At 46.1% G+C, this 72089-nt stretch overlaps 2 protein-coding genes and 1 pseudogene across 3 annotated transcripts; 1 reads left to right on the forward strand and 2 right to left on the reverse strand.

Moving 5' to 3' along the window:
* Window positions 1-11555: 11555 nt before the first annotated feature.
* LOC109734232 (protein FAR1-RELATED SEQUENCE 5-like) lies at window positions 11556-13580 on the reverse strand. The gene is made up of 4 exons (XM_020293449.1): window positions 12965-13580; window positions 12386-12489; window positions 12060-12251; window positions 11556-11909 (listed from the first exon to the last, which is right to left on the reverse strand). The coding sequence occupies exons 1-4, from the start codon at window positions 13578-13580 to the stop codon at window positions 11556-11558; spliced, it is 1266 nt and encodes a 421-aa protein (XP_020149038.1).
* Window positions 13581-21819: 8239 nt separating this feature from the next.
* On the forward strand, window positions 21820-36254 carry LOC109734224 (scopoletin glucosyltransferase-like; annotated as a pseudogene).
* On the reverse strand, window positions 25954-33904 carry LOC109734052 (uncharacterized). Of its 2 annotated transcripts, none has more exons than XM_020293273.4 (14): window positions 33540-33904; window positions 30331-30910; window positions 29984-30111; window positions 29673-29746; window positions 29429-29502; window positions 29057-29179; window positions 28457-28894; window positions 28147-28214; window positions 27994-28048; window positions 27448-27903; window positions 27179-27307; window positions 26938-27086; window positions 26433-26510; window positions 25954-26270 (listed from the first exon to the last, which is right to left on the reverse strand). In XM_020293273.4, the coding sequence occupies exons 2-14, from the start codon at window positions 30811-30813 to the stop codon at window positions 26189-26191; spliced, it is 2337 nt and encodes a 778-aa protein (XP_020148862.1). In that variant the 5' UTR covers window positions 30814-30910; window positions 33540-33904; the 3' UTR covers window positions 25954-26188. The 2 variants fall into 2 exon arrangements, with proteins under 2 accessions (XP_020148862.1, XP_020148867.1); XM_020293278.4 differs by having other exon boundaries at window positions 31867-33800.
* Window positions 36255-72089: the final 35835 nt, after the last annotated feature.

Below are 72089 nucleotides of genomic sequence, written 5' to 3' on the forward strand. Positions count from 1 at the left end.
ATGCAAGCTTATAATTTTTCATGCGCAGATCTGGAGAAGTCAGATATCAAAAGCAAAACAGATGATCAGCAGGAATCTCTGAAGGTGGATGAATACGAATCATGTGAAAAAGGTGCCCCTGAAGATAAGATCGAGGAGGAGGATGTTTGCCCTATCTGCCTTGAAGGTTGCTTTTCTCTTGATCATTTGTTGGTACTGTCTTTACTTGGTTGGTTGTGGAACTGGATGAACATGTTTGTGCTACTCTTCCATTCGTTATCATTATTTCCACAGTTTTTTTGTTCAAACATATACACATAGTGAAAGTTGGCCACCGTAATAAAACTGAGTACACCATGACTACCCCAATTGATTAATATTTCTTGATTTTCCTTCTTTTATATGCATGTCTAATCTCTGATTTATCCATATATATGTTGGCCGACAGAAAACGGTCGAATCTTAGTGCTGCTGCCCCATGAACAAATTTTTTTAATTTGACTGTACATTCCAATGAAGCCAAGTGGAGTAGTATACTGGTAGTATAGTATAATAATGTTATCAAAAGGTAAATGCCCTGATTATTTAGCTCTGTCAGATAAATACTTGTCGAAAGTGGGCTCCTATCAAAATTCATTTCCATTATAATCTTACTCATACAATATTCACACCATGTAATTCTGGAAATATATGCTCATATCTAGTTCTGCATAAAAAATGACAGTATTGACATGTTATAAATAGTTTGTTTGTCTTTCTGTTTATTTTGTTACATTTTGCAAGGATAAAGTGAAGAAAAAGAAGAAAAGATTACTAGAAGATTAGTTTTAGGATTTTCTTTTATTTCCTTGCAATTTTCCTTTTATTGGAAACTTGTAAAGACATTGTAATATTCTTACTATAATAAAAATTATGATTCTATTTCATTTATTGTTTTTAAATTATTTTTCCTTATAGGTTGTTTTCTGTAAATTTAGATTTTTTTTTGTTTTCCAAATACATTACTAGTGGCGCATTTAAGCCATTATTAGTGGCGCACCTTCGTTTATTACTAGTGGCGCACCTATAAGGTTATTAGTGGCGCACCTGGAGGGAATACCAGTGGAGCACCGAATGGTATACTAATGGCGCACCACATGGTGCGCCATTAGTATCTGGTATACTAATGGCGCACCTGTGGTGCGCCATTAGTAATAAAATCTAATGGCGTGGTCCTAGTGGCGCACCTGTAGTGCGCCATTAGTAGGCAAAACAGGTGCGCCACTAGTAGCCCTTTTCCTAGTAGTGTCTCTTTGGCCATGTTATTTTGACAAGACATGATTGCTTTGTTAGTATGCTTGAAGTATTATTATTTTTATCGGAAATTTGCAAAGGCTCCTAGGTGCATATGCACCCATTGTCTACATACACATTTTGAAAAGTTGAAAAATTCCGAACAAAAATCCCGCGTGTATATCCAGACATTCTATGTGCGTGCACAAAGTTTTCGGTGAAAAACGAGGTTTTTTGTGGCTAGTGTAAAAAAGACAATTTCTGATGCTTCATTACAACTATTCATTTTGCATTCCTTTATATTTTTTACACAAGCCACAAAAAACGTTGTTTTTCACCGAAACTTTGTGCATGCACATAGAATGTCCGGATATACCCCTGGAATTTTTGTTTCGAATTTTTCAACTTTTCAAAATGTGTATTTAGACAATGGGTGCATATGTACCCAGGAGCCAAAACACCGCGTCCTTTTTTATGTCAATATTAAACTTTTATCTTGAATCTTTCGGATCTGAATATTCATGCCACAATAAATAAAATTACATTGAGAATTATGTTAGGTAGCATTCCACATCAAAAAATTTGTTTTTATCATTTACCTACTCGATGACGAGCAGGAATTAACCTTGGGGATGCTTGATACGTCTCCAATGTATCTAAATTTTTTTATTGTTCCATGCTATTATATTATCTGTTTTGGATATTTAATGGGCTTTACTAAGCACTTTTATATTAATTTTGGGACTAACCTACAAACCAAGGCCCAGTGCAAATTGCTGTTTTTTTTTCCTACAGTGTTTCGCAGAAAAGGAATATCAAACGGAATCCAAACGAAATAAAACCTTCGGGAGAGTTATTTTTGGAACAAACGTGATCCATGGGACTTGGAGTGGACGTCAAGAAAGAAGTGAGGAGGCCACGAGGCAAGGAGGCGCGCCTGCCCCCCCCCCCCCCGCCTGGGTGCGCCCCCCACCCTCATGGGCCCCTCGCAGCTCCACCGACCTACTTCTTCCTCATATATATATATATATATCCATATACCCCAAAAACATCCAGGAGCACCACGAAACCCTATTTCCACCACCGCAACCTTCTGTACTCGTGAGATCCCATCTTGGGGCCTTTTTCCAGCGCTCCGCCGAAGGGGGAATCGATCACGAAGGGCTTCTACATCAACACCATAGCCTCTCCGATGTTGTGTGAGTAGTTTACCACAGACCTTCGGGTCCATAGTTATTAGCTAGATGGCTTCTTCTCTCTCTTTGGATCTCAATACAAAGTTCTCCTCGATCTTCTTGGAGATCTATTCGATGTAATTCTTTTTGCGGTGTGTTTGTCGAGATCCGATGAATTGTGGGTTTATGATCAAGATTATCTATGAACAATATTTGGTTCTCCTCTGAATTCTTATATGTATGATTTGTTATCTTTGCAAGTCTCTTCGAATTATCAGTTTGGTTTGGCCTACTAGATTGATCTTTCTTGCAATGGGAGAAGTGCTTAGCTTTGGGTTCAATCTTGCGGTGTCCTTTCCGAGTGACAGCAGGGGCAGCAAGGCACGTATTGTATTGTTGCCATCGAGGATAAAAAGATGGGGTTTATATCATATTGCTTGAGTTTATCCCTCTACATCATGTCATCTTGCTTAATGCGTTACTCTGTTCTTATGAACTTAATACTCTAGCTGCAGGCAGGAGTCGGTCGATGTGTGGAGTAATAGTAGTAGATGCAGAATCGTTTCGATCTACTTGTTGCGGACGTGATGCCTATATATATATACATGATCATGCCTAGATATTCTCATAACTATGTGCTTTTCTATCAATTGCTCGACAGTAATTCGTTCACCACCCATAAATTATGCTATGTTGAGAGAAGCCACTAGTGAAACCTATGGCCCCCGGATCCATCTTCCATCATATTGCTTTCCTATCAATTTACTATTTCTGCTCTCTTTTATTTTGCAATCTTTACTTTCCAATCTATATCATAAAAATACCAAAAATATTTATCTTATTATCTCTATCAGATCTCACTTTCGCAAGTGGCCGTGAAGGGATTGACAACCCCTTTATCGCGTTGGTTGCAAGGTTCTTATTTGTTTGTGTAGGTACGAGGCGACTTGTGTGTAGTCTCCTACTGGATTGGTACCTTGGTTCTCAAAAACTGAGGGAAATACTTACACTGCTTTGCTGCATTACCCTTTCCTCTTCAAGGGAAAACCAACGCATGCTCAAGAGGTAGCAGTTGGCAACTTCACTTTCTTCTGTTGATAACTTGTCTGTTTAAGCCATGATAACTCAAGTTACCACTAGTAGGGAAAACCTTATACACAGCATCTTAGCAGTAGCGCTGGACAAAACAGGGCGCTACTGCTACTTAGTAGTAGCGTTTTTAAATAGACCACGCTACTGCTACTACTTTAGCAGTAGCACATTCTGCGAAACCGTGCTGCTGCTATATTTGTACTGGGCGAAGATGGCTAGCCCCACTTAGCAGTAGCGCGTACCACTGACCAGCGCTACTGCTACGACCCGTAGCAGAGAAATGCGCTACTACTTACTTACCTTATCCTGGAGCGGTTCACCCTCTCACACTCACTCCCTCTCACTCGCTCTCGCCCGCGCCGAACCCGTACGTCGTCCGCCGCCGCCGCGCTACTCCTCGCCGAGGTACTCCCTCCTCCCTCCTCCCCTCCCTCCTCCCCCCTCCTCCTCCGGCCGCCCTCCTCCCACCACCCCTCTCCCGCCTCCTCCTCCGGCCGCCCCCTCCCTCCTCCTCCTCCAGTCGCCCCTCCCCCTCCACCCCCCGCCCCCTCCCTCCTCCTCCTCCGGCCGCCCCTTCCCCCTCCTCCCCCCGCCCCCTTCCTCCTCCGATCCCACCGGCCTCCTCCCCCTCCTCTTCTCTCCTTCCTCCTCCCTTCCCCTCCTCCCTCCATCTTTTTTTTCTATTTTTCACTGTAGTTTTTTTCTATTGCATAATGTAGTTTTTTACTGTTTTTAGTAAGTGTTTAAAATAATTAGTAAGTAAATTAATAAACTAGTTGAACTAGTTTAGTTTTAGTAAGAACTAGTTGAATTAATAGAACTAATGTAATTTTAGTAAGAAAATTAATATAACTAGTTGAACTAGTTTATTTTTAGAAAGAGCTAGTTTATTTCTATTTATAGTAAGTTTATATTTAGTAAGAACTAGTTGAATTAATAGAACTAGTTGAACATGTCACATTTGTTGTTATTTTTTAGTTTAAGCAATTATTCCCGCATCGACGTCGACGATGCCTATCCCGCATCCTCGTCGTCGATACCCGTCGTTCACTAGGGTTTCAGTTGTATTAGTGATGTTATATGTATGATACTATTCGGGGTGTATTAGTGATAACTTATAGGGTTTTTGTTTTTGCAGAAATCAAGGAGCCCCTCCATCATCCCCGCCATCGTCCCCGTCACCGACCCCCTACGACCTCGAGGTGAGACCAGCCAAATCTCCATGTCAATATGAGTCCTATAAGATATGATGTAGATAAAAAACATGTATATCTTGTGTTGCTCAAATAGGATATGTGGTTGCCCAAGTGGCCGGTCATGTTCAGGTTACACCTCCGAGTGGCCTATGTTTTGCCGGAGTGTTGATTAATTTCCGTTCCGGCAAATTTCAGGCGCTCGATATGTCCTGTTTTAGCAAAGGTCATGCTGAAATTTTCCGTGAATTTTGGCATGACTTGTGCTAGAATATGTAGGAAATATCGAGTGGCCTGGATTTTCTAGAAAGATAATTAAACGATATTTCGGGTTGACTTTAAGTCTGTCGAGGCCGAAGAATCCCGACTGTTGTCGTGGGGGTAGTTTCTCCTTCTTCTCCGGGTGCTAGACCTTTGTTATGCACTAGGGGAAGCAGGAGTAACAACCATCACCGACGGTCGCAAATATCAGAGAGGAATCAGTGAGGGAGAGTCTCCACCATATATGAGAGGACGAAGAATCCCGACTGTTATCGTGGGGGTAGCTTCTCCTTCGTTCCCGTGTTCTAGACAATTTGGTGTAATGCACTCGGGAACGAAAGGAGGAGCTACCATCACCGACGGTCGAATATATACACCACGTGAGCTGAGAGTTGTCAAGAAAAGACTCGACAGACCGATAGTCAACCCGTGATGAATAATGAACAAGCCGAGATTTTTAATTGTACAAGTTTAATCTTTGAATTATGAACATAGGAAATGTCGTCAGACGAAGAAGGTCCCGGGGAGTGCTCCTGGTGCGGCGACAACCGGGGTTTCTACGACAGGCCTCACCTGGACGAAGGTCGGCGCTTCAGCATTAAGCTCGAGGAGGCCTTCGATTGTGATACGGTAAGCTACGACGCAAAGTGTTTTTTTCGTAATTAAGCTCGACTTCTACTACTTCAACGTGTAATTTTCGTCTTTTACAATTCGACTAGCTTATCCCATGCCATGCAAGAAGCTATGTCTTGGAGAGGATGGGTTTTGAAGATCATGAGAGGAATGAAACAAAGAAAATTAACCTAAGGACCCATCATGGTATGGATTTTGAGGTAAATCTATACAATTCTGAGAGCGTATCCCATTTTGGTTGCCCGGGTTGGGAAGCACTTTGCAAGATGTATGATTTTCAAGAGGGTATGTTTGTCACCATGGATCTTGGTGATCGTGACATCGACCAAGACAATTTGGACATTTGGGTCCTTGTTGATACGCTTCCAATTCTACCGCTATGTGAGTTCCTCAAACATAGTTATTAAGTAATTTATATTGTTTATTTCAAAATAGTTGACAGCTTATTTCCATTGATAGCATACTTTCATTCTTCAAAGAATGTGCGGAAGATGGTAGACAGAACCAACTACACCGATGGCTCTGAGTTAACTTATCAGGAGAAAAGTCATCTGGTCGCATATTGTACTGATCTTGAGAATTACAATGCCTTTTATCGAACTCCTCCAAATTATGGTCAATACGTGCCACTAGTGCACGTGTTGAACCACGATAACTTCCATGGAGATATCCTGGTAAGATTTTTTACTATTACGACATCCGTGCATCTTTTGCATACTTCTAAAACTGAACTACATTGCTAACTATGAAGTTATTACTATGTTTTCCAACAGAAAATCCCAAAGGATTGTGTGCCTCATTTGATGTATCAGAATGGTCGCCTTGATGTTTTGAACATACAGCCAGGTCGTCCTACGAATCTCACCTGCCCATACCGGATTTCTAAAACCGGTGAACACATGATAATCAAAGAATGGAAAAAATGTATGGACAGTCGTAAGGAGGTTCTTGGAAGCAACATTGTGCGAAAGGCAAGAAATTGAGACAGGATAATCTCCATTCTCCATAATGGAGAGTCAGGGACTATCTTGTTTTATGTTATTTTACCTAAGATAATATAGTAGGTCCTAAGAGAATGTAGTAGGTCCTATGAGGTACAATATGTTTATGAGAGTTGATGATGATGAGTAGTTGTGATTATGTCTAGTGACCAACTTGTATGTGATGTCTCATTGATGAAAACGATGATCATGAGGAGGTGTTATATGACAATGATGTATTATGATGATAAGTTGTTAATGATATGATGATGATGATATATTATATCATTGGGCGAAAGAACCGCGGATTAGTTTCAAGTGGATGTCCATCCACTTGAAACTAGTCCACGGTTCTTTCTCCCAGTGATGTAATAACTTATTATGATGTAAAATCATTCTCTAAATTGCTGCGGTATGAAAACTTGTATAAAGGTGTATGAATACAACATGAAATAAAAAAGAAATACGGAATAATAGTAGTAGCGCATGCTAGGAGAAGCGCTACTACTAATTACCAGTAGCGCTCATAGTACAAAGCGCTGCTACTAAGTCGATATAGCAGTAGCATGGTCCAACCCACGCTACTGCTAACCTTTAGCTGTAGCGCCTTACTAGTAGCGCTGCACCCCGCGCTACTGATAGGCTTTAAACACGCGCTACTGCTAGGGTTTTCCCTAGTAGTGTAATGTCCTGACATTAACAGATACAATGTCCACTACATGTTTTCCTGATGCATTTTTTCCATTTTTGTGTGTTACTTTTGGTGTTTGTTGCAGTAGATGACCCTGTGTTGGAGTCGAGCACCCCTGAAGCTGGAGAATACGATGGTAATTTTACGCCACCCAGCTGCTCTCTTGGGCTGGATGCCATCTTTGGTGCGAGTCCACAAGTGCCACCATCTACTGAAGCAACTCCAACGGCTCAAGCTACACCAGCATTGGCTCAAGTACCACTTGCAGCACCAGAAGCATCGGAGGCGGCGCCATCAGCTCAAGTTCCACCTGCAGCACCAGAAGCATCGACGGTGGCGCCATTGGCTCAAGTTCCACCTGCAGCACCAGAAGCATCGGCAGCGGCGCCATCTGCTCAAGTACCACCTGCAGCACCAGAAGCATTGGCGGCAGAGGGATCGGATCAAGTTCCACCTGCATCACCAGAAGCACCTGCGGCGGCTCCATCGGCTCAAGTACCACCTGCAGCACCAGCTACTGCTCCTGTCGCCGTTCTAGAGCTTGCATCTCCTGTTGCTGCTGGCTCCAAGGGCAAGACAGTGGTGAAAGTTACCAATGCGCAACCGGTTGCTTGAGCTCCGCCACCCAACTCTGGTAAGTGAAGACATTGCGTCTTCGCTTTCTGCAGCGAGAGTGATGGATTGACATATGTTAGTGTACATCTTTTGTTTGTGGTTTGGTGTGTTCCCGTTATTTATGTGTTTGGAATTTGCTATGCTTTCGTGTGTATGGATGAATGTAATACTACTTCTATGCTTTATGTGATGTAAATGAACATCTGTGCTTTCAGTACCCGGAATATATATTTCTGTTGTGTTGCCTACAATATTTTGTACGACGCTAGCATAGATGATAACTCCAACCTCTTTCCCCCTGGTAACTTTGTCAGATTTGAAAGCTGATGTTATCCATTACTAACTTTTTATCCGTTAGCGTGATACATACACCTCCTATCATTGCCTTTTTATTTTCCTTAATTTGTTGTCATGCTTACAAAACATTACTGCCCTGGTAGTAGCAGGTGTGTACTCTTATTCATCTGAAAATTGTTATTATTCCCTCGTTTTTTAATTACCCTGACAAGTCTATTTGACACTATCTTGGTAACTCAAATGTTCAAATCCTGATAATTTATGAACCATTGACATGATAACTCCAGCCACATATACAATCTTTACCAATTCTGGGCTATACAATTCTTTTTGGTCTTCTTTTTAATACATGTTTTGATGTTATCACACCTGTTCCTCATTATGCACCAGTGCTATCTAATTTGTTCTTTAAAAAGCCCATACCAGTGTGCTGGTAATCCACATTCACATCACCTGGTATTTTGTATAATGTGAGCCTGATAACTTATTGTATATTGTCTCAATTTTTAATACTTGTTTCTTTTCAATATACTATCTTGTTTATTACTACTGTTCATGTCCCCATCGCTCTTTTTTTATGTAACACCGGAAGGTGGTCGTGTGCAAGTGTATGATGTCGAGATTGACGATGATGAGGTTCTCATGTGGTGGGAAGAATTTGAACATGACAATCCAACATTAAAAGGGAAATCTAATGTTCAAATAGGTGATTTTTTTCTGCTCCATGAACATTGCAGCCCTTGCACAAACCCCTTTCTTTGTTTTTCAGCTATGGACCACCACTTGATAATTAAAACATGTGGCAGTTGATAAGTTATGACCCACCACTTGATAATTCTTTCATCCTTCTGTTGATAACTCATTTTTTCAATGTCTTTTTTTTGACTTTTTGTTTTACTCATGTCCTTGTTACATTATACATCTTAGTTATGTTTTTTCTATTTTTACCAGACAACCCTCAAAGTCCAACATTTGTTACACCAGAGTTACCACCTCGCACAGAGCATTTAGTACATAGTTCAACCCCTAAATCCTTTATTCGGAAAGTTAGGGTCACCCACCCGTCCAAATACCCGCTCCCACCTTTTGCCACCCTCACACCGACCGAGGAGGAAGAGTTTGTTTACAATGAAGTTATCAAGCATACTACTGATTCTAACTCTAAGATTAAAGAGTATGTTTCCATCCTTTTCTCATTTTTTTAACATAAATCATTATTTGTGTGCCATTTTTTTAAATGTATTTTTTAAATCTTTTTTAAATGTATTTGTAGTGTTAGGGTCATCGACATTGATGGTAGGTGGGTGACCCTCGGTGAGCTTGCCAATTGTGTGAAGGGAATTGGGCAACTATCAACCAGCATTGCCGAGTTACATGTTCGCATTCTCCAGTATAAGGAAACACCAAACAGGCTCATCTTCCCTTGGCTGCTATCTGTGTATCTGTTGATAGGAGACTTCAATTCCAAGTGTGTATTGAAGTATTTCCGACGGGACAAGTTTTACATTCTTAGTCACCAGGATCAGTTATGTTATGTTTGCTGGATCTGGTATGTTATGTTTGCTTGCCCTGGTAACTCTGCAGTTAAAGTCTTGGTAACATCATGTTAATATTAGAACTCTTATCTTTTTTACCCTGACATTGTTTGTTCTTCATGTCATGATAATCTCTATCCTGCACACACTGGCAACTTTGACCTTTATGCCCTGATAAATTTCTTCTGGATGCCACCCATGTGAATTTCATGACCATTTGTAATCTTGGTAATTTTGTTTCTTTCTCTCCTTCCATGCTTACTGTCTTTTAATTTTTTTGCAGCTGCTATTCCTTGCTTTGCAAAAGTTGGGCCTCGGTCCAAATGACGGGCATTGGTATGTGTTGTCACTAAATCTCAGGGCAGAGCGGTTCGAAGTTCTAGATTCATTGCGTGAACAAGATAGTCCTTCTGTTCTCGAGCATGCGACAAGATACATGAACGCTATAAAGAAGGCTTGGTTGATAAATTACAAGGACTCGCATAAGCAGATTCAGGACTATGAACTTGTGTACATTGATGTGTTGAAACAGGATAATGGGTTAGTTGTGGATTGTTCACTCTCTTTTTAACACCCCACTATATGTTCTTATCCCTGTTTATTGACCCGGTCGCAAACTCCAACTGAACTGATTGTGTGTTGTTTTTTTTCATCACAAATGTTGCAGCATTGATTGCGGATTTTTTTTCCTGCACGTATCTTGAGGTGTGGGATGGCAAAAATGTTCCGGCCTTAACTCATCATCAAATTCCAGCTCTCCGGAAAATTTTGAAATTGAGGTGGTTAGATCATGATCAAAACAAATGCAAGCAGTGGCGTTATCATCTATTCGGCAGTGGGTGATGAGGTGATAATTGTTTTACGACAGTGTGATAACTTCTATCAAAATATGCTGATAACTTTTTACATGAATAATGTCATGACAATGTCATGGAGCAAAGTGTTGACATGATGTTTTACTATAGTATACACAGTCCAAAGTCACTGACCAGATGATAAATTCACTGCTGTGATTATAATTTGGATCACATTTGATTTGATAACTGCAACCATATTCTGGTTGAAGACCGGGATTACTTGATTCTAATTTTTAGAAGTCAAAGCAGGCGTAATTTTTTGTTCATAAGTAATACAATGCAGTGCCGGTAGCCTTCAAAAAATGTAGATAAAAAATTTTGGATTTACAAATCCATGAAAATTCCATCATACATTGCTGGTAACTGGCATAATAGGGTACTGATAGCTTGCATAAAATATATATATACACTATTTTGCATTACAAAGCCATGATAAATCCATGATACAATGCTGATAACTGGAATGTTATGGGGCTTGTAGCTTGCACATTATGGTCCATGAAAAGAATGTAGCCACCATCTTCCCTTTTCATAGCACCTTCTTCATTTAACTTGCTAGGGGAGATTTGCATTTGCGTTTGTCATGGTCCAGACTCCCGCACACACCACATTTCCTTTTTGGCTTGGGTTTTGCAATCTCAAAACCTGACTGCTTCCTTTTTGACTTTGGCCACCCCTTCGTTGTAGTCTTCGGAGGGTCTAGTATCAACTTTGTGTTTGAGGACGGAGCTGCGTCAGGATGTAGGGGCTGGATGACAAAAGCATGATTGTTTTTGCTAGCATGTATCGTCACACGCACACTTTCTTGCTGTGTGGCAGGGTTACCCTGTCACTGCACATTAGTAGCACTTTCTTGTTGTGTGGCGCGCTTCTCCTGTCGCTGCACATTAGTGGCACTTGTTTGCTGTGTGGCTGGGTTCTCCTATTGTTTTGCATCGGGCGCGTTTTGGTGCTGTGTGACAGAGTTGTCTTCATTCACCCGCCCCACAGGTACTGAGCAGGGATCCGGCTGCTTTGAAACGATCCTTTTGCTTCTTCCTTTTCCTTTCTTGCCTTTCTAAGTTGATTGTTCTTCAGGGTTTCAAGCTCCTCCTTGAAATTATACAGGTGTTTTCTTGCCAATCTGGTCCCGTCATCTGTTAGGCAAGCGTCTTTGGCTGATGCCTTAAATTCTTTAAGAATTGACGTGTATCGCATGACGCTTTTCCCCTCCTCTGGCATCGACTTCTTAACTGTTGGCTGTTCGAAATCAGGTTGAATAAGATCCTCCTCTGGATCCCAGGTCCACCTCTTTAGGATGTACTTTTCAGGTATCTCGTATACCCCAATCTGGTCCATAACTCATAGTACGTGTGCGCACAGTAGTCCATCACGATCAAACTTGCAGCAGGTACACGAGTATGTCTCTTCATCCATGTTTGCTTGCACATGGTAGTCCTTGTCTCCATATTTTGGTATTATCCCCCGCACTAAGCTGACCTTGAAAGTACCATCATCCAATGCGTCGCATTTGTAGGCTGATTTCACCTTCATCTCCACCTGGAACTTGCAAAACAGGTTATGTGTGTACAGCCCCCGCACCTGCATCTCCAGCGGGTTCATCGAGTACATCTCGGTTTCTTTGTACACTGTTTCCAACTGCTCTTTTGACACGCTAGCCATCACCTTATCCTTTATCGCAGTACTGTTGTGCGAATTCGACCAGTGAGTTGTTTGGGTTGACATACTTCTTGAGCACAGAGTTAAAACCCTTGCTTCTTGTCGTGGTCTGCAAGAACGGAAAAAAAATCATGCATATAGTATACCGGGACCCAACACTTCATGTTCTCCCACAGCCATTGGAAATGCTCATTGTCAGTCTGGCCATACGCTTCCATCATCACCCGCCACTTGTGCTCAAACTCCTCAACTGCATCCATAACATAAACATGGTAACATCAAGTATTGAAGGATGGTAACCTTGGTTCAAACATATTGGTAACTAGGAACCCCACTGTTGCTGATAATTCTGTCACACACACTTGGTTACTTTAGTTCAAGCATCATGGTAAGTACTTTGCACACAGGATGATCTTTTTTTTGTCCACAGCGAATACCACTCTGTGTGTGTAGTACAAGCAACATTTTTAACTAGCAACAAAAAGAGATTCCTATCAATCACCACTAGCTGGTGATTGAATTTTTTGTTGTAACTAGTGGGGTGAACAACTGAAATGCGTTCAACAAACATGAACATGATAGGGGTAGTATAGAAAATAATTATTGTAGGTAATTTTGTTATAATCCTCTGGTAACTTGTCACCTTATTACATGGTAACTGTTGATATCATGCATGTAAACCCATTTCTTGTGTTTTAAGTTAGTGAGGGTGGGAAGTAAAATACCAGCCAGGCTGTTGTCAACACAATCCTTGAATGCATTGTTTAGTGGCTCATCGTCAGCCATCAGCTTCCCAAGCTTCTCCTGTGCTTTTTTCATTATATGCCAACGGCAATTCCTGTGTACTATCCCGATGAACACCTCATCAATAGCACTCCTCATTGCAAAATCTTGATCTGTTATTATGTTCTTTGGCGCAATTCCACCCATTGCATGCAAGAATGCATTAAACAGCCACACAAAGTTACCAGATAGTTCGTTTCGAACAAACCCACAACCAAACTGGATTGATTGCCCATGGTTATTAATGCCAATGAAGGGCGCACAGGGCATCTTGTACATGTTGGTTATGTATGTTGTGTCGAATGAGATGACATCATTGTATCTAGCATATGCCCTGCGCGACGCACCATCTATCCAGAACAAATTTTCCACTCTGTCCTCATCATCAAGCTTTATTCTCCAATAGAAATCTGGATCTTGTGCCTTCATATCTTGGAAGTATGAGATTGTGCTCCCCACATCAGCATGGCGGTACTCCATCCGGAATTTAGCTCGCTGGTTTGCGATGTCCTTTGTTGTGTATGGTACATCTTTAGGATTCCCGTAGAACCATGACATTAGTTGCACCTGTCTTGCTGTCTCTATGTTGCATCCGTGCAATATCTTCAAGAAGTCCTGCTCATCTTTTGGAATGTTCCTATGTGATGATAGGAACTTTGTCAAGGACGGCTTTCTTATTAGAGGGTGGTTGTGGTCGTCGTTGAAGCGTTTGACTCTCCACCACGCATCCGTGTGGGTGATGTAAAGGTGGGCCGGACATCCCGACCTCACAACCTTCCCTCTTTTCCTCTTCTTCACGATGCCTTTTGGGTCCTGCACATCCTCTATCTCCTCCTTGTTTGTTTTTGGCTTGCCGTATTTCCCACAAACCAAGAGGACTATGCTTACAGTATCGTCTTTTAATTGTTTTCATGTATTCCAGTCTCATTCCAAACCCATGTCTGAGTGCATATTGCTTGTAGTGATCATAAGCTTCCTCAAAAGTATCAAACTTCATCGTTTCATGAGGAGGCTTCGGTGTGGAGTATGCCTCAGTGTTTTTGTCTCCCTGATCAGCATTCTCTCCTCCTGTTTCTGGACTCGCTGGCTCGCTGACCAAATGATCAAAGAAGCTTTCTCTCCCCCCTATGCTGCTAGTAGTCGGTTCTTTGCTTGTCTCTCGGACCATCGGGTTGCTTCTAGATGTAGCACCTGTAATGTTTTTGAAGTTGTTAATTTGTGTTATATTTCTGCACGCCAAAACTAGTGGTAACTTGTACTCCAATTGCTTGGTAAAGTTTGCATGCATTAAGATGTTTTTGTAGCTGTAAAGTGAAAGCATGTAGTTGCAATTGTAATACAGATTGCAATGATAATTCGTATGCAGTAAGAGTGGTAATTCTACCTAATTTCATGGTAACTTTGTTTGTGTGCATTAAGCTTGGTGATTGTGAACTGATTCATGGTGAGTGTGGTAGTTGTAAATAACATAGATGGTAGTTGCAATTCAAGTATGATGGTAACAAGTCTGTGTATAAAAATTTGATAGCATGGTAAATGTTTTTACCTTCGTCTGTTTTGTTGTTGTTGGCAGAACCAAAGCTCGCCGTGTGTGCATATTCACACTGTTGGTTTGTCCCCACACCACACATCATGATATCCACATTACCCCCATTGTCATGCGCTATTTTTTGTGTTGCAGCACCTGCTAGCACATACAATTGCATCCATCAATTCCACACTTACAAGCAATTTTGATTATTTTTTCGCAACAACTATTTTTTTTTCTTTTTCTGCACTGATTACTTCTTTTTTGTAAGAGGTATCATTTTGGGAGTAACCAGTGTATGGGAGTATGACAGCGATAGTTCCTATCAACCTCATTTAATCAACATCATTTCTTTATCAAAAAATTCTGGTGGCAACAATGTAAATCAACACATGGTATTCTTGTAGTGTTTTAGCACCTTTTTTGGTTATGAGTTTTCCTGGTAAATTGTAATGAGTTAGCATGATAACTTGTTCAATAAAAAAAGGATCTTTTTTATGTTGAATAAGTGTTAAAGGATGTTGATTACTCAATCGACACAATCTGGTAATCTATATTCAATCGAAATGGCAACTCAGTTATTAATGAGAAATTTCATACATGTAGTTCTAACATGCTTCAAAAAAAGATAGCTTAATAGAGTGATGATGATAACCTATATGGATTTATGATAGTAACTCAATGATGCAATCTGTAGGTAGGAACATGGATCAATTTTACCAATTTTTTGGCTTAAAAGAGAAAATTTTATTCAATTTTCGTTGGTAACCTGACTGAATTTGAATGATAACTCAATTACACCCGAGGAATTACACACATGCAGTAAAAGGGTACCTGTTTATGCATCTTTTTGGCTTTCTTATTTAGTTCTTGTTGTTCTTTCCCCGTGTTTTTGTTCCCTTGATTTTATTGGTATGGAATGCAAATGCAGCATGTGTATAGAGGTTGAATCACTTACCTCCTTGCTTTTTTGCCTGATTATGGCGAAATTGAGACGAACTGATGTATTTGTCCTAGTAGCATGCGGTAACCCTTGTGATGTTGTTGTGGTAAACCAGGCCTCTCTCAAATCCTTGTGTTTGGTAGTGTTTTCGTGGTTTTTTTTGGTGGATCAGATCTGGGGCGCAGGTCGCCGGCGATGGATGTGCGTCGGGGAGAGAGGAGAGAACAGATCGGGGCAGGTAAGAAACTAGGTTTTGGGGTGGTAAGCCGCGTGGGGGGGGAAGGTGGCCCAAAGGGGCTCTGTTTTCTGTCTTGGGCCTCATGCGTTGCACGTGGTGAGCCTCGCGAAAGAAGACTGGGTCGTGGGTGGCTCTGCCGAAGTGGGTCGCGCGCGGGATGGACGCGATAGTACGATCGTGCGGATCTGATGTTACTGGTGGTTAGTCGCGTCCTTAATTAAATTATTTTGCTTGTTGTGCCGGTCGGGCAAAAGACAAAAGGAAGAGTGTGATTATACGACAGCCAGGGGCTTTCCTGCCTCCTTCCTTGCCTGCTCATCAAGTGATCGTCACTTCCATTATTTTTCTTGACCCCCATCTCTTTGGTTGCCTTGCTTCGTCTTTTCTTGTTAAACTTGCGCAAGTCCGAATCTAGTGCGCGCGATTTGTCGACTCCATGTACTACTATCTCTGCTTTGATCCTTTCTTTTCAGCCAATCAGCGCTCATTTTTAATTCAACTCCCTTGTTCTGTGGGAACACTTATAATCCCATTCCATTGATCAATAATTTCAGGTACACGAACGAATTCAATAGAGACGATCAAGACACCGTAGATTTTTCTCTGCACTTTGGACAGGTTATGCAGCATAAACCATGAAGAGAGGACTTGTTTAGATTATCATGACAAAAGGCTCTCCGAAGCTCGAACCGCAGGTAGGAAGCTGCTTCCTCTTCCTCGTCCTGTATACTAATAGACAAATGCAGCCAAATAAACAACTTCAGCCAGGAAGATTAGCGCTCAGCGTACATGGACTGCCTGCTACTTAAACAACTAAGGATCCTCCGTATGCTATTCTCTTATATTACTATCCTTGTTCAGTGTTCGTACTTGAATCAGCATCCAAAGAAGCACAGATGCTTCCTGCAGTATTATTATCAAGTGTTCTCGTAGCCCTCCACTCAGAGATGTACAGTATGGGTGCAATGCTCAAAGTGCCCTAACTTTGGGAATTGCTCAGCTCATTGTATCCCATTGCATGTGTGGTGTATATAACACGTACAACTTAACTAATCTCTAGCTCTAATCATGGTTTAATTCTCTGATGACACCAACCCCCCACCCCCACTCCACTCGGAGCGTCATCCGAGATGATGCCAAGGCTGGAATGAAATCCTTCGAAGCTCACCGTTGGTAGCCCTTTCGTTATGATGCCAGCAAGCTGTCCGGATGTAGGCATATGAACGACTTGGAACTGTCCAAAAGAGTTTTTTTTTCCTCGCACAAAGTGAATGTCTAACTTTATGTGCTTGGAATGTCGATGATGAACGGGATTGGCGGAGTGGTAGACGGCTGATACATTGTCCCAGAGACAAAGATCGCATTGTCGATGGAGCAATGGAGTGCGCCATGTAATTGTTGGAGCCAGCAAAATTCAACCACCGTGTTTGCTACAGAGCGGTACTCTGCTTCCACGCTCGACCGTGTCACGGTAGGTTTTCGTTTAGATGACTAGGAGATGAGACTTGTTCCAAGGTGGATGCAATAGCCACAGGTGGAGCGGCGGGTGTCGGGACATGCCGCCCAATCGATGTCGGAGTACGGAGCAATGTCGAGACACGATGATCCGCGAAGAACCATGCCATGCAGAGAAGTGCCATAAATGTAGCGGGGGAGACACTTGATCAGGGGCGAGTTCGTGTCCTTTGGGGCGTGCATATGCAAGTAAATTTGGCCAACCGCGTAAGTGATTTCCACGCGCGTCAAGGTGAGGTACTAGAGTGCTCCAATGGTGCTATGAAGAAATGTGGTCTCCGGTACCATAGAAAAAGACATGCCCAAAGGGAGTCAGACACATGGACACATTCCCAAAAACAAAAAAAGACTGGACCATATAAAAGCCACGTAAAAAGAGCGACATAGCATAGTACAAAGCCATGGCGAGCACATACTTCTACTAAGCGGAGCGAGCGTCGTAGTCTCACCGGCCCGCCGTCACCGATAAACCGAGCCACTGGCATGGGGGCCTACAGGGGGATCACTGCCGGACGACGGCTGGGTACACAAAGCATACGAACCGTCTACCGGCCAAAGAAGCACAAAACCAACACAACACCATGCAGACACTAGCCGAATACAACCAACTAGACGAAACAAACACAACTCCACGCGGACACTAGCCGGATAAAACCAGCTGCACCGAACAAGCACAGGTCCACCCGAACACTGGCTAGATGGGACCAGATGGATGGATGGGCAAGAACCAAAGGGAACACCCGAGCACAGACCAAAGGAATTAACATATCTTTATCCAACTAGTAATACACAGGCTTCACAACGTCTGCAAACGCGTTGGTCCGAATAACCATTCGGGTGTTGGTCGTGATAGCTGGGTGGGGTCCGAGAAAGATGAACGAGCCGCCAGACACGAGCACGCATGGCCCAAATATCAGATGACCCCACACAAGCGAATGAAATGACAAACGCAGGTCAAGGGCAACGGCAGGCAGACGGGGTGGCTCGGTGGCTCGGTGTGGTGTGGAGCACCTGTGAAGATCGAATGGCCGGAAGGGCACCAGGGAGCCAGCGGCGTGAGCCGCGCAGGGAACAGGTGGCGCGGTGGGCATTAGGAGTAATAGCCAAAGAGCATTGGTTCATCATGTTGGATCCGAACATAATGGATCCAGTGTCGCAAGAATTTTAGGAGAAGGCGTGAATGGTGATCATACGTTCGAGGGACCTAGGAGAGGGAGGGGGGGAGGGCTGCACACACCGATATAAATGATTTCAACTGTTTCACTTGTTTTGAAAGTGATTTTTTTTCAAAAATAAAATGATTTCAACTGTTTCATAAGCATTTTATTATTTCATAAAAGTGATATCGGTTGTTTCACTATTTCAGAAAAGTGATTCCAGCTGTAAATATAGCAACGAATTGAATGGACGTTTCCCAACAACATTGCCACAATAAAGTGATTTTTCTTTTGAAAAGGCTAAAAATCTGACAGTTGATTTCTAGACATGACAAATCAAATGTTTTAACCAATGCCTTAGAATCTACATTCGCCTGATATTCGGGTCCTTTTCCTTCCATGCGACACAGTAGCTTTGTGGTAGTTTACCTGAACAATTGCAGATTCCACCTGTTCCCACATGAACACGTCACGTGTATCCTCAACGCCGGGGGTGATCCACCGCAGCTCACGTCGAAGGAGACCCGTCCGGAAGCGCGGTACGCAAGCAATCCGGCAGGCGCTTTTGATGACCCGAAACCCCACACGCCGGGGAGGGACCCCGTCAGGGCACGCGGCGGCTATGGGCTGCCCTTGGTCGACCTGATCGCCCCTAGGGCCTCGAGGTTCGCCGTCCTGCAACAAAAAGAACGAACGAAGAAAGAGGAAGAAAAAGAACAAGGGAGAGAGATAAAGGTAAAGGTAAAAAGTGGTAGATGATTTGATTGATTGTGTGTTGTTCAATCGGCCGTCACCCCTTAGATATATAAGAGGCGGCTGGACTTCCCGTGCAAGGAAAAGGCTTGGATTCACGTCCAAAACCCTAGTCAAATTCGGATTGGTTTTGTCCGAACTTTCCAAAACTGTTCGGTTTAAACTGGTTGCACCTTGCGGGTCTTTTTTGTGGTGGTAAACGACCTCGGATGGAAACGAGTCCAAAATGTCTGATGGGGCGCGCCATATTTCGCCTCCTGACAGGGCTGCATTCCGATAGCTCTAACTTTTGCATAAGAATTCGAATTGGAATGATTTTTATCAAAATCGATCGTTTCGAACCGGGCTTTTCCCCTTTCCATTACTTTCATAATGGAAATACAATGTCTCAGGAACTGAAACTAACAAGGCTAGGGAAAGAAGAAAAGCGAGTTCGGGGCAATAACAGGAAACCCACCATCTGCGCCTGTCATCAGGAACGACAGATCATGGAGCGAAAACCTGTTATCACCCAAAAGCCGACTACAAGAACTAGAGTAGTACCGCACATATTACAGACGCACATCATCAGGCCCATGCCAAAAGTATCAACAATTACCAAAAGCAACTAAAACATCTCTCCAAGTGCAAAGCCCCAGCAGCATATCCCAGCAGACGATGCCGAGCACAAACTGTCATCCATCTTCAGCTTCAGTCGCGCCCGTCCATGTTTGGAGCCGGAGGTCCACACAGCAACATCATCTGAGTTGTATTCTCCTTCAGCATCTCTACGCCCTTCTTCACTATCTCTTCCAACTCAGGTTTCTGGAGGCCTGCCCAGTACATCAGAAAAGCACAAGCTATGAACACGATCTCAAATGGGAGTTAATCCATTTGCATTCGAAAGTAGCTCTGTTCCGGGCCAGCCATATGGCCCAGCATATAGCTGCCAAGCCCACAGTATAAATTTTTTCAAAGCCAGGTAAGAAACTATACATCCAAGTATAATACTGCCAGATGGAATTAGGACAACAATCAGTCCCAAGGAGAGCTCCTACGGTTCTCCAAACCACTCTAGACACAGGACACAAGGAAAGCAAGTGCGAGGGTGTTTCCAATTGATTACAGAAGGAGCAACAGGGGTTTCCAGGCCAAAATCTTTTTTTCATATTATCTCTAGTCAAGATGGCATTTTGCCCCACCTGCCGTAAGAAGATTTGAATTTTTAAAGGGAGCTTAGCATCCCAAATCCACTTGAAGCTGGATCCAGCAATATCTCTTTCCAACCATCTATACATCGATTTGGTTGTATATTTTCCAGAGTTATCAAATTTCCAATAAATCTCATCAGGCAAATCATTTTGTTTAAGTGCTAAAACCTCCTTTCTCATTTCATCCCATTGTTTCATCATTTCAGAGGACATCCTCCTCCTAAAAGAGATAATATGATTTAACAAGTCAATTCTATCAACAGTACAGTTTTGCTCTACACAGATTTCAAACAGTAATGGGAACTTTTCCTTAAATGGGATCCTTCCTTCCAATTCATCGAACCATAGTCTGGCCACATCTCCCTTATTCACTTTGACCCCCCCCCCCCGGCCATTCATATATAAGTTTTTCACCTTCAAGAGAGATTTCCAGCATGGTGAATCATTGTTCTTTGCCTTAACCGTGGCCACTGAGGTTTTCTTCAAGTATTTAGCTTTAACTATATCCTGCCAGAGGCCTTTATTCTTATCTAGTTTCCACCACCATTTTACCAGCAAGCTAATATTTTGTTTTCTCAGGTCCTTGACCCCCAGGATCCCTTTCTTTTTAGATCGACAAACGCGGTTCCACTTGACCATATGGTATCATTTTTTCTTTCCTTTCGTATGCCAGAAAAATTTCCTTCTCGGCTTATCCCATCGCTCTAAAGTGGTCTTATTAAGTAAAAACATGGACATGTAGAAGGTTGGTATATGTGACAGCACCGCATTCACTTTAATGAGTCTCCCTCCCATAGACAGCACCTCACTAATCCAATTTTCACCATGATCGATGAATTTATCCTCCACAAAACTCCAGTCGCTGCATTTCAGCCCAGCATAGCTGACAGGCATGCCTAGGTATTTTATAGGGAAATTACCTATTTGGCAGTTAAACATCTCAGCATATTTATGCATAGTCTCATCGTCCGCACGGACAGAGAATATCTCGCTCTTTAAGAAATTGATTTTCAATCCTGACATGACCTCAAACAGATAAAGGAGCAACTTAATATTCAAAGCATTTCTAAGATCATCCTCAAAACACAAAATTGTGTCATCCGCGTACTGAAGAATAGCTACCCCATTTGGAATTAGGTCAGAGGCCAGACCATTGAATAAGCCGTTTTGTTGAGCTTTAAGAACCATTTTTGTTAAACAACCAGCAGCTAAAATCGATCGTTTCGACGAGACAAAGACAATTCGTGTAGATCATTTTTCCATACGAGGCCGTCCTGGGGGCGTAATCAGCCGAATAGTGGTCTGAATACAAAATCACAGTACTTCAAACACAACTTCGGCCTTAGAGATGGGTTCGGATGGCTATGGCCCAAATGTCAAAGTTTCTCCTTTTGACGATACAGAACTTTCTCGCTTTGAGCACTTTTTCATTTGAAGCCATCTTAATTGTGTTTTTGACCATGCCAAAATCTGATGTCAACATAAGCATGTCCGAACTTGTCATAACTTTTGCATCCGAGCTTCGTTTTAGACCACCTTCATATCCATCTTGCTCTTCTCGAAAAAAGTCATCCCATGATGACTACCAATCATAAGTTTGAATAAATCTTGACATAGCTTAAAGCAATTTTTACGATTGTGCCATTTTTAAGCATCAACACCGCCTATGGCTGTTTTAAGTGCCCTTTAATTTAACGGGATCTGTCAAACAAAGTGAGGCCAGCTCTGGTCATACCCTTGGATGGCAAAGGTATCATCAAAATTGTGAACGGCACTCCAAGTTACCCTAGAAACGATTTCTCCGTTCCTCGATGCTTCCATATAACGAGAGCCCAATTTTTTAGGACCTAAGTTGCCGACAACAAGAAAAGCTAAACTTTTAGGACTTTACAATTGCTCCGAACTTGCGGTCTCAGTATCCGGGCCGTAGTACTTTTTGTCGTCACAGGATGCAGCTATCCATGGCTGCACACGACCAGCAGCAGCAGCCGTTGCACATCCTCTTCTTCCCGTTCCTAGCCCCCGGCCACCTCATTCCAATAGCCAACAATTCCCTATTGACCTGTTCATTCAGGAATCATGATTAAAAAAACAGGAACAAGAACACTAGAACAGGCGAGGGCAGACGGCAGAGCCGCAGAGGGCGCGAGGAGAGACGTACCTACTGCCTGCTGCTGGCTGCTGCAATCGGCGTCGGCGGCAGTCGGCGTTTCGTTCTGTCGTTCCTCGTTCGTCGGAGGCCGCATAGACGCAGAGTTCAAGACGGCGATTAGACGACCAGCAGTCAGCGGAAGAACGACCGATACACCACATGCTCGCAAAGCAATGTCCGAGCCATTCCTCGATGACCATATAGGCAATATCCAAGAGTGATCCACTTAGGGCCTTTTGATTCGCAGGATTTTGAAAATGTAGGAATAGGAAAAGTATAGGATTGGGATGGCATGCCAAATTGAATCCTATAGGATTAGCAAGGAGTGTTTGATGCCACATGAAAAACAAAGGAATTATAAAAAGAGGTTGGAGTGGATGTTAGATTTCCTATGAAATGTAGTATAAAAGATTCCATAGAAAAAATTCCTATGGGATCCAATCCTATGAATCAAAGGGCCAACATACGAAAAAAAAATCATAAGGATTTCAATCCTCTAGAAATTTCATAGAATTCCTTTGAATCAAAGGAGCCCTTATTGTCCATCTTATCATACTGCTTCAAATCATCTCTATAATCAAGCGAACGCGGAGCAGCGACTGGCATTGCACCGGTCGTACCGCTCCTGCCGCCGAGCCGCGCGCTCCGCCTCAGGCACAACGGCCCTCGAGCCCAAGGGACCGCCGGGCTAGTGGAGGAGGCGGGCCCGTGCCTTCTTTATCATGGGCGGCAGGTCCTCCTTGATGGCGAGGTGCTGGTGGTGTGGCGGGGAGAACGACGCGTCGATGCGGCCGTACAGGCTGCATGGCGGGGACGCAGGCTCATCCTTCACGCCGCAGTGGTGCGGGGGCTAGGTTGGCTCCTCCTTCACGCGGCGTACAATCTGGACGTCGCGGTTGTGCGGGGGCGAGGCCGGCTCCTTCTTCACCATCAAGAGCGTGGACGCCGGCTCGGGCTTGACACGGTGGCGCGGTAGAGAAGGCGGCTCCTCCTTCACGTGCGCCGGCGATGGTGGCGACGACCCCACGTAACGGAGTGACCGCTCTGTCATTATCTCGATTTGACGGACAAAATCTTCGTCTGTCAGAGCGGCCTCCTTCAGGAGTCAGGGCTGCAGTAGCTCCAGCGGCTGCTGCGGCAGTGCCTGGTCCTCCTCGTCACCGGAGGAGATGATGATCTCCTCCAAGGCGGAGGAGGCGGCCCCCATGGACGCTGACAAGCTCAGAGACGTCTGAGGCGGCACCAAGAACTGTTGGAGGAGGAGCTTCTGCCTACTCCGCCTGCCGGCGTGGAGCACCACGACTTCGACATTGCCAGAGCTTGGGTCGAAGAGGGGGATGGAGGGGCTCAGGCCAGGGAGGGGGGCGGTGCTCAGGGAGGGGGTGTGGCTCTGTGCATCGCTAGCGCACGGTTTAAATAGCCGCGGCAAGGCCCGGGCGAAGAGGCGGTCCGCTTCAATGCGGCGCAGCAGCGGAGTTGGTTCCTTGGAAAACTGCGTCCTCATTGAAGCGGCGGCTGCTGAGTGATCGCGCCGGTTAGCGCCGCCCTCCATCCCTCAATCCCTCTGTTCACGTCACGGCACCAATGTCTGGGCCGGCATGAATGCGGCCCACGCATCGAAAGTAAAGCACGGGAGGGGCGGGGAGGGTTTTCTAATGGATCAGGACGATCAGAAGCGGGTTTGGGATCGGTACAGACTCCCGTAAACCTTCCCCATGTTTGTGTTTGGTGTGCGGGAGAAAACATGTTCAGGCTGTCCCGTAGACCGATACACGCTCGCATTGAATGACTTCTGCGATCCGGACAACACGGTACAGACGGTTGCGGGAGGTTTACGGGTTCTTAATCGTAATCGTAGCTCCCAAATCGTGTCCGGCGCACGATTTTGGGAGAGCTGGACAACTTGCGGGCTATCGGGAGTGTGTCCTCCCAAGCGGCACCCCCAAATTGCTGACTACTTTTTTTTTTGGCATTTTCATGAACAGAGAAACTTTGCTTTCATCTCGCAATTGATCACGACGCTTTAGATTCCGTGCGCTCGCAGCTCCATAAGCTTGAGACGATGAGTTGGGGGCCGCCAGAGGATCGCGGGGCTTCCTGTCGTCGACGAGGCGAGCACGCCGCGGCTGGCGACCTGGGCGGCGCAGTTGTGCGTGCACGAGGCCGTCAGGGACCTGATGCCCAACGCTGACAGGCTGGTCGAGTTGGGCGAGCTACAGGCTGCCGAAGGCCACGGCCAGGACGAACTGATGCCTAGGATGAGTCGCCCGATGCGCTGGTTCACCACACCTGCCGCAGAGGGCCTTCCTTCACGGGGACGATGACAAGCTTCGCGACCAGATCCTCCAGGACACACGGCGAGGTGCTCGGGGGCGCGGACGAGACCATCGTTGCAGGTGCGGCTAACAGGAAGGTGACGCGGTGTCGTTGCTGGAGGCAGTCGCCGACGGAGTCGTGAACATGGGGCAAGGTGGCGGACGGGAGCGAGATGGAGGCACGTGCTCGGCGAGTTCGGGCCTCAGGCCGAGTGCCTGGCTTCTGGGCCGCGCCACCTATCCTCCTCTTTCTGCCCTCGTGCAGTCCCTCTTCGAGTCCAAGTGGTCCAGGTCACCGTCTTGATGAAAAACAATTCTAGAAAAAAATCCTAGGTTCTTTTGAGTTCGCAAAGGTCCCTGAAAGTTAAAAATACACAAAGAAAGATTTTCCTCTTCTGCAGAGTTATAACCCAAATAAAGGGGATCATGTGGAAAATCCCCGAAATCAATGTAGAACATGGATATAACCATAAATAAGATGCAAATATGTTGGAATATAACACAATAAACAGTAAAGTTTAGGGATGCATTTTATATGCATCACTGCTTTCACGAAACAGCCGACAGGGAAGGAGTGCCCCCACTCGACGAAGGCCATGAGCAGCACTCGTTCATCTCTCGTCGGGAGTGGCGTTACCTCTGTCCCGAACACCCTCGTCGGGAGTGGCGTTACCTCTGTCCCGAACACCCTCCACGTGTAACGGATGGAGGGGAGCAACAACCCCTCCACCTCTAGCTTCTCCAACACCGCGTTGTGACACTGATGAGCCACAACACTGGCCAACGAAGGATGCCATTTCCAAGCACACCACGAAGACGTACACACTGGACGCAAGTGTAACATCCCAAAGAAGTAGGACACGAAAGGGGTAGATTTAGGATCAGTACATTTGCATAGCATGCATCTGAAAATGTGGGGAAATTTCAAACTTTTGTTTTGAGATGACAAAGTGATTGAGATTTGAACTTGGTGATGAGTTCAAGCTAGGTCATCATAAGTTTTGAAGTAAATTTCACCATGATCTTTGTTCAAATCCAATATTTGGGCATTCAAATTTAAACAATAACATAAGTAGTCTTTGACTCATAAACACTTACACAAGATAGATGGTTCTAAAACAAACATGAACCATACAAAGATTTTTGAATTCAAAATTGAGGTTTGAATTATTCAAACTTGAGTTCAAATGAGAAAATCCATAACAAATAAAATAAAATTCAGAAAAATATAATAAAAATATTACAATGCTCACAAAAGTATTCTTATCCAGAACAATATTTTTACAAGATTAATTACAAGACGAAATATCAATTCCCCAAAAACATAAATACTTTATCCCAATCTCCGTGATGGCCTCCGTTGCCTTGCTTGTATTCATCCACTTGCATTGCTTGTATTCGCAATTGGCAAATTAACTTTCATGATTGCTATCATTGTCTCAAATGCGATAACGAGCCTATGTAATTAGATTAGATAATCAGAGGTTAGCATTGTGAGTTGGAAAGAATCATAACTATATAATAACAGAGAAAAACAAACTGAGCAAGAACAGTTGAGTTGAGCATTATAGTACATAAATGAAAATGCTAATACAAAAAAGAAAGAACTTGAGAAGTACCTGGGTCGGCCATTTGTGTCTTGGACAAATACCAAATCACGACACTTGCTGTTGGTAATGTGAACCATTTTCTCAAGCCTATATAATTAGGAGACCAGCGTTAGTTATATCTTATATGTGTTGCTTTCAGGAACAAATAAAAAATCTTCCATGTCACTGGATTAAATGATGCAATGCCTGGCCAAACCTTACATGCAACCCCGAGAACAAACCAGAAATCAAGTAATGCAGACAATGCTAATTTTTTTAATAAAAAAACACTGCTCGTGGACCAACTACAGGTACCAACCCACCGGAACAGCTAGTTGTGCCAAGATATGAGATGACCCCATTGTAGTCATGGTGGTTTGGGTAATCTTTATAGGTTGTAATAACATGAATGCAGTCTTCAATATTTTAAACAGATCGTTGGTCAAAAATAGTATGTTTGAATCATGGAATACATGCATATCTTAAAAGAAGAGATTGACAGAGCTAGTATGTTGAGCAGAAGCATTATAGTTACCTGTATGTACTGGCATCCCACAAACATACAGTCCCGTCATCTAACATTGTAACCAGTATTGGAAGCTTTGGGTGGCAAGCAACCCAGGTCGTTTTGTGCCCACTCACGCTAAGAGTGTGAACAACTTTTCGTGTCTTCAAATCCCATATCTGATTTTCACACAAATTATGAGGCTTATGTATGCAAACAACTATTATCAATCCTTTTATGAAAACAATCATTAATGCTTAATATTCTTCACCTCGGAGTTGTGTGCGTCAAATTTCAAAGTAACCATCAAGTGCTGATGACCGCGATTGAAGAAATAATCGGCCATGACGAAAGGCCCCTTCAGTGTGGTTTCAAGAATGGAAGTTTTGATGTTCCAGACCTATAAATCTCATGCAGAGAAGACATCTTTTAACATTAAATATACAAATAAGTACCGAAATAACTGAATTAGTTGATTATTCACTAATTACAACATGCACACCGTACAAAGACTAAGGAAAGGAAGAGGCTATAACAAACCTTTACTTTGTCCTCATCGGTAACACAAGCAAAAGTGTTGGTGTCCCTTGGATTAAACTTGACACTGTGCACACCAACGTAATATGTATTCTCAGGTTTCACTTTGAAATTTTGAAATTTCCAGTTCTCGCTCGAGTCCCAAAGCTTGATATTTCTACTAAAAGAAGATGATGAAAGAAGAAGGTATGGCTTTGTTGGGTGAGCAGCCAGAGAGTTCACGGATTTCTTATCATAAGCTCTGAATTTCTCGACCTCATGCAGCTTAGTGTCGGTGGAATCATAGACATAGATGTATCCGCGACCATCCCCCACTACCAACCGTTTCCCTTCAGCGGTAAATTTGACTGAATAAACCGGATGTCCAAGAGACGTCTCTTTGATGTATTTAGTGACGCCATGTATCATGCGTGTAACCTTGTCTGGCACCTCATTGACCTGCAACTTCATCACAGTTTCCTGCCACACAATCAGCAGATTAAGCTTCACCAACTTAATTTTCACTGCATTAGCAACCACACGCTGGCTATAAAGTAGCAGTAATGATACCTTCTTCTGGTAGTCCCAAATGGAAAAATTCCCTCCCTCATGACCCGTCACAATCCTGTGATGCATATTATAGTGCAAATAAGAGGAAATCTTGGAATAACTAATATAAGAGTTGCGTACTGGATGGGCTATAATTCTATAAATATGACTCACCATGGCTTAGTGGGGTGCGCGTCAATGGATGTCACCAAGGTCGTATCCTCTATTGATCTTGATATGATCTGGTAAAACCAGTTAATATAATGCAAATAGTTAAGAGAATTAACCACTGCAGGAAATTAAATGATCAATCTACTACATTCTACAAAACAATAAAAAATTATCTAAGGCTCATCGACTGAAGAGTGCTGTTTTGATTGGAACGCAGGGATTTTGGAAGGAACGTGGAATATATATCCCAAGTCTTAATAGGATACATATGGGCATGGGTAGCTTGAATCATGCATGTCAACATTATAATTACCTGGCAGCTTGCTGGGTCACAAGTGATAGCTGTCAGCATTGCCCGATACACCTCTGCCTTAAGGTTCTTAACATGCACCATAAAGCCACTGTCCATATTCAGCTTGTCAACAATGAATGACTTCAATTTTCCGTGGTCTTGCTTTGACCGTAGGATAATCATGAGCACCTCAAACTCAACCTTGTCTTTGGGAGGTTGTGCATGCATCTTCATTGTCGCATACACAACCAAAGTCGAATGGGGCTCCATTATCTCTGTTTCCTTAAATTTCCCATTTATTGGTTTAATCCAGATGCCAACGTAATCGTTTGTATTGTTGGTTAGGGTCACTGGGCATCCAGATCCAGTAGTTTCCTTGTTTTTTGGCTCCAAGGGGAAGAGAAGCCGCTGCGGGTAGACCTCAAGAAGCTTGCTAGTCTCAGAGGAACAGGTGTATATCTGCAAGCAACAGCCACAAATAATCAACTCACAAATGGTACCTTGACGTGCCATGTATAACAATTGGCGTGGCGTCCCTATTTCAAACAACTTAGATTTCACTATCGACTTCAGTATGCTGCAATATCTCTGGAATGCATGTTTGGATGCAACAAAAGGTACCTTATATCCGCCTGTCTCTTCGGGTTCCTTGGATATGCTGATTATTTTCTGCGGATGGAATGGTGCTGCAGAAACTCCCACTGACTGTGCCTCGTCCACCGACTCGGAGATAGAGCTACTTGCCTACATAACAAATGAAGATCACCAATTCTCATCACAGAAAAAAAAAAGGAAAGAATGAAGATCATCAAGACACAATGTAACATCTCATAAAAACAAACAACTTTTCTGCTTGACAAGAAATTACTGTTATAGAAGTTCAGCTTAATTACTGGTATAGATCAGTTATTATAGCTCGAGGCATCCTTTTATATGAAATTGGGTTGCCCAACTATGACAGTGATTTAAACGAAACTTAAGCATATGAAATACCTTATTGATAATAATAGTACTAGGTCCATCCTCTTGTCCAACCACACTGGTCGCTGAAGCGGACTCAGCTAAGTCTGCCAGAAGAACAATAAATACATGTTAGATTACACCTGTAATATCTGTAAGAGCACATATGTGTACTAGTGGTACGTAAAAGACACTTTTTAAGTTTGATTTCATCCATTCTTATTTAACAGCATGATGCAGAGTAATGGTCAGAGTAACATGGAAGATGCAACGTTACCATCTGGTAATGAAGCATGTGGCACCACCCTTCTACGCCCTGGTTTCTTGTTATTCTGAATCTTATCGTCCGGCCTGCAAGTTTATTGCAGCAAAATCAAATGCTTTACCAACAAGTAAAGGTAGGAGGTTAACTCATCGACATTTATAACCAACAAAATTCATAAAGTAGATAAAAGAGGCATGTTTGGATAATGCATAGAGCACGCCAAGTAACTGAGCATATTAATCCACCAAGATAGATAGAAGGGACATATACATTTGGATAGCTCTATGGCAGGCTAATTGAGCATACTTGTGCAGGTACCTTACCTGGCAACATCTGTTTCCTTTGCCTCCCCTTTGTTTTTGTTTTGAGAACTAGGTACATCTGTTTTCTTTGTCTCCCTTTTGTTTTTAATTTGAGAACTGATCTGGTCGTCCTTCACCAATTTTTTCACCTGAAATAGGAAAAGAAAATTAAACAAATTCATATACAGTATTACAACTGATAAGCTTACATAAAACAATGTGGTATTTATTTGGAGCTCTGCTTTGTATTTAACAACAAAACAAATAGATTTTGGTATCATCCTGCATAATCAGTGAGGCACTAGGCGTAGTGTGACATACATACATTTATAAAGATGTTGTGCTGTGGCAAGGTAAGGCAACGATACCTCTTCTTGCAGATGAACAGCGGGCTGTGTAGCAACAATATGCAGAATCTTGGCCACAATTTCCTTAAGCTCGGCCAGCTTCGAGCTGTTCAAGTCATCGTTGGCAAGATGCACGGCGTTCATGTTGAGCTGCACGGCGTTCATGTTGAGCAGCACATCGAGGCAGACCCCGCGCAGCTTCTCGGCGATGTCTTTGGCGTTAAAAGCACGGCGCAGGACCCCCTTGCGCTTGCACTCGGCGACAAACTCGGACGCGCACTTGAGGGCCTTCTGTAGGCTATCCGCCGTGTCCCTCATCAAGTCGTCCACCATGATCTTGGGCAGCCCCTGCAGGCGATCGGCGATGGCGCTCAGGTTGAGCAGGAAGGCGTGGATCGTGCGGCAGTCCTCCGCGTTGTGGCTGGCCTTGTCCAGCGCGCTGATGATCTTGAACCCAAACCCCACGAACTCCTTTATGGTGCTGAAGCTGAACAGACCGTCCATCTCTTCCTCCGCACGAGTAGAATCGATTGATCGATCGGTCGGTCTACAAAATCAATGGATCGAAATTCCCCCTTTGCAGACGGTGGGCAGGTTCGAGCTGTACAAACAGAGGAGATGGATAAGGTTGTTAGGATAAGGAAAAGAGGGGTTAATTGATCCTAACAGAAACTTATAACGTTAATGAAGTGGTGTGGCCAGGGACCAACGTTCCTGGCTATACTCCCACATATGTTCCCACACGTGCCCTGATCGAGGGTGCCAAACCATTGTTGGTTTTGGTCCCCTGTCGCCCTGAGCCATATAAGATAGAGAGGGGCCAGGCAGCGGTTAAGTGACTGAATTCTTGACCTGCTCTCCTGCTCTCTCGACACAACTAAAGCCCTACCGATCAGGAAGATCATCTCCAGCCCGAGCCATAACAGGGCAGTGCCGCTGGCGGCCTGAGGGTATCAGGCAGACCCGAAGATGGACTGTGCCCTCTGCCTCGACTGCACCAGCTGTGGCAGAGGCATCTTCATCATGTAAGTTCACTCCAATCAACTGTTTAACGAGTAATTAGGTGCTCCAGGTAATGATCAGGTTAAGTTGATGTCTAATCTAAAGTCAATTAATATCCAACAATGGTGTCAGAGCTGATCTGATCATGTTAGGGTCCTAATTTTTTATTATGAGATGACGTTAAGTACAGCCTGAGTAATTAGCATGTTAATGATCAAGTTTTACCTGTATTTGCTACGGAACAGTGCTGATAAACATGTTTAAGAAATTAATTAGATTATGATAATAATGTTTACTTGCTCACGGTGCTGTCCTAGTTAATTAAGTGTTTAAGAAATTAATTAGATTATGATAATGTTTTTTTGACAGATAGATTATGATAATGTTAAGGCGACTGCTACAAATCAGCTGGATGATTTCTCTAAGAAATCATCCGCCTGGGTAGCCGTCCGATCTGGCGCTGGGTGTCCATTGGATCCAAGCAACACAGCCCCCGCCTCACGTCTTCCTCGTCTAATCCCATTCCACCAGAGCAACGCAGCAGGCAGCACTTACCCTGGCAGAGCCGTCGGAAGCGCTGCAACGCAGCTCCAAAAAGCCACCACCCACCGCTGCATCGCTGGCAGCCCTCCATTGCAGCGTCGGGCGGCACTTCGGGAGCTTCGGCAGCACCGGCGTGCTGCTCGGCTGCTCCATGGCAGCCATGGCCATGGCAACACGGCAACACCAAGCACAAAAAAAAGCATCGATGCCGCACCGACAATGTCTCCAACGAAGCTTTTGCAGCCACGACGGCGCTCCATTGCAACTCCGGCGGCGCCACAAAAGCTCCAATGCATCACTAATGGCACGCAGTACAGCCTCCTCCCATGTGCTTCGTTGCAGCACCGGCGGCGGGCGGATTCCGCCTCCGTCCTTAGCGCTGCGTTGCAACACAGGCGGCAAGCAGCTCGGCCTCCTCTCTGCTGCGTTGCAGCACCGGAGGCGAGCGGCGTTGCCCTCTGGCCTTCTTGCTGCGTTGCAGCACCGGTGGTGACGATGTGAGTGGCCGTCGTTGCCTCCTCCGGCTCGCAACAATGGTGGTGCACCATGGCGAGAATGAACTGCTGGTGGCTGTGACTCCCCTCGCTCGTGGCAAAATCAACTAATTGCGGCAGGATTGCAGCAAGTCGTGGTCTCCAGCGGGGCCGCCTCCGTGCGCCATGGGTACCTCCCGCCATCGGGTGCCATCGGAGACTCCTCCTCGCGTCGTGGACACCAGCCGCCACTCCCCGCAGAAGTCACCCTCCCCAAGAGCATCCCCGCAGGGCACCGAGGTATTGGTGCTCGTCGGGGCGCATACCGCAGCCAGTCCGTCCCGGCGGCCGAAGAGCGTGGCCAATCTCCGGCGAAGCTGATTTGCAACTCCACCTGAGCTTCACTGCAGCCGCTGATGAGCGCTGCGTTGAGGGTGCCGGCGAGCGCTCCATTGAAGCTCCGCCGCCCGCGACTTGCAACTCCAGTGGCCGACCACGAGGTTGCATCGCAGCACGGCTTCTGGGGATGAGTTGCTATGTTGCAACGCCGGCAACCGTCGAGGAAGAGGGTGTGTGGCGAGCTCGCGTTGACCGCCTAGGATATGCGTGGGAGAGAGGAGGCTTCGATGTCTAGTATTTCGGCCGTGGAGCTTGCTGCATGATGGCTGGGAGATGTACGCAGTGGCGTGCAGTGGCTGCGGCTGCACCATCATGCAGCGGTGGTCCGGTGGGTGAGAAATCATGGAGGGGGCGCAAAAGGGGATCACGCGGGGGAGAAGAAGACTAGTGGATGGGTGAGAAACGTGTGGACAGAGCCAGACATCACGGAAGGATAACACCACCGATGGGGAAGCGTTGTGTTGGTCTGGTAGTGGACACGCGTCGCGCGGAAGGAGAGGTTTACGCGAGAGAGAGATACGTCGGTTGATTTTAATACTTTTCCTAATGTTAATGATGTCTTTAGTTAATTAAGTGCTCTAATTAGATTAATTAGAGCAGTGCATTAGCAATCAGAAGGAAGTGATTCAGCACGGCAATTGAAAGAAAAATCCCTGCAAACCCTAATAATCCTAATTTTGCAAACAGAATTCCCAGTCGGATGAACCCTAGTAGAAGATGAACCCTAGAAGAAATCCCCCAAATCCGAAATTTAATCCCCAAAACCGATTTCGTGCACTGAACTGGAAGTAAAATTTAGAAGAGGTTCAGTACCTCAGCTGACGACGCTGCGCCGCCGCCTCTCCCTGACGGCCCGCCGAGCACCCCTGCTCGTGCTCGGCGCGGGCCGCAACCGCCGCCGTCGCTCTTCCGACGAAGAGGACGTGCGGGAACGAGGCGCTGAGCGCGAGCGCGGGCGCGGGCGCGGGCGTCGCCGCCGCCGATGACGGCCGGCGGGAAGGTGGATTCGGGAGAGGAAGTGGGAGTGGAAGTGGGGTTAGGGGAAGCAAATTGCGATTCCATCACGAATACAAATGGATGATTCCTTCTAATCGCTGCCTCTGATCTGATGTGTACACCACGACTTTGCGTCCCAGGTCGTCTCCCGTGGCGTCAGATGCACCATGCTCACTATGCCCGTCAAACGCAGGCTTCGCAATCTCTGCTCTTAATGAAGCAGTTGATCGTCTCATTTTTAGGGGGTTTTTTTCGTCCCCTCCTTCACTCCATCGGTTTATTTTCGCGTCACCCTCTCACACAACGAAAGAAATCTGAACAGATCAGAACTTTCCATACTGGCGCAAGTTATTTAGTAATGTAGAATCAATCACGAACAATCTCTAAAGATCAAATCTAAATTAATTAACCTTACCTTAAATCACTCAATCACATTAATTAGAAAACAAATAATTGATTTTCAAAAAAATCGCTCAATCACATTGACCTTACCTTAACTCACGAATGGTAATCAATCTCCAAACAAAGGAAACAATACATCGAGGGAGCACTAAATAAACTCCCTTTCTTATGACATGTATATAATCTTCCCTTCCCTCTCCGTTGTCGAGCGTTTTTGATTCTCGAGGCCGATGCTTTGGCTGCGTCACTGGGTCGCGACGGTGCCGGAGGACGAGGACGGCGAGGCCGGGTGCCGCGGCACCGCGTTGGCCGCGGCCGGTGAAGGGGGCGAAGAAGGGCAGCTTCCCTGGCCGTGGCCCTGGGAGTTGGTGCGGTGGAAGCAGCACCTGAAGGACCTGGCGTGGGTGACCGGCGCGCAGACACACTTGGAAGCGGGCCCGTGGCCCGCGCCGGACGGCGCCGACGCCGACCCGGGCCACCTCCTCCGCGTATTCTTGGAGTTGTGGCTGGCCGATTTACATGAAATTAATTCCCTCAGTTGTGGTGGCAAATATAATACACATAATCCATATTGTTATGCACTAGTGCGTGTGTGTGAAATAGATGGATTATGGTCCCGTACCCAATAAGATGGATATGTGTGTGTGTTAGAGAGAGAGAGAGGGAGAGGGGGAGAGAGTGAGGAAGAGGGAGTGAGAGAGTGTATGTGAGGATTTGATGGTAAAAAGGTCGCCAATGTCACTTGATATGTATGAGAATATTAATATTGAACTCTTAAAGTTAATGTGGCCCCGTTGCAATGCACGGACATTCTTCTAGTATTAATATATTCCCTTTTTTCAAAAAAAATATCATCTGCTCGGTCGTCGAGCGCGCCGATGACGTTTTCGCTCGCCCGACCATTGATATCTCCGTCGTGCCGTTTCCTGACGTCCATCGTCTGGCTCCCGCCGGGCGTCGAGAATGGCATGGTCCTTAGATCCGAGGGCCACCGCGACAAGTTCGCTCAAGCGGTGCAGCTGCTCCGCGAGCCCTTCGAACACTTCTTGGTTCACAACCACCTCGATGTGGTTGTGACTGGCAGCTACTTCCACTGGTCCGCCGATGCTGTCGCGGAGCACGGTGTCCCACGCCTCACCTTCCTCGGTAGCATCATGTTCGCGCGTTCGAACACTTCTTGGTTCACAACCACCCCGATGCGGTCGTGACCGGCAGCTACTTCCACTGGTCCGCCGATGCTGCCGCGGAGCACGGTGTCCCACGCCTCACCTTCCTCGATAGCAGCATGTCCGCGCGTTCCTGCAGCGGGAGCATGATGCGACTGCACAACAGCCCATTGGCGACTGTCCCCGATGATCCTGACGCGCTCGTTTCCCTGTCGGGGCTACCGCACCGTGCCAAATGATGGACCATGTGAAGCAGGCGGACCACGGGGCATTCTTCCAGAGCATGAACGCCGCGGACCAGAGGAGCTTCGGCGAGGTTTTTAATAGCTTCCATGAACTGGAGCTGGACTACGTCGAGCACTACCACATGACCCTTGGCCGGCGCACGTGGCTCGTCGGGCCGGTAGCACTCGCCAGAGAGGACATGGCTGGGAGAGGCACCGACGCGCTCTCACCGGATTCAGACAACTGCCTTGGGTGGCTGAACACGAAGCCTGCCGGCTCGGTGGTGTACGTCTCCTTCGGCACGCTGATCAGGTTCTCGCCGGCGGAGCTGCACCAGCTCGCCCGCGGCCTCGATCTCTCAGGCAGAAATTTCATGTGGGTGACCGGCGCCGTAGGCACAGACCCTTTAGAGTGGATGCGTGAAGGCTTCGCCGAGCTGATGGCACGCGGCGACCGCGGGTTCATCATCCGAGGATGGGCGCCACATCTGCTCATCCTGAACCACCCTAGCGTTGGTGGGTTCATGACGCACTGTGGTTGGAACTCGACACTTGAGGCCGTGAGCGCCGGTGTGCCGATGGTCACGTGGCCACGGTATGCAGATCAGTTCAGTAACGAGAAGTTGATTGTGGAAGTGTCCAAGGTGGTTGTCGGTATCAAAACTGGCTGATCTCGGGTAGCGGGTCCCGAACTGTGCGTCTGAGCATTAATGGTAACAGGGGACAAGTGGGACATAATGTTTACCCAGGTTCGGGCCCTCTTAATGGAGGTAAAACCCTACGTCCTGCTTGATTGTATTTGATGAGTATAGGGGTTACAAGAGTTGATCTACCTCGAGATCGTAATGGCTAAACTCTAGTTGTCTAGCCTATGAGAATTATCTTAGCCTCTACGGACTAAACGCTCCGGTTTATATATACAACGGAGGGATCTAGGGTTGTACAGAGTCGGTTGGTGGAGGAAGGAAATAACATATCCGGACACCAAACTTGCCTTCCATGCATACAAGAGTCCTACCCGGACACGGGGGAAAGTCTTCGACTTGTATCTTCACGGCCAATCAGTCCGGCCCATATAAACGGTCTGGACACCCGGGGACCCCCTAATCCAGAACTCCCTCAGTAGCCCCTGAACCAGTCTTCGATGACGATGTGTTCGGCACGCGGATTATCTTCGGCATTGCAAGGCGGGTTCCTTCTCCTGAACACTTTTAGGATAATTCCATGCACAAAGGAACTTTATCCGGCTCTGTATAATCGATTCAATCCGTAGCCACGAAGGCAGGATATCCAAATAAAACAATATCTTTTACTGACAACTTTTTTCGGTAAAGCGTCACATTTGACCCTTCAATATTTCGAACCGTTTTCACGCCTCCCGCGTCGCATTTCGAGGCATAGCCTCCATTGGCACATCTTATCAAAACGGAGATCGTGCCCGCCTACTGCGGGATCCTCATCAATACGGGTTTGGGTAACCCAACCGTGTCGTTCACATGATCTCTTCGGGAACAGGCGAGTTTTAAGGCTTGAGTGGGGGGGCGTTTGGTATTTTACTGCCTATAAGAGGGTAAAGATTCCTCCTTTTTTCCCCACGCCTTCTTCCATCTCCTGCCTTCCCTTCCTCTGAGCTCCAGCGACCAAAATCTCAATCTTTCCCACCGCCTCTCCAGCCATGTCTGGATCCGGTTCTAAGTGCAAGTGGGAGGCCTCCTCCGTCACCGAGAGGGACATCAAGGAGCTCCAGGGTGCGGGATATCTCTCCGCGGATATCGCGCACAGGCTCCCTGCGAAGGATCAAGTCATCCCCACTCTGGAGCCCGGCGAAAGGGTTGTATTCATTCCTCACTTCCTCCGAGGGCTAGGGTTTCCCCTCCATCCCTTCGTCTAGGGCCTCATGTTCTACTATGGGCTAGATTTCCATGATCTAGCCCCGAATTCCTTCCTCCACATATCGGCGTTCATCGTCGTGTGCGAGGCTCTGCTCCGCATCCCCCACACTTCGGCCTATGGCTCAAGGTCTTCAATCCGAAGCCGAAGGTGGTCGATGGGCAGCACGCGGACTGCGGTGGCGCCATGGTAAGTGATAACCCACAAGTATAGGGGATCGCAACAGTTTTCGAGGATAGAGTATTCAACCCAAATTTATAGATTCGACACAAGGGGAGCCAAAGAATATTTGAAGGTATTAGCAGCTGAGTTGTCAATTCAACCACACCTGGAGATTAATTATCTGCAGCAAGTAATCACTAGCAAAGTAATATGATAATTTTGATAATAGTAATAGTAGCAATGGTAACGGTAACAGTGATAGCAGTAATTTTGTAGCAAGTGTAACAGTGATGATAGCAGTAGTAACTTAGCAAGAACAATATAAGATAAATTCGTAGGCATGGGATCAGTGACTTGTTGGATGATATTCATCATGGGACAGATATAACCTAGGGCGATACGGCACTAGCTCCAGTTCATCAATATAATGTAGGCATGTATTCCGTAAATAGTCATACGTGCTTATGGAAAGAACTTGCATGACATCTTTTGTCCTACCCTCCCGTGGCAGCAGGGTCCATATTGGAAACTAAGGGATATTAAGGCCTCCTTTTAATAGAGAACCAGAACAAAGCATTAACACATAGTGAATACATGAACTCCTCAAACTACGGTCATCACCGGGAGTGGTCCCTACTATTGTCACTCCGGGGTTGCCGGATCATAACACATAGTAGGTGACTATAACTTGCAAGATCGGATCTAAATCCTGGATATAATGATGATAACATAAACGGTTCAGATCTGAGTTCATGGCACTCGGGCCCAAAGTGACAAGCATTAAGCATGGCAAAGTCATAGCAACATCAATCTTAGAACATAGTGGATACTAGGGATCAAGCCCTAACAAAACTAACTCGATTACATGATGAATCGCATCCAACTCCTCACCGACTAGATGGCCTACGAAGGAATTACTCACTCCCGGTGGGGAGCATCATGGAATTGGCGATGGAGAAGGGTTGGTCATGACGAAGAACGAAGATCCCCCTCTCCGGAGCCCCAAACTGACTCCAGATGTGGCCTGCCGATGAAGAACATGAGGTGACGACGGCTCCGTCTCGTGGATCGCGATAATTCTTTCTCCCTCATTTTTTCTGGAAAAATAGGATTTTATAGCGTCGGTTTCAGAGTCTGCGGGGCCACCAGGTGGGGACAACCCACTTGGGCGCGCCAGGAGAGGGGGCGCGCCCTGGTGGGTTGTGCACACCCAGGTGCCCCTCTCCGGTAGGTCTTGGCTCCAGAAATTCTTATTTATTATATAAAAATTCCTCGCAAAGTTTCGTTCCATTCCGATAACTTTTATTTCTGCACAAAAACAACACCATGGTAGTTCTGCTGAAAATAGCGTGAGTCCGGGGTTAGTTTCATTCAAATCATGCAAATTAGAGTCCAAAACAAGAGTAAAAGCATTAGGAAAAGTAGATACGTTGGAGACGGATCAACTCCCCCAAGCTTAAATCTTTGCTTGTCCTCAAGAAATTCAGTTGATAAACTGAAAGTGAAAAAGAAAAACTTTTACCAACTCTTTTGCTCTTGTTTGCATAAATAAGCTTAAACAACACCCAGGTTTTCAGCCAACATTATAACTAACCATGCTGACAATAACTCTTAAAAATTATGTTAACTCATATCAATGACATAATCAGCTAGCGAGCAATAATAAGATATCTCAAACGGCAACACGTTGTCAAAACAACCATGCTATAATATGACAATAGTGGTATCTCGCTAGCCCTTTCTGAGACCACAAAACATAAATGCAGAGCACCTCCAAAGTTCAAGCAGCGACTAAGCATTGTAATTCATGGTAGAAAAGATCCAGTCATGATGCACCCAACATTAGCTACACACAATGCATAAGTCATGACAGCTGTGCTCTCAGGTTCTGGCGCTTGTTTTAGAAGGTGATGACACAACATAAAAGTAAATAGATAGTCCCTTCGTAGAGGGAAGTAGTGATCTGCAGAGGTGTCAGACCTCAAGTTTTAAAACAGAGGTAAACGATATTTTGAGACATGCACCCTTCTCATTTACTTCACGACCATCAGTTATCAATATCGTCCATGCTAAGCACGCCAGTGGCGGTTCCCAAGCTATAAAAGTAACGGTTTACCCCCCTCCACCACCAATCACACTCCACGGCTTGTCCGAAACAACGGGTGCTGTCCAAACCAACAATAGTCCCGGGGGAGTTTTGTTTAGTTATTTGCATTTTTTTAGTTCGGGACTGGGAATCCCTATTACCGCCCTTTTCTCGTGCAATGGCGAGTGAATAAACACTCGACCTGAGAATAACCCGCTTAGCATGGAAGATACCAACCACCTCCTATCGTTTCATGAATGATCCAGGCACACAAAAAGGATATTTATTTGAAGTTTTTAGAGGTGGCACATGCAAATTTACTTAGGACGGTAGGGTAATACCGCATATAGGTAGGTATGGTGGACTCATCTAGAATAACTTTGGGTTCAAGGTTTTTGATGTACAAGCAGAGTTCCCACTTAGTACAGGCGAAGACTAGCAATTAGATTGAGAAGCGGCCAGCTAGAGAGCAACAACGGTCATAAACATGCATTATGCATAAGTAACATTGGACACTACCATGAGTAGGATATGAACACCATGAACATAAATATCATAGAGGTTATGTTGGTTTTGATTCAACTACATGCATGAACATGTGCCAAGTCAAGCCACTCGAACATTCAAAGGAGGATACCATATCATCATACTACATCACAATCATTTTAACGCAATGTTGATATCCAAGATAAATCATTATCCACTCCTAGCTACTTATGCATGGCATGAGAAACTATAATCTCTAATTGTCATTGCAAACATGTTTAATCATAAATGGGCTGAATCATGGATACTAGGTTAAACATATTTACACAAACAGAACAAGTCGAGTTCATACCCGTTTCTCTCTGCCATGGCCAGTTCATCGATATCGTCATTATTGCCATTCACTTGCATGACCGAACGATATGAAAATAATAATAGTGCAAGAGTGCCGTGGACTAAGCTGGAATCTGCAAACATTTTATTCAACAGGAGAAGACAAGGTAAAATGGGCTCTTTATTAGATCAACAATTATTCATATGAGAGCCACTCAACATTTTCATCGTGGTCTTCTCCTCGGCAAGACTCGAAAAAAAAGAAAAAGAAATTCAGAGAAACACACTGAAATATTTGTGGAGTTTTTGGCTTTCTTGAACAAGCACATAAAAGGGAAAAGCAAAGACGAGAAAAACTATTTACACGGGAAAGCTCCCAACAAGCAAAAGGAGAACAAGGAAATATTTTTGGGTTTTATTTTTAGTATTACTACTAAACATGCATAGCAAGTAAATTAACTACAACTATTTTTTTTGGGTTTTTCTAAGGTTTTTCAAACACACAAGAAGAAAGTAAGAAAATAAATCTAAGCATGGATGATACAATGAAAAAGTGTGAACACCTACAAATGAAAATAAGTGGACATGAATGTAATGTCGGTGAGAACACGTACTCCCCCAAGCTTAGGCTTTTGGCCTAACTTGGTAGTCGATCAGTAGCTTGGATAGTAGCCTCCACTGCTGTGTTGTGAGCTCGGGCCTCGCTCTCAAGAACAAAATATCTTCCTTTGCTGTGATAGTCAAAAAGAGCAGGCGCAGGTGAGGGAGTCCTGGATTACGGGGTCCTCGGGTGTCCGGATTACTCAAGATGGGCCGGACTAATGGGCCGTGAAGATATAAAGACAGAAGGCCCTCCCTCGTGTCCGGATGAGACTCTTCTTTGTGTGGATGGCAAGTTTGGCGTTCGGATCTGTAGATTCCTTTCTCTGTAAACCGACTCTGTACAACCCTAGGCCCTTCCGGTGTCTATATAAACCGGAGGGATTAGTCCGTAGAGCCAATCATAATCATACAGGTTAGACATCTAGGGTTTAGCCATTACGATCTCGAGGTAGATCAACTCTTGTAATCCCTATATTCATCAAAGTCAATCAAGCAGGAAGTAGGGTATTACCTCCATTAAGAGGGCCCAAACCTGGGTGAAATATCGTGTCCCTGTCTCCTGTTACCTTCGATCCTCAGACACACTGTTCGGGACCCACTACCCGGGATCTGCCGGTTTGGACACCGACATTGGTGCTTTCATTGAGAGTTCCGCTGTGCCGTCGCTGAGAGGTTTGATGGCTCCATCGATCATCTACAACAATGCTGCCCTGAGGGAGATTTTTCTCCCTGGCCAAATTTTTGTGTCTGGCGGCTTCGCACTGCGGGCCAACTCGGTTGGCCACTTAGAGTAGATCGACAGCTACCCCCTGGTCATCAGGCCACTTTTGGAAATCTGAACTATGTCGCTGATATCCGAGGAGACTTGATCTTCCAAGGGTTCGTGGCCCCAACTACTGCTCTGGCCTTAAATCCAAAGCACGTCACCAGGTCCGAAGACGGGAATTTAGAGCCCGCCGGACTATCTGCAGCTATAGAGCTCGATACTGGAGAACCAGAGGGGATAGCATCACGGGCAGGCCCAGAGTTATGTTGGACTCCCCCTATCATCATAAAACCGGACTCTCCTCCGCACACTAGCTCCGAACCCTCGAAGTCCGCGGCACGAGAGCTCAGCCAGGGAACTTTCGTCCCGCCCAACTCCACGGACTCTCGTTTTCCCGTCCAAACCTCGCTCTTAAACGAGGCTTTGGACTTAATGCGATCCCTCGCCATCACAGAGGAATCGCTTCTGAATTGCGCTCAGCCCGGACTAGGGGCTAAAAGCAGGGAAATTTACTTCCCACCCACCACCCACTTCATTGCCACTGTTGAAGACTTAACCGACATGCTCGATTACGCCTCCGAAGACATCGACAGTATGGACGACGATGCCGGAGAGGAGCAGGCCCAAAACCCGCCGTTCATGGGACGCTGGACGGCCACTTCCTCATATGACATGTACATGATGGACACACCTAAAGAGGGCGACGGCGATGACAAGAAGGATCCAGTCGAGTACGAACCTCCTGAGATACCACCAAAGCGTCGACGTCAGCGGGCGCCGCTCCAAATCGCGTCACGGAAAAGACAGCAATACCGGCACCGGAGACGATAACACTCCGGATAACGCTGAAGAGCAAGAAGCCCCCATCGAACAAACATCCAAATAGGATGATCGGGAGGACGGGCAACTTGACCCTGACGATCCAGTCAGGAACGAGGACTCGGAGGATAGCAACTATCTACCACCCTCCGAAGACGATGTAAGTCTCGACGACGAAGATTTCATCGTGCCGGATGAACCCCTCGAACAAGAGCGCTTTAAGCGCCGGCTAATAGCTACTACAAGAAGCCTAAAAAAGAAGCAGCAGCAGCTCCAACCTGATCAGGATCTACTCAACGACAGATGGACTAATGTCCTAGCGGTCGAGGAATACGGCCTCGAATGCCCAACTAAGAGTTACCCGAAGCGCAAGCTGCTACCCCAATTCGACGATGAAGCCCGGGAGCCCATACCGCTAACGCGTAACGCTACCAACGAACCTGACCGACCACAACATGGCCGGGACAGAGCGGCAAGTCAAGCCGATTACCAGCCCGCACCACCCCGCCATAGAGGCAGAGAGACAGCGGTTGCATGATACACTTATGACCTACGTCAGGACCTGGACAATAGAGCCGGTCAGACCAGGTCAATTTATGGATCAAGGGGACGTGCCCAAGCGCGAGAAGATGGCCATCAGGCCTGGCGCGACAAACACAATCTCACCAGGGCTGAAAACCGCATACGGACTTCATCCGAATTGCGTCGTGACGTTGCCCGATACAGAGGCGCCGCACACCCCCTATGCTTCACCGATGAGGTAATGGAGCACCAGTTTCCAGAGGGGTTTAAACCCGTGAACATCGAATCATACGATGGCACAACAGATCCCGCAGTATGGATTGAAGATTTTCTTCTCCACATTCACATGGCACGCGGTGATGATCTACATGCCATCAAGTACCTCCCCCTAAAACTCAAGGGGCCAGCACGGCACTGGCTGAATAGCCTACCAGAAAACTCTATTGGTAGTTGGGAAGACTTGGAGGACGCATTCAGAGACAACTTCCAAGGTACCTATGTTCGACCCCCAAACGCCGATAATCTTAGTCACATAATCCAGCAACCCGGAGAATCAGCCCGACAGCTCTGGACCAGGTTCTTAATAAAAAAGAACCAGATTGTGGATTGTTCGGACGTCGAAGCCCTCGCGGCCTTCAAACATAGCGTCCGAGATGAGTGGCTCGCCCGACACCTCGGCCAAGAAAAGCCGAAGTCCATGGCAGCCCTTACCGCACTTATGACCCGCGTTTGCGCGAGACAGGATAGCTGGCTTGCTCGTAGAAGCAATAGCACCAGCGACCCTGGCACCTCCGAATCCAGGGACGGCAATGGCAAGCCATGACACAACAAGCACAAGCGTCGAAACAATAACGAAGGAACCCAAGACACGGCGGTCAATGTCGGATTCAGTGGCTCCAAATATGGTCAACACAAGAAGCCATTCAAGGCAAACAGAGACGGCCCATCTAGTTTAGACAGAATACTAGATCGGCCTTGCCAGATTCATGGCACCCCCAATAAACCCACCAATCGTACTGAGCGAGTCCTGGACTAATGGGTCCTCGGGCGTCCGGCCAGTTATCTGTTGGGCTGGACTGATGGGCTATGAAGACATGAAGACCGAAGACTATACCCGTGTCCGGACTGGACTCTCCTCGGCGTGGAAGGCAAGCTAGGCGACCGACTATGAAGATTCCCTCTTATGTAACCGACCTCATGTAACCCTAGATCTCTCCGGTGTCTATATAAACCGGAGAGCATAGTCCAGATAGGACAGATTCATTACCATATACTCATAGGCTAGACTTCTAGGGTTTAGCCATTACGATCTCGTGGTAGATCAACTCTTGTAAACACTCATATTCATCAAGATCAATCAAGCAGGAAGTAGGGTATTACCTCCATAGAGAGGGCCCGAACCTGGGTAAACATTGTGTCCCCCGTCTCCTGTTACCATCGATCCTAGACGCACAGTTCAGGACCCCCTACCCGAGATCCGCCGGTTTTGACACCGACATTGGTGCTTTCATTGAGAGTTCCACTGTGTCGTCGACGAAAGGACTCGATGGCCCCCTCGATCGCCAGTAATGATGACATCCAGGGAGAAACCTTCCTCCCCGGACAAATCTTTGTGTTCGGTGGCTTCGTACTGCGGGCCAACTCGCTTGGCCGTCTGCAGCAGGTCGATAGCTACGCCCCGGGCCACCAGATCAGATTTGGAAGCCTAAACTACATTGTGGATATCCGTGGAGACTTGATCTTCAATGGATTCGAGACCGCGGCAGTTGCTTCCCCGTGCTCCGACAAACATGACTTAAATCTGTCATCAGACTACGTCCGGGAGATGGATCATGTTGCTGCAACGGCTTCAGAAACAAAGCAGGCCGTGCCCTCCGAGGCCACAAAGCCTACGGCGTTGGAGCCGCACACGGACTCGACATCCTGCAATGCTTGCGTCAATAGAACTCCGGACTCGTATCCGGCCATACGTTCCCGACCAGATGCGCCTGCGGACACCGAGCTAGATCGGTTATCGATTTTCAAATTTAGCGCCGCAGACATCTTCCAGCATTCGCCTTTGAGTGACGTACTAAACTCTTTGAAGAAATTCTCCTTGGAGGAAGACTCACAGCCGAACTATGTTCGGTTCGAGCTAGAGGCGGACGACGAGGAATTTTGCTTCCCACCCGCCACCCACTTCATAGCCACCGTCGATGACTTAACCGACGTGCTTGACTATGGCTCCGAAGACATCGACGGTATGGACGACGATGCTGACGGGGAGCAAGGCCAAGACCCGCCATTCACTGGACGTTGGATGGCCACCTCTTCGTACGACGTGTACATGGTTGATACACCTAAAGGATCTGGCGACGACAAAGAAGAGCTGGATAAGAACAAACCCTCGGAGACGCAGTCCAAGCGCCGACGCCCCAAACGCCGCTCTAAGCCTCGACGTTCCAAAGACGGCAACACCGGCACCGGAGAAAATAGCACTCCGGGCGATGCCGAAAACAATGAAGAACCTATCGGAGCTACGTCCGAACAGGAGGAAAACGGCAACGAGCAGGATAACCCTGATGAACAGGCCGTAGAAGATGACCCGGAGGACGATAGCTATCATCCACCCTCCGAGGAGGAGACAAGCCTCGACAACGACGATTTCATCGTGCCTGAGGATCCTCTGGAGCAGGAGCGCTTCAAGCTACAGCTCATAGCCACTGCAAGGAGCCTGAAAAAGAAACAGCAGCAGCTTCAAGCCGAACAAGATCTACTCGTCGACAGCGGAAGAATACGGCCTCAAGCGCCCAGCCAAAAGCTACCCGAAATGCAGACTGCTACCTTAATTCGATGAGGAGGCACCAGAGCACACATGTCCCTCGCGCAATGCGGAACGACCACCACGTGGTCGAGACAGGGGGGCCGACCGGCCACCACGCGGTCGGGATAAAGCGGCAACTCAGGCCGAACAGCAGCCTGCCCAACTGCCCCGCAAGAATAAAGACGGAAGAGTCCGGGGTCACACGTATGACCTCCGGCAGACCCTGTACAGTAAAGCAGGGCATACAAGATCGATCTACGGATCGCGAGGACGTGCCTCGAGGCACGACGACGGCTACCTATTAGGACGCGACAAACCTAACCACGCCCGGGCCGAATACCGCAGACGGACTCCATCAGATCTATGCTGTGATGCAGCCCGGTGCAGAGGCGCCGCACACCCTCTCTGCTTCACAGATGAAGTACTAGATCACGGATTCCCTGAGGGGTTTAAGCCCGTCAATATCGAATCATACGACGGCACAACCGATCCCGCAGTATGGATTGAGGATTTCATCCTCCACATCCACATGGCTCGAGGAGATGATCTCCATGCCATTAAATACCTCCCACTCAAGCTCAAAGGGCCAGCTCGGCACTGGCTTAACAGCCTGCCTGAAAATTCTATCGGTAGCTGGGAGGACTTGGAAGAAGCTTTCCTAGACAACTTCCAAGGAACATATGTCCGGCCACCAGACGCCGATGATCTAAGCCACATAGTTCAACAACCTGGAGAATCAGCCAGAAAATTCTGGAGTAGGTTCCTAACCAAAAAGAACCAGATCGTTGACTGTCCAGATGCCGAGGCCTTAGTAGCCTTCAAACACAGCATCCGTGACGAATGGCTAGCACGCCACCTCGGCCAAGAAAAACCGAAATCCATGGCAGCCCTCACGGCACTCATGACCCGCTTTTGCGCGGGAGAGGACAGCTGGCTGGCCCGTAGTAACAACACAGCCAGCGAGACAGGCCCCTCCGAGGCCAAGAATAGCACCGGCAAGCTCCGGCGCAATAGGCACAAACGCCGAAGCAATGACAACAACACCGATGACACTACAGTCAACGCTGGATTCAGTGGCTCCAAGTCCGGCCAACGGAAGAAGCCCTACAAACAAAATAATGAAGGACCTTCCAGCTTGGACCGCATACTCGACCGTCCGTGCCAGATATACGGCACCCCGGACAAGCAAGCCAATCATACCAACAGGGATTGTTGGGTTTTCAAGCAGGCTAGCAAGTTAAATGCCGAAAACAAAGAAAAGGGATCACAAAGTGAGGATGAAGAGCCCCGGCAGCCGAACACTCGGGGGCAGAAGAAGTTTCCCCCTCAAGTCAAAACGGTGAACATGATATACGCTACACACATCCCCAAAAGGGAGCGTAAGCGTGCACTCAGGGACGTCTACGCAGTAGAGCCAGTCGCCCCCAAATTCAATCCATGGTCGTCATTCCCGATCACCTTTGATCGTCGAGACCACCCAACCAGTATCCGTCATGGCGGTTCGGCCGCATTGGTCCTTGACCCAACCATCGACAGATTTCATCTAACGCGAGTCCTAATGGACGGTGGTAGCAGCCTCAACCTGCTCTATCAAGATACAGTTCGGAAGATGAGCATTGACCCCTCATGAATCAAACCAACAAAGACTACCTTCAAGGGAGTCATACCAGGCGTCAAGGCCCGCTGTACGGGCTCAATCACGCTGGTGGTCTTCGGTTCTCCGGACAATTTCCGAAGCGAGGAGTTAATCTTCGACATCGTCCCATTCCGCAACGGCTACCACGCACTGCTCGGACGAACAGCGTTCGCTAGATTCAACGCAGTGCCACACTACGCTTATCTCAAGGTCAAGATGCCCGGTCCACACGGCGTCATAACAGTCAATGGCAACACGGAATGCTCCCTCCGAACAGAGGAGCACACCGCCGCCTTAGCAGCAGAGGTATAGAGTGGCCTTCTCAATAGCACCATAGTGCGGCTGCCGAGCCCCTGGACACCGTCAAGAAGTTCCGAACTACACTGCAGCAGGACAGCAAGGCTCGTCAAGAGCTCGACTAGCAATTCGGCCTCCGTCCCAGTCCCAATGAAGCAGTGGCATTCGCACCACGCGTGCATAATTACGCACTCGAAATTCCATGGACATCGACGGAGGCACAAGCCAACCCGGGAACTACAGTTCGGCTAGACCGACCCCGGACACACCTTTTCCTTTCTGTTTCAGGTTCCTTTTTCTGCAAGCCTGATCACCAGCCCCTTCGAAGGATTGGCATACAAGGGAGGCATGCAACATAGGTGCGTAGGGTAACCTCCATACGTTCTTCTTGACGGTATTTTTACTCATTACCCAGGACCCGCACGCTGCTCCTTCTTGATTCCAGCATGTTAAATAGTCTGGGTGTTTATTGCACTATTTGTATAAGATACGCCTTGACGTATCCATTCAGTTATAATGAAAATGATTTGCGGCCCAGTTTCTGTGGTTTTTCGCTTTTTACTTCATTTCATTTCGATCTGCTTATCAGCCGCATCGGTACTCTTTTGTACGTCTCATATTCGCCAGGGGCTGCTTATCGCCCCACAATACGGCAGAAAAGTCCGAACACTTTATATATATATATATAAGTTCGGCACCCCGAATTTAGCATTATATGCATTGGCTCCGAATCATGTCTTTGGTCAATAGTTGGGTTGCCCGGCTCCTGTGCTTGCTACCCTACGTTCCGCTCTATCGGCTAGGATAGTAAAGGGAGAACTATTGCGATTGTGCCCCGGCCTTGACCGGATGAGCACCTCAGTAGAGAAAGCCGAAAACTGACTGTCATGATACGGCGAGAGCCGGTCAGCTGTTCGAGGGTTATAAAATCGTTGGAGATTTCTTCCGCGTCACGTGAAGGATCGGCACTTCCCGATCAGATGCTGACAGCACCCTGGCCTGGACCAGGGGCTGTGCACATGCTTAATTATAAAACTCCTATGGCTAAGTGAGGGCGTTTAAGCCATACAGTCTGATTGCCTTGTTCGTTGCGCTAAACAACTCCTCCAAAGGACCATATAATTGGATAAAGATTATTTAGATCCCATCCCGAACACCTCTGTACTACCTACGTGAGGGCAGAAGCCGACGACTGGCCAACCCTCAGATTACAAACAACACGGCCGCACAGGGGGAAACAATTAAAGCACAATAATATTACATTACGGGCTTTGTCTCCATAATACAATGCAGGGGCAACATGAATACATTCATTCAAATACAATATCCTGCGAACATTGAGCTGCCGCAAGTCGAGACCCTTCTAGGACATCTGCAAAATATCTCTCGGGTGTGTGGTGCTCCTTGCCCTCCGGCGGCCCGCTGGCAACTTCAACAGCATTCATCTTCGCCCACCACATCTTGCAGCGAGCGAAGGCCATACGGGCACCTTCAATACAGGCAGAGCGCTTGATGACGTCCAGCCGCGGACAGGCTTCCACTAGCTGCCTCACGAGTCCGAAGTAGCTGTCGGGCATAGCTTCGGCTGGCCATAGCCGGATTGTTAAATCCTTCATGGCTAGTTCGGCCACCCTATGCAGCTCCACCAGCTGCTTTAGCTGATCGGTGAAGGACACGGGATGCTCTGGCGCCGCATACTGCATCCAGAATAGCTTCTCCATCGAACCTCCTCCTTCGGCTCGGTAGAACTCTGCAGCGTCTGATACCCTACGTGGTAAATCCGCAAAAGCCCCTGGGGAACTCTGAACCCGGGTTAGTAAAAGGTATTGCTTCTCCGCATACTTGCTTTGCATCTTAAAAGCCTTACCCGCCGTGATCTTCCTAGCCTCCTGTATCTCCTGGAGGGCGGCCCGGGCCTCATTCCGTGCGGTCTCCGCGCTCTTACGAGCCTTGGAGAGTTCGGCCTTTTGAGCCGACGCATCATTCTCCAAGGTCTCACATTTTTTCACCGCGTCTTGGAGCTCCTATTGGACCTCCTTGACTCGGGCCTCGAGCTTTTTCCGAGCGGCTTGCTGCTCGATGGCCTTCCCCTCGGCTTCGGCCAGAGCCTTTTTTAGGGCCTCCACCTCGGTTGCGGCTCCTGCACATATTTCGACATTACGGTCAGTACGCAACGCTTGTTCTTTCCGAACACACAGCAAGACATTACTCACCTTGTTCCTCCTGAAGCCGCATTGTAACCTCACCGAGCTTGTTCTCGGTCCGCTCCAGCTTCTGCTTTAATCCAGAGACTTCGGCAGCATGCGAGGTTGCGGCCAACAGTGACGCCTGCTTATGCACACATGTTACGTTAGTCTCCTACAACAGAGGATTGATCCTCTGTCCGGTTCTTCTATCTGAACACCGGACGGTGTCTCAGGGGCTACTGACTACATGGGGATTTTTTCTCTTTCTATATCACTTACCTCAAAACCTATTAACAGGCTGCCGCAGGCCTCATTCAGTCCACTCTTGGCGGACTGAACTTTTTCGATCACCGCACCCATAAGGACACGGTGCTTGTCTACGACGGAGGCGCTTCGTAGCGCCCCCATCAGATCATCCGACGCTCCTGGATGGACAGGAGCCACCGGTGGAGGCGGCACACCCCCCTCTTTCAAAGGGAGCTGCTTGCCCGACTCCGGAGCCATATGGGGCTCCGGAACCGTATTCGGCTGAGGGCCGATCTGGATACGGCCCTCTTCGCCAGTCTCCATGGGGATTGGATCCCCCATGTGTCCGGCAGTGGAGGTCTCGCCTTGTGGCGCCTCCCGAACAACGTCCTAGGCTCCTCCCTTCAGAGCGGTCCTCCGGGACAGCACTTCGGTGTCGTCCCTGGCCCCGGGGGAGTAAGCAGGCGGTGGCGACCTGCTCGCCATCTCCGATGAAGCCAACAAACCTCCAGAGGAGGATGTCTGGATAAGATCACGGGCCGGACTGCAATGGTGTAGTTAACCATGTTAAAATAATAAAGAGAAACAGCTGATGTGCGCATCAATAAGCCGTGTCACTCATGAGGACGTCGTTCCGGATGGCTGTCAACGTCCCATGCGGTGTTGGCCGCTGGGACGCCCTTCCCCTTCTTGGGCGCTTCCGCCTCCAGATGCACCGAAGCCGCCCTTTTCTTCCTCTTCTTCTCCTTAGGGGGAGGATTGTTTTCTTCCTCCTCCTCTTCTTCCTCGTTATCGTCCTCAGGGACAGAGGAATGGGTCTCGTCGTCTTCGGATGGCGCATCCGCAGCGCCCTTACGACGGGGGCCACTCTTGGTCCCCTTAGCCTTCCCTTTGGCCTTCTTCTTGGCCTTCTTCTCTGGCCCCTTATATGGCGCCGGCACCAGCATCTTCGCTAGACGCGGGATGACTGGTTCTTCAGGCAACGGAGCCGGACACTGGATCCGCTTCACCCTCTCTGTCTAGTCCTGAAAGAGCGATAATAAAAGCTCAGGCATCGCCCTTGCAACGAACAAGCAGGGAATATGTTAAAAAGACATACCTCACTGGCAGGATGATTAGCGTCGTGTCCGCGATCTGAATCCGAGGCCGACGGTTTTTCGTTGCCCTTAAAGCGCAACTTCCACGCGTCCTCGTGAGTAGTCTCGAAGAGCCTTACCAAGGTATGGTGCTTCTTTGGATTGAACTCCCACAAAGGGCGGCTTCGGCATTGGCACGGGAGAATACGGCGAACTAACATCACCTGGATTACATCTACGAGCTTGACGTTCTTGGCTGTCATGCTTTGAACGCGCGTCTGCAACGCTATTACTTCATCGGACGAACCCCAGTCGGGACTCTTCTCAACCCAAGAGGTGAGCCGCATAGGTGCACCGGAGCGGAATTCGGCAGCCGCGGCCCAGGAGGTGCCGCGGGGTTCTGTGACATAGAACCATTGTCTCTGCCACTCCTTCACTGTCTCCACAAAAATGCCTTTCGGCCAGGAGACATGGGGCAGCTTGCTCACCATGGCTCCTCCGCACTCCGCGTGCTGGCCGTCTACCACCTTCAGCTTCACATTGAAGACTTTGAGCCACAGCCCGAAGTGGGGGTGGATGCGGAGGAAGGCCTTGCACACGACGATGAACGCCGAGATGTTGAGGAAGGAATTCGGGGACAGATCATGGAAATCCACCCCGTAATAATACACCAGCCCGCGGATGAAGGGGTGGATTGGGAACCCCAGCCCGCGGAAGAAATGAGGGAGGAATACTACCCTCTCGTTGGGCTCCGGCGTGGGAACGATTTGTCCCTCGGCCGGCAAGCGGTGGGCGATTCCCTTCGCCAAATATCCGGCCACCCGGAGCTCAGTAATGTCCTCCTCCGTGACGGAGGAGACCATCCACTTGCCCTGACCACCGGATCCGGACATGGTTGCTTGAGCGGAAAAGAGATCGGAACTTGGGCGCTGAAGCTCGAGATCGGGAAGGCAGAGACAGAGAGAAAGCGTGAGAATAGGAAGGGGGAATCCTTATCTCCTTATAAAGGCAACAGATATTAAACGCCTCCTCACTCGCCTTGAGATTCGCCTATTCCCAAGGGCTGTGTAAACGACACTGTTGGGTTACCCATGCTCGCATTGATGAGAATCCCGCGATAAGGGGACACGATATCTGCTTTGACAAGACGTGCCAATAAAACCGCTTCCCGAGACGCGGGGCGACGGGCTAGCCAACGGTTGGAAATAATAACCGGGTAGGCGTGATACAATGTCGTAAACAGTTGTCAGCGGATGGGACTCGTGTAAAAATATGTATATTCTCTCTGCGATTGTGCATGGTGTGTGACAGGTCCGGATACACTCATTACATCCGAAGACTATCTCGGAGTTCGGGAGAAGGGAACCCGCCTTGCAATGCCGAAGACAATCTGCGCGCCGGACTCCTCGTCATTGAAGCCAGGTTCAGGGGCTACTGAGGGAGTCCTGGACTAAGGGGTCCTCGGGCGTCCGACCAATTATCTGCTGGGCCGGACTGATGGGCTATGAAGACATGAAGACCGAAGACTATACCCGTGTCCGGACTGGACTCTCCTCGGCGTGGAAGGCAAGCTATGCGACCGACTATGAAGATTCCCTCTTATTTAACCGACCTCATGTAACCCTAGATCTCTCCGGTGTCTATATAAACCGGAGAGCATAGTCCGGCTAGGACAGATTCATTACCATATACTCATAGGCTAGACTTCTAGGGTTTAGCCATTACGATCTCGTGGTAGATCAACTCTTGTAAACACTCATATTCATCAAGACCAATCAAGCAGGAAGTAGGGTATTACCTCCATAGAGAGGGCCCAAACCTGGGTAAACATTGTGTCCCCCGTCTCCTGTTACCATCGATCCTAGACGCACAGTTCGGGACCCCTACCCAAGATCCGCCGGTTTTGACACCGACACGTACCAACAGAAATTGTTGGGTTTTTAAACAGGCCGACAAACTCAACGCCGAACACAAGGGGAAAGGGCCGCCCAGCAATGACGATGACCAAGAGCCTCGTCAACCGAACATAGGGGGACAGAAGCAATTTCCCCCCAAGGTAAAAACAGTGAATATGATACATGTCACACATATCCCTAAGAGGGAGCGCAAGCGCGCATTACGGGACGTCTACGCCATAGAGCCGGTCGCCCCAAACTTCAACCCATGGTCCGCTTGCCCGATCACCTTCGATCGAAAGGACCACCCAACCAGTATCCATCATGGAGGTTCGGCAGCTCTGGTCCTCGATCCAATCATCGACGGATTCCACCTCACGCGAGTCCTCATGAACGGCGGCAACAGTCTGATACGTCTCCAACGTATCTATTATTTTTGATTGTTCCATGCTATTATATATTATGTTTTGGATGTTTAATGGGCTTTATTATACACTTTTATATTATTTTTGGGACTAACCTATTAACCGGAGGCCCAGCCCGAATTGTTGTTTTTTTGCCTATTTCAGTGTTTCGAAGGAAAAGGATATCAAACGGAGTCCAAACGGAATGAAACCTTCGAGAACGTGATTTTCGGAACAAACGTGATCCAGAGGACTTGGAGTGGACATCAAGCAATCAACGAGGAGGCCACGAGGCAGGGGGGCACGCCTACCCCCCTGGGTGCGCCCTCCACCCTCATGGGCCCCTCGTAGCTCCCTGACCGACCTCCTTCGCCTATTTATACTCATATACCCTGGAAACATCATATACGGAGCCAAAACCGTATTTCCACCGCCGCAACCTTCTGTACCCGTGAGATCCCATCTTGGGGCCTTTTCCGGTGCTCCGCCGGAGGGGGCATTGATCATGGAGGGCTTCTACATCAACACCATAGCCTCTCCGATGATGTGTGAGTAGTTTACCTCAGACCTTCGGGTCCATAGTTATTAGCTAGATGGCTTCTTCTCTCTCTTTGGATCTCAATACAAAGTTCTCCTCGATTCTCTTGGAGATCTATTTGATGTAACTCTTCTTTTTGCGGTGTGTTTGTCGAGATCCGATGAATTGTGGGTTTATGATCAAGATTATCTATGAACAATATTTGAATCTCCTCTGAATTCTTTTATGTATGATTGGTTATCTTTGCAAGTCTCTTCGAATTATCAGTTTGGTTTGGCCTACTAGATTGATCTTTCTTGCAATGGGAGAAGTGCTTAGTTTTGGGTTCAATCTTGCGGTGCTCGATCCCAGTGACAGTAGGGGAAACGACACGTATTGTATTGTTGCCATCGAGGATAAAAATATGGGGTTTATATCATATTGCATGAGTTAATCCCTCTACATCATGTCATCTTGCTTAAAGCGTTACTCCGTTCTTATGAACTTAATACTCTAGATGCATGCTGGATAGCGGTCGATGTGTGGAGTAATAGTAGTAGATGCAGGCAGGAGTCGGTCTACTTATCACGGACGTGATGCCTATATACAAGATCATACCTAGATATTCTCATAACTATGCTCAATACTATCAATTGCTCGACAGTAATTCGTTTACCCACCGTAATACTTATGCTATCTTGAGAGAAGCCACTAGTGAAACCTATGGCCCCCGGGTCTATTTTCTATCTTATTAATCTCCCGTCAACAAGCTATTTCTGGCGCCGTTTATTTTGCTTCCTTTACTTTTAGTCTTTATCATAAAAATACCAAAAATATTATCTTATCATCTCTATCAGACCTCATTTTTGCAAGTGGCCATGAAGGGATTGACAACCCCTTTATCGCGTTGGTTGCAAGGTTCTTATTTGTTTGTGTAGGTGCGTGGGACTTGAGCGTGGCCTCCTACTGGATTGATACCTTGGTTCTCAAAAACTGAGGGAAATACTTACGCTACTTTACTGCATCACCCTTTCCTCTTCAAGGGAAAACGAACACGGTACTCAAGAGGTAGCAAGAAGGATTTCTGGCGCCGTTGCCGGGGAGTCTACGCACAAGTCAAGACATACCAAGGACCCATCACAAACTCTTATCCCTCGCATTACATTATTTGCCATTTGCCTCTCGTTTTCCTCTCCCCCACTTCACCCTTGCCGTTTTATTCGCCCTCTTTTTCCGTTCGCCTCTTTTTTGCTTGCCTCTTGTTTGCTTGTGTGTTGGATTGCTTGTTTGTCACGATGGCTCAAGACAATACTAAATTGTGTGACTTTACCAATACCAACAACAATGATTTTCTTAGCACTCCGATTGCTCCTCTTACCGATGCTGAATCTTGTGAAATTAATGCTGCTTTGCTGAATCTTGTCATGAAAGATCAATTCGCCGGCCTTCCTAGTGAAGATGCCGCTACCCATCTAAATAGCTTTGTTGATTTGTGTGATATGCAAAAGAAGAAAGATGTGGACAATGATATTGTTAAATTGAAGCTATTTCCTTTTTCGCTTAGAGATCGTGCTAAAACTTGGTTTTCGTCTTTGCCTAAAAATAGTATTGATTCTTGGAATAAGTGCAAAGATGCTTTTATCTCTAAGTATTTTCCTCCCGCTAAAATCATCTCCCTTAGAAATGATATTATGAATTTTAAGCAAATTGATCATGAACATGTTGCACAAGCTTGGGAGAGGATGAAATTAATGATACGTAATTGCCCTACTCATGGTTTGAATTTGTGGATGATTATACAAAAAAATTATGCCGGATTGAATTTTGCTTCTAGAAATCTTTTAGATTCGGCCGCGGGAGGCACTTTTATGGAAATCACTTTAGGGGAAGCTACTAAACTCCTAGATAATATTATGGTTAATTATTCTCAATGGCACACCGAAAGATCTACTAGTAAAAAGGTTCATGCAATTGAAGAAATTAATATTTTGAGTGGAAAGATGGATGAACTTATGAAATTGTTTGATAATAAGAGTGTTTCTTCTGATCCCAATTATATGCCTTTGTCTACTTTGATTGAAATAATAATGAATCTATGGATGTGAACTTTGTTGGTAGGAACAATTTTGGTAACAATGCTTATAGAGGAAATTTTAACCCTAGGCTGTATCCTAGTAATTCCTCTAATAATTATGGTAATTCCTACAACAACTCTTATGGAAATTTTATAAGATGCCCTCTGATTTTGAGACTAGTGTTAAAGAATTTATGATTTCTCAAAAGAATTTCAATGCTTTGCTTGAAGAAAAATTGCCTAAGATTGATGAATTGGCTAGAAACGTGGATAGAATTTCTCTTGATGTTGATTCTTTAAAACTTAGATCTATCCCACCTAAGCATGATATCAATGAGTCTCTCAAAGCCATGATAATTTCCATTGATGAGTACATAGAAAAAACCGCTAGGATGCATGCTAAGAAAGATTGCTTTGTGAAAACGTGTTCTTCTAATTTTTATGAGAATAAAGATGAAGATCTAAAAGTTATTGATGTGTCCCCTATTAAATCTTTGTTTTGCAATATGAATCTTGATAATTATGGGACTGGAGATGAGTCAACTTTATTTAGAAGGCGTCCCAAAAATTCGGAGTTTTTAGATCTTGATGCAAAAATTGGTAAAAGTGGGATTGAAGAGGTCAAAACTTTAGATAGCAATGAACCCACTATCTTGGATTTCAAGGAATTTAATTATTATAATTGCTCTTTAATAGATTGTATTTCCTTATTGCAATCCGTGCTAAATTCTCCTCATGCTTATAGTCAAAATAAAGCTTTTACCAAACATATCGTTGATGCTTTAATGCAATCTTATGAAGAAAAACTTGAGTTGGAAGTTTCTATCCCTAGAAAACTTTATGATGAGTGGGAACCTACTATTAAAATTAAAATTAAATATCATGAATGCTATGCTTTGTATGATTTGGGTGCTAGTGTTTCCACGATTCCAAAAACTTTGTGTGATTTGCTAGGTTTCCGTGAATTAGATGATTGTTCTCTAAACTTGCACCTTGCAGATTGCACTATTAAGAAACATATGGGAAGAATTAATGATGTTCTTATTGTTGCAAATAGGAACTATGTGCCCGTAGATTTCATTGTTCTTGATATAGATTGCAATCCTTCATGTCCTATTATTCTTGGTAGACCTTTCCTTAGAAAGATTGGTGCAATTATTGATATGAAGGAAGGAAATATTAGATTCCAATTTCCGTTAAGGAAAGGCATGGAACACTTTCCTAGAAAAAAATTACCTTATGAATCTATTATGAGAGCCACTTATGGATTGCCTACCAAAGATGGCAATACCTAGATCTATCCTTGCTTTTATGCCTAGCTAGGGGTGTTAAATGATAGCGCTTGTTGGGAGGCAACCCAATTTTATTTTAGTTTTTTGATTTTTGCTCCTGTTTAGGAATAAGTCTTTGATCTATCCTCTGGTTAGATTTTTTGTGTGTTTTAATTAGTGTTTGTGCCAAGTAAAACCTATAGGATCTTCTTGGATGATAGTTATTTGATCTTGCTGAAAATTCCAGAAACTTTCTGTTCACGAAAACAATTTTTGAAAATTACCAGAACGTGATAAAATACCGATTCCAATTGCATCATATCAATAAATAAATTTCCTAGGTAGTCCTATTTTGGTAGAATTTTTAGAGTTCCATAAGTTTGCGTTAGTTACAGATTACTACAGACTGTTCTGTTTTTGACAGATTCTGTTTTTCGTGTGTTGTTTGCTTATTTTGATGAATTTATGGCTAGTAAAATAGTTTATAAACCATAGAGAAGTTGTAATACAGTAGGTTTAACACCAATACAAATAAAGAATGAGTTCATTACAGTACCTTGAAGTGGCGTTTTGTTTTCTTTCGCTAACGGAGCTCACGAGATTTTCTGTTAAGTTTTGTGTTGTGAAGTTTTCAAGTTTTGGGTCAGGATTTGATGGATGATGGAACAAGGAGTGGCAATAGCATAAGCTTGGGGATGCCCAAGGCACCCCAAGGTAAGTCCAAGTACACCAAAAAGCCAAAGCTTGGGGATGCCCCGGAAGGCATCCCCTCTTTCGTCGTCGTCCATCGGTAACTTTACTTGGAGCTATATTTTTATTCACCACATGATATGTGTTTTGCTTGGAGCATCTTGTATGATTTGAGTCTTTGATTTTATTTTACCACTTTGTTGCTCGCTGAATACACTTTTGAGTGAGATACACATGATTCGGAATTTATTAGAATACTCTATGTGCTTCAGTTATATCTTTTGAGCTATATAATTTTTGCTCTAGTGCTTCACGTATATCTTTTAGAGCACGGTGGTGGTTTTGTTTTATAGAAACTATTGTTCTCTCATGCTTCACTTATATCATTTTGAGATCCTACAAAACAGCATGGTAATTTGCTTAAATTGTGAAATTAGTCCTAATATGATAGGCATCCAAGATTAGTAAAGACTTTCTTATAAGTGTGTTGAATACTAAGCAAAGTTTGATGCTTGATGATTGTTTTGAGATATGGAGGTAGTGATATTAAAGTTGTGCTAGTTGAGTAATTGTGAATCTGAGAAATACTGGTGTTGAAGTTTGTAAGTCCCGTAGCATGCACGTATGGTAAACGTTGTGTAACAAATTTGAAACATGAGGTGCTCTTTGATTGTCCTCCTTATGAGTGGCGGTCGGGGACGAGCGATGGTCTTCTCCTACCAATCTATCCCCCTAGGAGCATGCGCGTAGTGCTTAGTTTTTGATGACTTGTAGATTTTTGCAATAAGTATGTGAGTTCTTTATGACTAATGTTGAGTCCATGGATTATACACACTCTCACCCTTCCATCATTGCTAGCCTCTTCGGTACGTACCGTGCATTGCCCTTTCTCACCTTGAGAGTTGGTGCAAACTTCGTCGGTACATCCAAACCCCGTGATACGATACGCTCTATCACACATAAACCTCCTTATATCTTCCTCAAAACAGCAACCATACCTACCTATTATGGCATTTCCATAGCCATTCCGAGATATATTGCCATGCAACTTTCCACCGTTCCGTTTATCATGACATGTTTCTTCATTGTAATACTGCCTTGCATGATCATGTAGTTGACACCGTATTTGTGGCAAAGCCACCATGCATATTATTTCATACATGTCACTCTTGATTCATTGCCCATCCCGGTACACCACCGGAGGCAGTCATATAGAGTCATACTTTGTTCTAGTATCGAGTTGTAATCATTGAGTTGTAAATAAATAGAAGTGTGATGATCATCATTCATAGAGCATTGTCCCAAAAAAAAGAGAAAGGCCAAATAAAAAAGGGGAAAGGCCCAAAAAAAGAGAAAATAAAGAAAATAAAAAAGGGGACAATGCTACTATCCTTTTTTCCACACTTGTGCTTCAAAGTAGCACCATGATCTTTATGATAGAGAGTCTCTTGTTTTTTCACTTTCATATACTAGTGGGAAATTTTCATTATAGAACTTGGCTTGTATATTCCAACAATGGGCTTCCTCAAATGCCCTAGGTCTTCGTGAGCAAGCAAGTTGGATGCACACCCACTTAGTTTCTTTTGTTGAGCTTTCATGCATTTATAGCTCTAGTGCATCCGTTGCATGGCAATCCCTAGTCCTTGCATTGACATCAATCGATGGGCATCTCCCTAGCTCGTTGATTAGCCGCGTCAATGTGAGACTTTCTCCTTTTTTGTGTTCTCCACATAACCCCCATCATCATATTCTATTCCACCCATAGTGCTATATCCATGGCTCACGCTCATATATTGCGTGAAAGTTGAAAAAAGTTTGAGATTACTAAAGTATGAAACAATTGATTGGCTTGTCATCGGGGTTGTGCATGATGAGAGCATTCTTGTGTGACGAAAATGGAGCATGACCAAACTATATGATTTTGTAGGGATAAACTTTCTTTGGCCATGTTATTTTGAGAAGACATAATTGCTTAGTTACTATGCTTGAAGTATTATTACTTTTATGTCAATATTAAACTTTTATCTTGAATCTTTCGGATCTGAATATTCATGCCACAAAAAGAGAATTACATCGAAAATTACGCCAAGAAGCATTCCACATCAAAAATTCTGTTTTTATCATTTACCTACTCGAGGATGAGCAGGAATTAAGCTTGGGGATGCTTGATACGTCTCCAACGTATCTATAATTTTTGATTGTTCCATGCTATTATATATTCTGTTTTGGATGTTTAATGGGCTTTATTATACACTTTTATATTATTTTTGGGACTAACCTATTAACCGGAGGCCCGGCCCGAATTGCTGTTTTTTTGCCTATTTCAGTGTTTTGAAGGAAAAGGATATCAAACGGAGTCCAAACAGAATGAAACCTTCGGGAACGTGATTTTCGGAACAAACGTGATCCAGAGGACTTGGAGTGGACGTCAAGCAATCAACGAGGAGGCCACGAGGCAGGGGGCGCGCCTACCCCCCTGGGCGCACCCTCCACCCTCGTGGGCCCCTCGTAGCTCTCCTGACCAACCTCCTTCGCCTATATATACTCATATACCCTGGAAAACATCATATACGGAGCCAAAATCCTATTTCCACCGCCGCAACCTTCTGTACCCATGAGATCCCATCTTGGGGCCTTTTCCGGCGCTCCACCGGAGGGGGCATTGATCATGGAGGGCTTCTACATCAACACCATAGCCTCTCCGATGATGTGTGAGTAGTTTACCTCAGACCTTCGGGTCCATAGTTATTAGCTAGATGGCTTCTTCTCTCTCTTTGGATCTCAATACAAAGTTCTCCTCGATTCTCTTGGAGATCTATTTGATGTAACTCTTCTTTTGCGGTGTGTTTGTCGAGATCTGATGAATTGTGGGTTTATGATCAAGATTATCTATGAACAATATTTGAATCTCCTCTGAATTCTTTTATGTATGATTGGTTATCTTTGCAAGTCTCTTCGAATTATCAGTTTGGTTTGGCCTACTAGATTGATCTTTCTTGCATTGGGAGAAGTGCTTAGCTTTGGGTTCAATGTTGCGGTGCTCGATCCCAGTGACAGTAGCGGAAACGACACGTATTTTATTGTTGCCATCGAGGATCAAAAAGATGGGGTTTATATTATATTGCATGAGTTAATCCCTCTACATCATGTCATCTTGCTTAAAGCATTACTCCGTTCTTATGAACTCAATACTCTAGATGCATGCTGGATAGCGGTCGATGTGTGGAGTAATAGTAGTAGATGCACGCAGGAGTCGGTCTACTTGTCACGGACGTGATGCCTATATACATGATCATACCTAGATATTCTCACAACTATGCTCAATTCTATCAATTGCTCGACAGTAATTCGTTTACCCACCGTAATACTTATGCTATCTTGAGAGAAGCCACTAGTGAAACCTATGGCCCCCGGGTCTATTTTCTATCTTATTAATCTCCCGTCAACAAGCTATTTCTGGCGCTGTTTATTTTGCTTTCTTTACTTTTAGTCTTTATCATAAAAATACCAAAAATATTATCTTATCATCTCTATCAGACCTCACTTTTGCAAGTGGCCGTGAAGGGATTGACAACCCCTTTATCGCGTTGGTTGCAAGGTTCTTATTTGTTTGTGTAGGTGCGTGGGACTTGAGCGTGGCCTCCTACTGGATTGATACCTTGGTTCTAAAAAACTGAGGGAAATACTTATGCTACTTTACTGCATCACCCTTTCCTCTTCAAGGAAAACCAACGCAGTGCTCAAGAGGTAGCACAGTCTCAATCTACTCTATCAAGACACTGTCTGCAAAATGGGCATTGATCCGTCATGAATCAAGCCCACTAAAACTACCTTTAAAGGAGTAACACCTGGTGTAGGGGCCCGCTGCACGGGCTCAATCACGCTGGAAGTCGTCTTCGGTTCGCCGGACAACTTCTGAAGCGAAGACTTGATCTTCGATATCGTCCCCTTCTGCAGTGGCTATCAGACACTGCTCGGATGAACCGCTTTTGCCCGCTTTAATGCGGTCCCGCACTACGCCTATCTAAAGCTTAAGATGTCCGGTCCACATGGCGTCATTACAATCAACGGAAGCATGGAACGCTCCCTTCGTACTGAGGAGCATACAGCGGCCATCGCGGCCGAAGTACAAAGCGGCCCTGTCAAGCCGCACACCTCATCAGCTATTAAGCCGCCGGACTTTATTACGCAAGGCCGGTCAGTTCTGCATGCTGGCACCCCGGCAATTCCAGGGCTGGATTAGCAGTTTCGCCTCCGTCGATCGCCACATACATCACCGAAATTCGTACTACGCGTGCACAATTATGCACTCAAAATACCTTGGGTATCAGCGGAGGCAAAGTACAGACAGGCCTATAGTACGGTTCAACCCTATATGGCCCTCCCCTCAGTTTTACTTATTTCTTCTCTCTTACCACAGGTGAATCAAAACCTATTCATCCTACAGACTTAAAAGGACTCTCTCTGAGCCCGATTTCGTACAAATAATCGAAGACCACTCCTATCAAGGAATCTTTCTCACTAAGGCGAAAGCAGCGCAGACGTGCAGCAGGAGGTCCAAAGGATTTTGTAGACCAAAACTTTATTTAAAAGAACCCGTATAGAGCTTTTTTCCCTTAGTCGTAGACCCCCGGCATGTAAAATGGCCTTGGTGATTATGGTACAATCTGTCAGTATTACGTTTGACGTATCAATCAGATTCCAGTGAACATACTTCTCATTTCACCTTCATTCATAGACTGTGCTCCGTCTCTTTAGATGTCTCACGCACACACCTCGACACAAATCGCCAGGGGTTCTATATGGCAACATATGTGTCCCCACACAAAAGCCCGAACAGATTTATAGCACACTTTGGCGTCCCGAGTTTGGCATTATATGCACCGGCTCCGAATCATGTCTTTGGTCAATAGTTGGGTTGCCCGGCTCCTGTGTTTGCTACCTTACGTTCTGCCTGATCAGCTAGGGTAGTAAAGGGAGAACTACTGCGATCGTGTTTCTGGTTCGTCCGGTGAAGCACCTCAGTAGAGAAAGACGAAAACTGACTGTCATGATACGGCGAGAGTTGGTCAGCCACTCGGCGACTTATTAAAATCTTTAGCGATTTTCCCTTATTATACGAAGGACTGTTTTCCGGTCACTATGTAATGCATCTGCATTGGGATAGCCGCATACATACCAGGGGCTACTTTGTAGACCCATCGTCAAACTCCTATGGCTAAGTGAGAGCAATAAAACCGCATATTCCGATTGCCTGGTTCGCCGCACTGACACCTCCTTCACGGACCTAGATGTTGGATTAAGTGTAGTCATGTGCAATTCCGAACACCCCAGTAGTATCTACATGGGGGTTGAAGCCGACGACTGGGAACTCTCAGATATAAAAACGGCCGCACAGGAGGATAAAACTCTTCATAAAGGCATGAATATATTAAAAAAGCCTTAGTTCATAATACAAACTCCTGGATAGTTCGGACTTGTTCACTCGAACACTATATCCTTAGAGCATTGGCCTTCTACAAGGCGGGCACCTTTTATACGTCCTCAAAATAGCGCTCTGGTGTGCGGTGGTCCTTGCTTTCGGGTGGACCCTCAACTGCCACCTTTTCGGCCTTCATCTTCGCCCGGTGCATCTTGACACGGGCGAAGGCCATTCGCGCTCCTTCTATGCAGGACCACCTCTTGACGGCGTCAATTCGGGGCAGCGCATCGACGAGACGCCGCACAAGGCCGAAGTAGCTGTCCGGAATGTCTTCGGTCGGCCACAACCGGACTATGACGTCCTTCATGGCCGCGCCGGACATCTTATGCAGCTCCGCCCCTTGTGCCATCTGGTCATTTAGCAGTGTGGGACGCTCCTGCCCCACAAACGGCGACCAGAAGAGCTTCTCCGTCGCATACCCCTCCTGGGCCCGAAAGAATTGGGCGACGTCCGCAGCACTCTCCGGCAGATCCACATATGCATCTGGAGACTCCACAGTCGATTAAGCAAGGAATACCTCCGATCCCCGAATTTAGCCTGTAAAAGAAAGGGCTTACCAGTTGCTATCTGTCCGGCTTGATAGATTTCCTCGCGCACTGCTCGGGATTCGGACCGCGCGTCCTTGGCGTCTTGAAGGGCCTTGGTGAGTTCGGTCCCTTTCGCCTTATTTTCCTCTTATAAGGACTCGCACTTGCGGGCGGTGTCCTTGAGCTCCTGGTCCACCTCGGTCACCCATTCCTCAAAACGGCGCCGAGTGGCCTGTTCGGCCGTTAAGTCCGCAGCCGCTTTATCAGCGGCCACCTTGCTTACCCGCGCTTGCTCCTTGGCTTGGGCAAGCTCACCCCTGAGGGTTTCAACCGCGACAGCACCATCTGTACAAACACGCACATTGCAGCTCTTGAACTTCCACAGAACACGGACATAAACAGGCATAAAGTAAGATGTATCTTATACCTTGCGCCTGGTCGAGCCGCGTGTTAACAAGGACTAGCTAGGTCCTCATCGGCTCGCTCCAGTTTCCGTTTGAGTTCAGAAACTTCCACTGCCTGAGCAGTCGCTGCTAACAGAGAAGCCTGTTTTAATCCAAGTAAAATAGTATGTTACCACCTGACAACTGATTATTGATCCTCTGCTCGCTTTTCTTTCAAAGAACCGAACAGAGTCTCAGGGGCTACTATCTATATACAGGCATATTTCTCATAAAAATGATCACAAACATTACATTGCGTACCTCGAAGCCTGCTAGCAGGCTGGAGAAGGCTCCGTCCAGCCCGCTCTTAGCAGACTGAATCTTCTCAGCCACCGTACCCATCAGGATGCGGTGCTCATCCAAGACGGTTGCACTTTGCAGTGCGTCCGCCGTGGTATTCGGTGCCTCCGGATTAGCTGAGGTCGCCGCTCCCCCCTCTCCGGCAGGGGGTCGCTGACTAGACTTCGGAGCCGTGTGGGTCTCCGGAGTAGTATGCGGCTGGGGGTCGAATTGACCAGGGCCCCCGTCGCCGGTCTCCGTGGGGCCATACCCCCAGTCCTTCGGCAGCCGAGGTATTTCCCTCTGGCGCCGTTAAGTCGCCCCCCGCGTCTCTTCAAGGCCCGGGGAGGGCCTATGGGGCGACACCTCGGCGTCATCCGCCCTAGGCGGCGGGGAAGCTAGTGGAGGCGACTCGCTCTCCATCATCTCTGACGGCAGATCCTCCGAGGATGAGGATAGCTGGGGGAGGTCGCAGACTGGACTAAAAAATTGAACTTAGAGTTATCATCACAGTTCATAGAAATTGGATGTATGTGAAAATTCTCGGATTACTTACGAGTCGGCTTGGGGCTTGGTCCGGGACGGTGCTTCGGGATGGCCTCGACGTCTAACTCCGAGTCATCGGAGAGGGTAATCTTGTCCCTCTTGGATGCTTCAGCCTCCAGGTCTTTGGAGGCCGCCCTCTTCTTGCCCTTGCGGGGAGGATCTTCTTCTTCTTCCTCCTCCTCCTCGTCGCCGTCGTCGCCCTCGTGAGAGGACTGGGCATCAGCTTCTCCAGACACTGCGTCCGAAGTGCCCTCCTCTTTCTTCTTCTTCTTCTTCTTCTTCTTCTTCTTCTTCTTCTTCTTCTTCTTGTCCTTCTTTACTGGCGCCTGGTATGGCACCGGGACCAGCATCCTCATTAGTAGAGGATTGGCTGGGTCTTCGGGGAGCGGAGCCGGACACCGGATCTGCTCCGCCTTCTTGATCCAGACCTGTTTGGGGATGAACTACTTAATACTTCTCCTTTGGATTGACGGACCAATTGGTGTTCGGAGGTTTTAGAATTTACCAAGGAGGCCGGATGGTTGCAGTCGAGGCCAGTGTCGTCAGATGACTTTGGCCACGACTTCTGCTTCTTAAAAAGCAGCTTCCAGATCCCCTTATGCGTTGTGCCGTAGAACCGTTATAGGGTCCGCGGCCCTTCCGGGTTGAACTCCCACATCTTGAGAGGCCGCCACTGGCAGGGAAGTGCTCGGCGGATCAACATCACTTGGATCACGTCAGCGAGGGTGATGTCCTTCGCTATCATGCCTTGGACGCGTTTCTGCAGCAGTAGCACCTCATTGACCAACCCCCAGTCCAGACCCTTGTCGGTCCAGGATGTGAGCCTCAGCGGGGGTCCGGATCTGAAGGTTGGAGCGGCTGCCCACTTAGGGCCGCGGGGTTCTGTGATATAGAACCATTCCTGTTGCCATATCTTGACGGTGTCCACAAAGACTCCCTTTGGCCAATTGACTTTGGGGAGCTTGCTCACCATGGCGCCACCGCAGTCCGGGTGTTGCCCATCGACCACCTTCAGATTCACGTTGAACATCTTGAGCCATAAGCCAAAGTGTGGAGGGATGCGGAGGAAGGCCTCACACACGACGATGAATGCCAAGATGTGGAGGAACGAATTTGGGGCCAGATCATGAAAATCCAGCCAGTAGTAGAACATGAGACCCCTCACAAAGGGGTGGAGAGCGAATCCGAGTCCGCGGAGGAAGTGGGGGATGAACACCACCCTCTCGCCTGGCCCCGGAGTGGGGATGACCTGCGCCGGATCGGGAAGCACGTGCTTGATTTCCGCGGTTAGATACCGCGCCTCCCGCGGCTCCTTGATGTTCTCCTCCGTGACGGAGGAGGCCACCCACTTGCCTTGAGAGCCGGCCATGGTCGGAAGGGTTGTGGAGGGGAGAAAAGATTGGAACTTGGGTGCTTGAGCTCGGGGATGGGGAGGCAGAGAGAGAATGAGGTGTGGGACGGAAGAGTTGGATTCTATCCACCTATATGTACTGCAAATATCAAGCGTCCCCCTCCCTCGAGCCTTAAAACTCGCCTTGTCAGATTACGGGTTCTGGCAAAACCCTTGAGGTTCAAACTCTGGGGTGCATACGAAGATCTATCTCCCCCTAGCTCACACTCTCGCAACAATCCCAAGGCCTAGCTCGCCGAACCCAAGGAACAGAAGACACGCAAGAGTTTATACTGGTTCGGGCCACTGATATGGTGTAATACCCTACTCTAGTGCGGTGTGGTGGATTGCCTTGCAGGCTGGGCATGAACAAGTACAAGGGAAGAACAACCTCCCGAGGAGAGGTGTTCTTGAGCTCGGTGAGCTTGTGCATGTGAGGATGGAATGGATCCGATCCAAGATGAGTTGCCTCCTATGGTGGTGGCTATTCCTATTTATAGAGGCCCTGGTCCTCTTCCCAAATGTTTAGGCGGGAAGGGATCCCACAATGGCCAATTTGAAGGGGGACAGCTAGTACCAGCTATCCTGACAAAAGGTGGTCTTCACCTGTCAAAGGCTCTGGTGGTGACGACGTCGTGGGCTCCGTGATGACTCCCATCCTGCCGCCCTGCTGGTCTTGGTCTTGTTGCACCGATATGGAAACCTTTGCCTGATACCTCGCGACTCCTTGCCTGCACCTGCCCCTTTAGCACCAAAGAGGCAACCGGTACTCTACGCCCGCTGGCGCCCGCCTGGCCTTGGTCGTCATGGCTCACGTCACGAAAACCTCGCGAGGTGCCCCTCGCCTTGATCTCTCCGCTCCTCGCGAGCCAGCCTAGTGAGGCTGCCCTTGAGGAGGTCTTGTGTCGTCCGCCTCGCGAGGCTTGGCCCCTCGCGAGGGTCTTGAGTGTTTGCTGATGAAGAAGGGCCGTACTAGGCCGTTAGTGGAGCCACGCCGTGGGTTGCAGGCAGGCAAGTCTGGGGACCCCCGTTCCCAGGACGCCGACACGCCTGTTCCCAAGGGGTCGTGCAAACAACACAGTTAGATTACCAAGACTCGTATTGATGAGAATCCAGCAATAAGGGGACACGGTCTCTGCTTTGACAAGACGTGTCAATGGGAGTTGCGTATTGAAACGTGAGGCGGGAGGCCCAAAAACGGTTCGAAATGATAGCAGAGCTATGCGTGATGTTTCGCCGGAAAAAGCTGTCGATGGATATATCTTATTTTAAGTATTATGCCTTTATGGTTGGAGGGTTGACCTGTTATACAGAGTTGGATATAAATCTCTTGTTCAGAAGACTATTTTGGAGTATTCCGAGGAGGAACCCACCTTGCGATGCCGAAAACAACTTGTGTGCCGAACTCATCGTCATCGGAAGACTGGTTCAGGGGCTACTGAGGGAGTCCTGGATTACGGGGTCCTCGGGTGTCCGGAGTACTCAAAATGGGCCGGACTAATGGGCCATGAAGATATAAAGACAGAAGGCCCTCCCTCGTGTCCGGATGAGACTCTCCTTTGCGTGGATGGCAAGTTTGGCGTTCGGATCTGTAGATTCCTTTCTCTGTAAACCGACTCTGTACAACCCTAGGCCCCTCCGGTGTCTATGTAAATCGGAGGGATTAGTCCGTAGAGCCAATCATAATCATACACGTTAGAGACTAGCACATATGCCCGTGCGTTGCAACGGGGGATGAAATAGTATGCATTTAAAAGTCAGTGAGAATTATATGTGCATGCAAAACCCTGTGTACACACGAAAATGGAACATTTAGCTTCTCGGTTTCGCCGTGTGTGAATGAATCAATCCTCTATTTTTCTATTCATTGATCGAGGGCATTTAAAAGTTTTGTTATGTCATTGTACATTAGAGAAGGCCCATTAGTTATTCAATCTACATTCCCTTTCAATCCTTTCAATGGAGGGGATCTTAAGGTATGAAATTTCTAAATATTCTTAGAAACATGAGCAATTTTTAAAATCTTGAACAGTTTTTTGAAAATTATGTACACTTTTGGAAAACCGCTAACAAAATATGAAAGGAACTTCTTTTAAAATTCACAAAAAAATTCTGAAAACACCAACTCTTCTTATGAAAATATTAACATTATTTGAGTTTGTGAACATTTTTTTAAACGGGAACATGTGTTGTAAATTCATCAGATTTTTAGAAAATGTGTATTTTTTATACACGAACATTATTTTTAATTATAAAAATTTCACTAAAACAAGAATATTTTCCAATTTGGAGAATTTTTTGAATTGCCATTTTTTTAGAAATCCCGAACAATTTAAGAGAACAATAATTGCTTTTTGAAAAAATTGGAAACTTTTTGCAAGTTCCAAATATTTTTCAAATAACAACGAAATTTGAAATTCTGAACATTTTCCAAAATTTGTTTTTTTAGTCTGAATTTTTTTGATTTTTTTAATTTACAAAATAAATTCTAAAACCAAAATAAACTTGAAAGGAAAAAAAGAGATAGGGAAAGAAGAATAAAAATGGAAGGAAAACACAGAAACAAAGAAAAATGGGTCAGCCCATTATTCGTTGGCCTGTGCGAACCGAATAACAATCATGAACATTATTTGAATTTGTGATATTTTTAAACGAAACATGTATTGAAAAATCATAAGATTTTTAGAAAATGTGTATCTTTTATACACAAATATTATTTTAAGTTGGGAAAATTCAACTGAAACTAACATATTTTTCGAATTTGGAGCATTGTTTTGAAATGCCATTTTATTTTTAAAAATCTTGAACAATTTTGACAAATTTTAATTTGTTTTCAAAAAAATTGGAAATTTTTGCATGTTCCGAATATTTATAGAAACAAAATTATGGAATTCTGAACATTTTTTAAATTTTGTTTTTTAATCTAAACGCTTTTAGTATTTTTATTTAAGAAATACATTAAAAAAACTTGGAACAAAAAAAAGATAGGGAAAGGATAATAAAAATATTAGTAAAACACACAAATTAAGAAAAATGGGCCAGACCATTATTGGTTGTCTTGTGCGAAACTTCAACTATTACATGCCGAGTGCGAAAAATTAAAATTTTCCAACTGCGTGGGAAGAATAAATATGTGGGCTGGCTTCGCTGGGCCATAATGCGCGGCCGAGTACGAAAATTCTTTTTCTAACAGACAAACGCATAAGAATTTAGTACCACCACGAATAGAAAAAACATTGGCGGTGAACGGATGACAAAATTGACGACACGCGCCTTGCTTTATTAGTAGGTATATATCTAGGGTTTAGCCATTACGATCTCGAGGTAGATCAACTCTTGTAATCCCTATATTCGTCAAAGTCAATCAAGCAGGAAGTAGGGTATTACCTCCATTAAGAGGGCCCGAACCTGGGTAAAACATCGTATCCCTGTCTCCTGTTACCTTCGATCCTCAGACGCACAGTTCGGGACCCCCTACCCGAGATCTGCCGGTTTTGACACCGACAACAGGCAAATAGGTGTGCACAACAGATGTTTGGTTAAACAACAGATTGTAAGTGAAGTCATGAATCTTCCCTTTAAGGATCTTATGATCTTTTAATGTGTCAAAATATAAATACTGCGTGGGTAGGATAGGATCAAAGGGTAAAGTTGAAACACCCAGCCCTGGTGCTAAACGTGTGGCATACATTCCACCATCGAAATATCCACTGTCAGCGTTGTGCTGAAGTCTGCGTGCAACAATTGCTCCAAGGTTATAATTCCTTTCACCGGTGAGAGCGGTGCGTATGAGGCTCAAGTCAGGACCACAAAGTGTACTACAATCTTGCTTGCCTACTATGCATTTCTTGTTAAATAATGCAAAGTACTGAATTGTGGAAAAATGAATGCTCTTTATTCTACCTTGTGTCACTCCCCTCGTCTCACCGCAGCAAAGACTAGTTAAGAATGATTTGTACTCAGCCCGTGGCGGTTCGTCAAGCGAACCCCGGAACGGAAGTTTGAAGTGGTAAGCAAAATTCTCTAGTGAGATGGTAAATGAATTATCATAAAGCATAAACGACACCCTAGACTCACGGGGATGAAATTTAAATCCTTTGACAAACGATTCAGTGAGAATGTGGCGTCGTTCGCACTTATCTGAAATGTAGGGACCGAGACCGGCATTGTGAACATATTGCTCAAATTCCTCCTTAATGCCCACACGCACCATATAATCATCGCAAGGCCATGAGCATGTTTTGGTGGCTGCATCTCATGTGGAACTTTCACTTGGTTCAACATAAGACCGGCGAGCGGAACTGTCACTAGAAGATGCCCCCGAGGATCCCCTCCTCGAAGAACTCCTTCAAAATAGGTTCATCATGTTCGCGTACAATTTTCTGAAAAAATTTGGGTGACGAAAATTTGTCAACAAAACTTTATTAAACTGGTAGCAACTACTCATAGGGATAAATAGAGGCCATAGCAAGCATTCAAACTACTTAGAACTCTAAGAATTCAACATGCAAGCTCATCTACAACATCACCAAGAGTAGCTAATTATTCAAAATATAAACCACTAAAACAAAAACTAATTAGACAAACGGTGGAGTCACATACCAAGCAACAATCCCCCGAAATAGTTTCGGAAACAGAGCTTCGAGCAAAGAGATCGAAATCCGTGGGTTTGAGAGCAACAACACGGGAGAGAGAGCAATGGAGATTTTTTTCTGGAGGTAAGTGATGATTGAAGGAAATATGCCCTAGAGGCAATAATAAAGTTATTATTTATTTCCTTATTTCATGATAAATGTTTATTATTCATGCTAGAATTGTATTCATGTGTGAATACATAGACAAACAAAGTGTCACTAGTATGCCTCTACTTGACTAGCTCGTTGATCAAAGATGGTTATGTTTCCTAACCATAGACATGAGTTGTCATTTGATAAACGGGATCACATCATTAGAGAATGATGTGATTGACTTGACCCATTCCGTTAGCTTAGCACTTGATCGTTTAGTATGTTGCTATTGCTTTCTTCATGACTTATACATGTTCCTATGACTATGAGATTATGCAACTCCCGAATACCGGAGGAACACTTTGTGTGCTATCAAACGTCACAACATAACTGGGTGATTATAAAGGTGCTCTACAGGT

Source organism: Aegilops tauschii, chromosome 2 (assembly GCF_002575655.3).
Source record: "Aegilops tauschii subsp. strangulata cultivar AL8/78 chromosome 2, Aet v6.0, whole genome shotgun sequence".
Lineage (NCBI taxonomy): Eukaryota > Viridiplantae > Streptophyta > Magnoliopsida > Poales > Poaceae > Aegilops > Aegilops tauschii.

Coding starts and splice junctions, on each gene's coding strand:
- LOC109734232 (XM_020293449.1), bottom strand. CDS start 13,580: ATGTCATGGTTCTACGGGAATCCTAAAGATGTACCATACACAACAAAG. Junction 12,252..12,385: donor ACATGAAGTGTTGGGTCCCG/GTATACTATATG, acceptor ACTGCGATAAAG/GATAAGGTGATGGCTAGCGT. Junction 11,910..12,059: donor TGGATGATGGTACTTTCAAG/GTCAGCTTAGTG, acceptor GTTATGGACCAG/ATTGGGGTATACGAGATACC.
- LOC109734052 (XM_020293273.4), bottom strand. CDS start 30,813: ATGGACGGTCTGTTCAGCTTCAGCACCATAAAGGAGTTCGTGGGGTTT. Junction 28,049..28,146: donor GCGCACCCCACTAAGCCATG/GTGAGTCATATT, acceptor TATGCATCACAG/GATTGTGACGGGTCATGAGG. Junction 26,511..26,937: donor TGGGATGCCAGTACATACAG/GTAACTATAATG, acceptor CTAATTATATAG/GCTTGAGAAAATGGTTCACA.